The following is a 72,089-nucleotide window of genomic DNA, read 5'->3' on the forward strand; positions in this document are numbered from 1 at the left end:
CTCTTTAAAATATCCTTCTCTTTTAAAATCCAAAGTCTTTTTACAATTAAGTCTCTTAACTGTGGGCTCCACTAAAACTGTTTCTTCCTTCAAGAGGGAAGATATCAGGGCACAGTCACAATCAAAAGCAAAAGTCAATCTCCAACTGTCCAATGTCTGGGATCCAACTCACGATCTTCTGGGCTCCTCCAAGGGCTTGGGTCACTTCTCCAGCCATTCCCTTTGTAGCACACGCATCATCCTCTAGGCTCCAGATGCCTGTACCCCACTGCTGCTGCTGCTCTTGGTGGTCATCTCAAAACACTGCATGACCCCTTCAGTCCTGGGCCTTCAATTGCAACTGAGGCTGCACCTTCACCAATGGCCTTCCATGGCCTCTCACAGTGCCGAGCCTCAGCTGCTATGCGTGACCCCTTCATTCCTTCAAAACCAGTACCACCTGTGTGACCCTTACATATTACCAAGTCCCGCTGCAGCAGGAGTACAACCTTGGCCATCTCTGGAACACAGCCCCTTTGTGCTTTCAGAAAACACTTCCCAGAAGATGTCACCTCAATGATGCTGGTCTCTTCTTAATCACCGCTAATTTCTTAGCTACAGCTAACCAGCATCAATAGTCCCAGTAATGCAAAGTTTTTGCTTTGGTAGTTCTGGTATCTTGTTAATCACAGCTGATTCTTCAGCCCCAGCTAACCAGAACTACAGAATCTTCACAATCAAAACAGCAATGGCCCTGAAAAGAGTCTTTAATTTTCCCTCTGAAATTTCACAAACCAGAGCTCCATCTTCTGCAGTGTTCTCAACATTATCTTCCAAGCTCCTACATGACATCCAACAGAGCTCTTAACAACGGATGGATCATCAAGTCCAAAGTTCCAAAGTCCTTCCACAGTCCTCCCCAAAACATGGTCAGATTGTCACAGGAATACCCCACTCCTGGTATCAATTTGTCTTAGACAGGGTTTCTATTCCTGCACAATCATCATGACCAAGAAGCAAGTTGGGGAGGTAAGGGTTCATTCAGCTTACACTTCCACATTGCTGTTCATCACCAAAGGAAGTCAGGACTGGAACTCAAGCAGGTCAGAAATCAGGAGCAGATGCAGATGCCATGGAGGGATGTTCTTCACTGGCTTGCCTCCCCTGGCTTTCTCAGCCTGCTCTCTTATAGAACCCAAGACTACCAGCCCAGGGATGGCACCACCCACAAGGGGCCTTTCCCCCTTGATCACTAATTGAGAAAATGCCTTACAGTTGGAGCTCATGGAGGCATTTCCTCAACTGAAGCTCCTTTCTCTGTGATAACGCCAGCTGTGTCAAGTTGACACAAAACTAACCAGTACACACACTCAGGATGATATCCTCCAGATAAATGCATTTGCCCAAGAATTTTATAAATTCATTGTTTTTAATAGCTGAGTAGTATTCCATTGTGTATATGTACCACATTTTCTGTATCTATTCCTCTGTTGTGGGTCATCTGGGTTCTTCCATCTTTGCTACTATAAATAGGGCTAATATGAACATAGTGGAGCATGTGTACTTATTACCAGTTGGAACATCTTCAGGGTATATACTCAGGAAATGTATTACTGGATGTACTGGTAGTACTATGTCCATTTTACTGAGGAAACACCAGACTGATTTCCAGAGTAGTTATACAACCTTGCAATTCCACCAGCAATGGAGGAGTGTTCCTCTTTCTCCACATCATGGTTAGCATGTGCTGTCATTTGAATTTTTTATCCTAGCCATTCTGACTGGTGTGAGGTAGAATCTCAGGGTTGTATTGATTTGCATTTCCCTGATGATTAATGATGTTGTACATTTATTCAAGTGCTTCTCAGCCCTTCAATATTCCTTGGTTGAGAATTCTATGTTTAGCTATGTACCCCAATTTATAATAGGGTTATTTGAATTTCTGCAGTCCAGCTTCTTGAGCTCTTTGCATAGATTAGATATTAGTCACCTATCAGACTTAGGGAGACTATTGATGACTGCTTCTATTAATCTGAATCTGATTAAACTTTGGTACCTTGTATTTGTCTAGGAAGTTGTCCATTTCACTCAGGTTTTCTACTTTTGTTGAGTATAGCCATTTGTAGTAGGATCTGATAATACTTTGGATTTCCTCAGGTTCTGTTGTTATGACTACTTTTTATTTCTGATTTTTTAAAATTAGGATACTGTCACTGTGTCCTCTAGTTAATCTGGCTAGGGTTTTTTTTTCTATCTTGTTGATTTTCTCAAAGAACCAGCTCCTGGTTTGTTTCTTTCTTTGAATAATTCTTTTTGTTTCCACTTGGTTGATTTCAGACCTGAGTTTGATTATTTACTGCCTTCTCCTCCTTTTGGGTGAATTTGCTTCCTTTAGTTCTAGAGCTTCTAGGTGTGCAGTCTGACAGCTAGTATATGCTCTTTGTAGTTTTTTTTTTTTTTTGGAGGCACTCAGGGCTATGAGTTTTCCTTTCAGGACTGCCTTCACTCTGTCCCATAAGTTTTGGAATCTTGTGGTTTCATTTTCATTAAACTCTAAAAAGTCTTTAATTTATTTCCTTATTTCATCCTTAACCAAGGAATCATTGAGTAGAGTGTTGTTCAGTTTCTAAGTGAATGTTGCCTTTCTACTACTTATGTTGTTATTGAAGATAAGCCTTAGTCTGTGGTGATGTGATAGGATACATGGGATAATATCAATATTTTTGTATCTGTCGAGGCCTGTTTTGTGACCAATTAGATGGTCAATTTTGGAGGATGTACCATGTGGCGGGGAGAAGAAGGTATATCATTTTGTTTTATGATAAAATGTTCTGCAGATGCCTATTAAATACATTTGTTTCATAACTTCTCTTAGTTTCCATGTGTCTCTGTAGTTTCTCTTTCCAGGATCTGTCCATTGGTAAGGGTGGGGTGTTGAAGTCTCCTACTATTATTGTGTGAGGTGCAATGTGTCCTTTAGCCTTACTAAACTTTCTTTAATGAATCTGGCTTCTCTTTTATTTGGAGCACAGATATTCAGAATTGAGTGTTCATCTTTGTAGATTTTAACTTTGAGGAGTATGAAGTGCCCCTCCATATCTTTTTTGATGACTTTGGTTTAAAAGTCAAATTTATTTGATAGAATGGCTACTCCAGCTTGTTTCTTCACACTGTTTGCTTGAAAAATTATTTTCCAGCCTTTCACTCTGATTTAGTGTGTGTGTTTTTTCCCTGAGGTGGGTTTCCTGTAAGCAGCAAAATGTTGGTTCCCTTTTTACTTTGCCAGTGTATTAGTCTATGTCTTTTTATTGGGTAATTGAGTCCATTGATGTTAAAAATTAAAGAAAAGTAATTGTTGCTTCCTTGTATTTTTGTTGTTAAAGCTGGGATTCTGTTCTTGCAGCTGTCTCCTTTTAGGTTTTTTGAAGGATTATTTTCTTGCTTTTTCTAGGGTATAATTTCTACCCTTGTGTTGGTGTTTTCCTTTTATTATCCTTTGAAGGGCTGGATTCGTGGAAAGATATTTTGTGAATTTGGTTTTGTCATGGAATACTTTGTTTTCTCCATCTGTGGTAATTGAGAGTTTTGTTGGGTATAGTAATCTGGTTTGGCATTTGTGTTCTCTTAGGGTCTGTATAACATCTGTCCAGGATCTTCTGGCTTTCATAGTCTCTGGTGAGAAGTCTGGTGTAATTCTAATAGGTGTGCCTTTATATGTTACTTGACCTTTTTCCTTTATTGCTTTTAATATTCTATCTTTATTTAGTGCGTTTGTTATTTTGATTTTTATGTGTCGAGAGGAATTTCTTTTCTGGTCCAAACTATTTGGAGTTCTGTAGGCTTCTTGTATACTCATGGGCATGTCATTCTTTAGGTTTGGGAAGTTTTCTTCTATAATTTTGTTGAAGATATTGGCTGGCCCTTTATGTTGAAAATCGTCCTTTTCATCTACTCCTATTATCCACATTTTTGGTCTTCTCATTGTGTCCTGAATTCCCTGGAAGTTTTGAGATAGGATCTTTTTGCATTTTGAATTTTCGTTTATTGTTGTGTCCATGTTCTCTATGGAATCTTCTGCATCTGACATTCTCTCTTCCATCTCTTGTATTCTGTTGCTGATGCTCGTATCTATGGTTCTTGATTTTTTTCATAGGGTTTCTATTTCCAGAGTTGTTTCACTTTGGGTTTTCTTTATTGTTTCTACTTCTCTTTTTAGGTTTTGGATGGTTTTGTTCAATTCTATCACCTGTTTGTTTGTGTTTTCTTCTAGCACTTTAAGGGATTTTTGTGTTTCCCCTAGACCTCCACATTACCCATGTTTGTACATTCAATATCCTAATGTTCTCCTTTTAATACTTACTGAACTGTTTAATAGTTATAGAACTGTGCCATTTTTCTATTCCCAAGAATTTTTCTGAATAAACACATTGTTCATCAAAATTTCCCTGGGATCCACAAAAAATTCCACCAGTGCCTTATCTACTCTCCAAGAGCTAACTCAGCTATGTCAAGCCTTTAATGAAACTTTATCCATTTGTAGCCATATATTCTCTTGGTTTTGCCTAGTTGCTAACAGATTATGTCACCCTATAGCCTCATGACTGCACTCCAAGTCATACTTGTGATCATTATACTACTGCAACAGTTTTCATGTTGTTCTTACAAAGAAAACCTTTCACATCTTTCCTATTGTTTACTTTCTAGCAGTGTTTGCAGATATTTAACACTGCTTTGACTAGGAAGCTTTCCAAATCCTTGAATGGCAGCCCCATTCCCATCATGCCAGGCCTTTTCTATGGCCATGGAATTACAGAAAGAAATTGTTACTGTGAGTTCCCTAAAGAAAGCACACCTGTTGTATTTCCAATTTCCAATTAATATCTGGATGCACCGAGAATATCAACTATCCCTGAGGAATCATCACTGAACTGAATGGTCATTGGAAACACATCCTCACATATCAACAAAAAAACAACTCTCTCTCTCTCTCTCTCTCTCTCTCTCTCACATACACACACACACACACACAAACACACACACACACACACACAAATCCCTAAATTGTTTCACTTTGTTTGCACAATTCATATATTAATTTTTCTTTCCTATTTTCAAAGAACATTGAGTTTTTGCTGCTACCACACTTATGCTCAGTATTAGCTCTGGTCAGGAAATTCACATACCATTTTTTTCCTGGAGAATGCCTTCAAAATCAATCTTGCTGGCACTATCTCAATCTTCTCAGTTTGATTTCTGGATATGTAGCTCTCAAAACCTCTTTGCCTTGTGAACATTCCCACGAGTGTCATTCTAGAACTGTGAAGACTAGGATGTTGACCTCTCCACCTGCGGGCCATTCTAGACCTTATTCATTTTTTGTCATAATTTTCCATATAATTTAAAGGGAAGCATTAATGTTAGATTCATTCCCACTGCAAATTGCCTAGATCCTATGTAGCTAAATTCCTCATGGTTAATTCTCCCATGAAAATAAGCATTCCTCTATTATGTTCACATGATCTAGCATCACTATGTAGGAAAAGTTGATACATAGATATGATCATGAACTGCAAATAACTTAACATAAATTCACACACTAGAGCCATTCCTACTTTATCTAGTCAGGCTCCTTGACAAGAAAGCTCTTGCAACATCATTCTCTGTCATTTCAATAACCAATCCTATGAGTACCATCTTGACAAATTCATTTCATAGCTAGGAAGAAAAGTAAGGCACTAATTTTCTTAATAATTCTCTAAATTTTCTCCATGTACAGCCATGCAAATTGTCACTTGCCTTCTTTTAGTGAAGAAAGCTCCTTCACTGGGTTTCTCCACTGAGTTTTCCCTTGCTGATACTGATACAAGGATATCAGACTTCAAGACATTGCTCTGCAAGCACACATTGTTAGCAGATAGATAAAAATACTGAGGTGGAAGGATATATGCTAGAATTATCCAAACACCACCACCACACTTGACTGTGTTCTTTATTTTCTTGATATTAACCTGAGATGCACACATCCACAGCCTATCTCCACAGTTCAGGACCTATATATGGATGCACTCATGAAACATCATTTTCTCTCTGAAGTTCTTTAACAATTTTCACTCCCCCAAAGAGTCTTGCAGCACAATGCATGGGTTTTTCCTAAAAAACAACACAACATGTGTCATCTCTGCAAGAGGAGTCATAGTTCCCGGTCCACATATCCCTGGTAAGTTTATTCAAAACAGCAAGGTGCACCAGGAACACCTGGAATACTCTTGATTTTTGAGCACAGATAAATGTTGGCTTCCTCTGCTGAATTCTGGACCTTAAACACTAGAGACATTCCCTGATGCCCAAGCCTACTTAAAGATAAGAAGTTGATGCACTAAATTGGTCTCTTCTTGGTATTTTTTTAACCATTAATTAATAATCTTCTATGATGGGTGGGAGGCACTAATCTATGAATTTTTCAGAATGTCTTTATAATTCAATTCATTTAAATCATCCTTGAGCAGAATAATGTAAGGGTTTTTCTATGCCTATCAAATTTCAACCTCCTTTCCACTTCAACATATGTTTGGGGTTCTGTCTCATGGAATGGGTCTTCAATCCATTTAAATTATGTTGTTTATTCATGTAACATTTGTGACACTCTTATATGAATACATCTGCTAGAACATCCCTGTTGTAGTTCACAGGATTTGCAGCTCTTTGATATTGACAATTGGAAGTAGTCTAATTTTCATTAATATGCGTGTACATCAATAGGAATGAAGCTTGTATTTGGCAGGAGCTCCATTTCTTCATGTTCAATTATTAAGAAATAGTTTCCTTCCCAATAGGGTCATACTTACATAAAATTGTAGAGAATCTTGAATGGAATTGAAATGATATTTTTTTCAGGAAGCATATAGTTTATGGAACCCTATTCACCCATGGTTTAAAGTAATATATTCCATTCTGGTCCATTGGGGTTTTATTAGAGGCATAAGTTGTGTAGTAGGGAGTTATTGCACCCATTTAAATTCCTTGCATACATGTTCATAATTAATAATCTGCTTCTTTAATGGATTCCCACAAGAGTTCATAAAAGGCTCTCAGTATTTTCTGTACCTTAGATTCTCCACAAAGGAATGTGATTACATTGATTTCCTTAAGCATCAACTACCTTATGAAAATATTTCACCAGGGATTTGCTTTGTTTATTTTTGCAGTATGCATTACAGATATACATTCTCTTACTACTGCTTGTTGGTAAAATTTGAGCAAATTATCTTAGCCTTTAGAGCTTGAAAATGAAAAAGCTAAGGGATATAGAAGAAAAAGTAAGCATAAACAAAGCTTGAGAATCAATTGATGCTTGGTATAGAACAAATTTATTTAAAATGAGTTGAGAACTACATGAGTTTCCTGTAGGAATAGGAAACTTCTTAAAGAACATTCTCACAAATGTTGGAAATCCAAAACTTATCACTTCACGCATCTAGAAGGCCCATTTTGGAAGCATCATTGGCCTTCACAGGACGCTTTAGTTTCAAATCGCTTATCTCAGAGAGAAACATGATCACACCAAAGAGTGACATGGTGGCTATAAGGAGGCCTACTGGTAACACCACAGTTAAATGTTTGCTTGTTAAAGCTTCTTTCTTAACAGGAAAATCAGATGGAAAGTCAAGAGTGGTGTGGCCATAAAAATCTACCATGTGGTTCCAGATCACAGAAACAAATGCGAACATGCTGCTAACAGACAAAATTAAGGCAGAGATCTTGTAGCAATATATCTGCATCTCCACTAGTGGGTTCTTCGTGCAGCTGATTTTAATGGCTATTACACAGAAAACCAGAACCACAGGCTTCATCAAAATGGCCAATACTATCAGGTTCTGTGCATACATAAATTCAGTTGAAATGTTCCAAGTTGAATCAATAGGGGTGTATACCAGCATCTTGGTTAGTGTTCCAGAGATGTTAAACTGCTGAGGGTAATAAGCTTCAAACAGGCCAAAGGACACAAACTGCACAGCATTGCTGTCAAATTCCCATAGGCGCCAGGATAAGATGCTTGCAATGAGTACTTCAAGCATGAAAGCTGATAAGCTGCTAAGGAGGCCGCTCAGCTTGTAGATGCAGTCCTTCTCATTGATAAATCTGTAGATGACATTAAACAAGTATAAAGTCAAATAATGACACAAAAGTATATGGGAAAACAATAGGCACATTACATTGGACAGTAAGATCTCATACCCAGTCTGGGATTTCACATAATTACATTTCCATGAATAAGTGCTTACCATACTACAAGTAACTGTATAAGAAGCCTGGAAGTCCATGACAATCAGAGGATTACTGTCTTCAAGTAATTTTGTGACAAAATTTCATGTATCTGTCAACCACTAAAATGTAATTTTATATTAACTAAGAATTTTCACCCTTGGAATTAATAATATAAAAAATAAAATTGTATTGTCATATAAGATGTGATGTTTATCATCTGTGAATTCAATTCACAAATCCAATAAATACATGAAAGCAACAAATACAAGAATGCTCAAATATCATTTCTAAATTACATTATAGTACTATCATGTGATTATAATAAACTGAAGAGTGCTGAAAGAATGAGAAAATGAAAACTAATTGATATGGCATAATGATGTATGTACAAATCCCACATATGAAACATGTATAGTCTTATATATGTATACAGTCTTTGATAGACACACTGTCACGAACCCACACACCTGCAAACAGGAACACATCAAAATTACATGCCAAAAGCAACTCTATGTAGAAGAAACTAACAGTGTTGAATGTCTTTGTGGAATTTTTTTTTTTTTGAAATGTGAAAATCTTTCAAAAGCTATACAAATTTTTAATTAAGGGCACAGTGACAATGAATTTCAAAATATGTATATATCTAGGCCAAAGCTACTCCTCAGTGAAAGGGTGATTGCTGCTCTTGTGAAAGGGCCTAAAATCACTCTTCAGTGCCAAAGTCTGAAATCTACACACAAATCAGGAAGACTTGTTGAAATTTACATAATTTAAATATAATGTATTAAAATGCCCATTTTCAGGTAATAAACTTTATTTGATTGTTATACATATAATATACTGACTATCTTTTATGTAAATTTTAGCAAAAAATAGACTCCATTTGTAATGTATGCACAAATTCATTTAGATCTGTACTAAGTTAAACCTTTGGAAATACTTAGTGTTAATGTTCATAGAAAACTGTGATCCAAGGGATTCCATGGGGTACTTGAAAAAAAAAAAACATTGGGGGAAATTTTTGTATCTACCAGATATGTGGTATATTTCATTGTCACTGTACATGCAGATGTTTTGAGGGTACTAAAATCAGGATCTAGTTGCTAGGAAATCTTCCCTCCTAGGCACCCACTCTTTAATACTTAGTAGGGAATGTGCTTCCCTATTTGGAGAAGATAGTTTCTGTACCACTTGAAAAGTTATAGCAGAGAGATAGGATTTTAGGTTTTCTTTTGTATATATTATAAACATTTTATTAGTTGAAGTTAAAATATGATTACATAATTTCCTTCTTCCCTCCAACCATTCCTATTTATATTAACACCTTTCTCCCAAATGTATGGCCCCCTTTTCTTTATTTATATAAAATGTAATATTCTACCACCAGAAACACACACACACACACACACACACACACACACACACACACATATTTTTAAGTATATAACTACAATCTTCTCAGCACATACAATGTTACTTGTATTTATATTTCAAATCTGATCACTTGATATTGTTTAACAAATGGAAAGATCCTTTCCAGTGTGTCTTAGGGTTTTATTGTGATGAAGAGACACCATGACTACAACAACTCCTTTTTTTTAAAGACATTTTCTTTATATACATTTTAAATCCTACCCTGAAAGTTCCCTATACCCTCCTTATGCCATGCTTCCCTACCCACCCACTCCCACTTCTTGGCCCTGGCATTACCCTGTACTGGGGCATATAAAGTTTTCAATACCAAGGGGTGAGAGATAGGATTTTAATTGATGGTATCTTCAGTAATACCCTGTTCAAGGCTTCTTACTTACCAAGGCAAATCTGTGCCAGTGAACTACAGGAACAGTGAATATCGATTTACAACCAGACAAAGGTGGAAAGTGTTGTTATGCCACACAGATGAACTATTCGAGAAGGACCCGGTTCTGCCTATGTCAGAATCCCATGGAGTAGATGTATCTCTTTCATACAGACCCATTTTAAAACCCTCTATCCAACTTATGTAATGTTTTACCTCCGAGTATCAACGATGAGTTGATCCATTTGAAAGATGCTGTGATCATGAATATCTTTGAATTCACAGGAAATGTTGAACAGAAATGGAGTCCCAAAGGAGGTGAATCACCTTTAGGAAGTGAAATTGTGTTAGGCAGAAATATCAACTCAGAACCTTGTCTCACCAACCAACTGCTGACTCACACATACCTTTACAATTCTGTCCTACTTTGATTAGTTGGAGCCTCATTTATAAACTTCACAGAGCTTAAACATCCTGAAATGCCTAAACCTCCAGTCAGATCTGCACAATCATTATGCCCCTGTTATATATAGGCAAAGAGAGCCTAATTCACCCACTCATGTCCAGGAAATTATACAGGTGTAATAACACAAGCTGAAGAGCTCTCTTACACAAGCATGGCTTCCACACACTTGATATTCTCAGATGTACATATATGGAAATTTATATTAACAAATTACTAAAAATTATGTCAAGTACCTTTTTTGTCTTCTTGGTCTTATGAAATGAACAGTTATTACTAATAACTAAATAACATGTCAAATACTTGTGTGGGGCATATGGCTATGGACAGACAGTCTGGTTTCCAGTCGAGCTGAGGTCTGAACCTTGGGACCTGGTGCTGATAATTCACCTACATGCAAAGGAAGGAGTTCTCTCATGTCTCCTGAAACTCTGTCTCCTGTCAAAGTTACCCCCCCCATGTACCCCACAAGAGAAACATGGTTAGTATTCACGGAGGCAATATCCCATGCTTATGACCTTCAGGATAAACACCTCTCCAGTTAACTAGCAAGAGCACACTATAAGAGGGCTGTTTGGGTCTTCCTCTCTCTCTTGCTCTCTATATCTTACTCCCCTTACTCTTCTCTCCTCTCACTCTCTTCCTCTCTCTTTCTCTCTAGCCTTTCTTCTTTTTGTCTCCCTTTTCCCCTTCTGTTCTCTTGGCCATGGGCTGACTCTCTGTCTTTCTACATTTTCTCTTTCTCATTGCCTTTCTTCAATAAAGCTCTAAAATCATAGATTATCTATGTTCATCTGTGATTTCCTGTATGAGAACAACTCTCCCTCAGCCCTCTTCCCCATAACTCCAGGGCACAGGGTGTTGGCCTGGGGCCCCATGGTTTTTGGGACTGCCCCTTTTCCACCCCTATTGAGTGGGGTCAGTGGCTTAGATACCCACCCAGGGCTGCCTAGAAAGTGACAGGCATTCCTCCTGCATCTGTCTGCCTAGAGCACAGGAGGAACTCTGGCTAGACATGGGATATCCTCTGTTCCCCCTCCTTCCCCAGCCCCCTTTTAGTTCCCACATACTTGCCTTTATCTTTTCATTGAAGTGCAAATGTTAGTGACTGCCCAGTGTAAGAGACTCACATTAAAAAGTTTTATGTTTCCAAGACTACCAAAAGTGAATGGCTCATTATGACTCAGACTTAAGATATAGTCTTAAAGGGCCAGTGATGCTAATGCTCTTCTCATATGTGAGAATGTTTCTGGAAATATTTTTTTTTTCATTTTTAATTTAGATAGATTCCTTATACAGCATAACTTGATGATGGATTTCCTCTTTGATATTTGAAGTATCTTCCACACCTGCATACTCATCCAACTGTGTATCAATTTACTCATTACACCGAAGCACAAAAAGTCTTATAATACCCTTAATTATAGTAGGAAAAAACAGGAATTCCATAACTATACCAAATAAAATCTGAGGAGATTTAAAATAAGTGATGTCACTAATCCCTGTCATGATCCCTTTACTGGAGTACAGTAGATGTACACAGTGATGTACTTTTGGTGAAAATGATTTTCTTTTTTCTAGAAAGCATAAACTGGAAATAGCTTCTAGGTTAGTGGTGATTCACTGTGTTCAGTACTTTGTGTTAGTTCTACTATTGTCTGGTGTGCACTTGTGTGCATACTGTCAGAGTTTTCTGAATGACAGGAAAGGGCATAATGGATGCATGTCATTTAGGACTGAATACTTCAAAGTCTCTCATGTTCTCCACATTGTTCAGTTGAGGGTCTCTTTGTTAATTATCATCTATGGCTCATGAAAGATTGTACAATGTCGATTGAGTGAGGCAGTTATATATGACAAAATAGTATTAAGAGTGAACGAATATCAATGTTCCCTGATCTGAATATTAGGAGTAGATTTTCCCTATAGCAATGATGTATCTAATATCAGGTGCCTGTCCACATAAGCAAGGTTATTTACAATATCTACTACTAATAATACTTGAATTGGACACCGAGTTTAGAATAAATGTTGCATGTTAATCCCATAACATTTGTGAAACTTACACGGGTATATCATCCAAACAGGTCACTGTAGTTCTAAAAACTTTTATCTCTGTGTTCTTGCTGGTTATAATTATTCTGTATTAAGTACTCCAGAATCTTAAAGTACCATTCTCACTAATTACATGCATGAAAAACACAGGAAGAGTTCACACCTGCATATCTAAATTGGAAGGAGAGAGAGAGGGGGGGGAGGGAGGGAGAGAGAGAGAACACAATTTGAAGGAAAGAATGAAAGTCATGTACATATGAAAACACAATACTATCATTACAAATAAACAACAGGAACAAAAAAGACCAGAAATTAACAATCAATAGCAATTAATAATATCTCTATGCCTCAATAAATAGACACAGATTCCAGTATTGATTTGATATTGATACCTTTCAAATGCATACAAGCAACACACATTGGAATGGGATTGACTTCAAAGATTTGATTCAAATTTTTTCTTTTGTTTTGGGGTCTTGCCCGAGCTAGTATCTCACCGGCAAGAATTCACTTGGACAACAGGATCCTTCTACGGCAAAGCTTTTATTGTTTGGACATAAGGAAGACCCCGAATCCGGAAAATGGTGCTGCTTATAAAGCCCGCAGCGTGACATTTCAGCACCTGATGTGGCGTGATAGCACCTGATTAGTTGCTTGCCCATCACCCCATTTCTACGCCCCGAGATGGGCAGTGACTGGGCGTGAATTTACTCTTGCACTTGTGCATAAGGCTTGTTTACTAGTTAGGTGCAGTGGAAGCCAGGGCCATCTTACAATGGCGATTGCTCACGGCACAGCTCTCCACATCTCCCCCTTTTTATTTTATTAAAATTTGAGGTTGGTCTAGGCCTCTGCAGTCATGTCCATCTGCTGTGGCTCCTGTCTTAGGTCATTCCTCCAATGTCACAGCCTTTCCTGTCATAGGGTAACCCTATTGCCACCGGGTCCCGTGTCTTAGGTTGGTCTGTACATGAGGAAAGTTGCCTATCTCTGGATACCGCAGTACTGTGTGCCAGTAACTGCCAAATGCCTAGGGCGAACTCTATAAAAGAGGCCAGCTGAAAAATGAATTAGTAAAACTCAGCGAAGTGCAAGTGCTGATCAATGATCGTTGACTATCTCTCATCCCAGTGCAATGGATCCACAAATCCGTGGGACGCAATAACAGAGAACTCAAATGCCATTTAAGTCTTAAGTATGGATAGCCAAATTTCAGGGGAAGCCCCTTGTTCAATGGCTGCAAGTGCCTGAGTAATAACGACCTTGTCATGGTTTTGTTGGGTTCTGAGCTTACAAACCAACCAGAGTATGAATACAAGTCCACAGCAGATGGCAGCAGCAAATAAACCTACCCCCACCTGTTCCTTAAAATAAGAAAATGCAGATGAAATCCAGGAGGAGAGGCCCTCTGTCAATGACAGGTCCACTTGAGTTGAGTTGCTTCTTAAAACTGCCGCCCTCAGGGCCTCTAGAGTCTCATCGAACCCCTCGGACCAATTTCCTGCAAGATACAAGGAGAGCTGTCTATACAGATTAACTGCACGAGTAAAATTTTCATATTGGACACTGGTAATGCACAGAGCACCCAATTTTCTTTCACAGCCAAACTGGGCCAACTGGTATAGAACACTTATTTGTTCCTCAACCAGATCGAGGTGCTGATTCAAAATCATCAGCCCTCCCTTCAACTGAGCACTAGCAGAAGTTTGAACATTGATGGCATCAGCCAGATCAACTGAAAGCTGATTTAATTTTGTGCCTGCTTGAACCATATTAGCCATAGCGTACTGTGCAGCTGTAGCAGCAGCAGCACTGGCTGAAATCACTATGATCACGGCAGCAGTAATGCCAAAATCTCTTTTTTGTCTAAACAGGGATAAGGTGGAGGGTGTTTCCACTGGAACAGGGATCCAACGTGGGATCTGTGCCACCATGGCACAGGTGTCCTTTGTTACATCCCAACATTGAGAAATCCAACAAGAATCATCAGAACAGCCTTCAAATGAATCATTTGAAAGGATAAACAAGAAAGGGGGGTAAACACAGTCTGAGGTAGGTGGATAATTAATCTGGTTTACCAAAGTTTTATTGAATTCAGTGATCTCTACACTGGAATTAGTATATCCATAAGAGTCCAGGGAGGCAGCATGCATTCCCCAATACTGAGCAGTTCTTGAGATGCCAGTAAAAGAAGCCTTTCCAACTGCTCCTCCCTGGATAAAGATCAAAGGATTGAGTTCTGTACAACTGCCATTGACTCCACAAAGCATCCACTTATGAAAGGGATGTATTCTAATGTCCTGTATGAAAAGTCCCTTTTTCATAGCAAATTCCTTCTCTAGGTCAACCATCATTTTGGGAGAAAAGGAAAAGGTTTTACTCTGATCTGCCCAACGAGTGATGGAGGATTGACAATCAGACCAGGGCATGATCAGCCTTTCATCTTCCAAACTACAATGGGGGGCTATTCTTGGTTTGTGGGGATGTTCTTTTTTTGAAAAGTTAGGTGGTAGAAATGTATCATTAACCCAAATTGCCTCCTGCCACTCATGCGCGCGCCAGACTGGCCAGCAGTAACGACGCTGCAACAGGATCCTTCTGCACACGTTTATTGGGAGAGCTTGATTGTAGAGGTGAAAAGACCCCGAGACCAGAACTGGTGCTGCTTATATAGGCCTAGGAGAGGCATGTCTCACACCTGGATTGGTTGTGCACTATGCTTCATTTGCATGTTCCTCATCTGATTGGCTACTCTCTCTCTGTACCTCACAGAGCCTCATTATCATACCTCATTTGCATGTCTCACATCTGATTGGTTATACTCTCAAAGCCTCATTATCATGCCCGGGCCAGGCAGTGTCTTTGCAAAAAACTTTACTGCATATGTACACATTGGTTGTTTGTCCAAACTTATGCGTGTTGGCCAGCAGTAGTCAGTGCCACTCTGCAACAGCACATGTGGCTTGCCATATCTCCCCCTGTTTGTTTTAATAAAATGAGGCTGGACTAGTCCTGTGCAATTATGCCCATCCGCCGTGGCTCCTGTTTTAGGTCGTTCCTCTAATGTAACAGCCTTACCCGTCATAGGGTAACCCTATCGCCACCGGGCCCCATGTCTTAGGTTGGACTGTGCACGAGGAAAGTTGCCCGTCTCTGGATACCGCAGTGCTGTGTGACAATAACTGCTAAATGACCTAGGGCGAACTCTGCAAAAGAGGCCAGCCAAAAAATGAATTAGTGGGGAAATCATGATCACTCTATCGCTTGCAATGAGGAAACCTCAGTGATGTGCAAGGGCTGATCAATGATCGTTGAGTCTCTCTCATCTCAGTGCCGTGGAGTAGAGAACTCAGATGCCAACCAATTCTTGAGCATGGATAACCAAACTTCAGGGGAGGAGCCGTTTTCATTAGCTAAAAGTGCCTGAGTTATAATCACCTTGTCACGTTTTTGTTGGGTTCTGAATTTGCATACCAACCAGAGCATGAACACCAGTCCACAGCATATGGCAGCACCAAACAAAATCACTCCCACCCATTCCTTAAAGTAAGAAAAAGCAGAGGTAAGCCAAGAGGTAAAGTCTCCAAGGGTCACTGGTTCCACTCTGGTCCCATTAAGGTTGAGGATCTGCATCTGCAGCCTCGTCTGCAACCTCTCCAGCTCCTGCGACCAGTTCCCCTTCAGGTAATTCAATAGGTCTGTACTTTTAATAAAAGAATTATTAATATACCTATTGGGAGTAATGCATACATGCGATGTGGATGCCACACAACTCATTTGTATGACATCCATCATCTGTTCCATATCATGTTGTAAAATATCCACTCTCTGATTCACTAACATTAACCCTGAGGCGATATGAGAATCCACCCTTTGCAGGGTAAGCAATGCTTCAGACGATTTTTCTGCTATCTGACTTATGGTGTCAGCAGTATTAATTTGATGGGCCATAGCAGTTCCTGCGGTAACTGCTGATGCCGCGGACACCACAATGGCTGTAACAATGGCAGCTGTGATTCCAAAACCTCTCTTTTGCTGAATAAGACTCATTATTGGGAACTTCTCTGGATCTGCCTCAACAGGCACAGGGACAAAGATTGGTAGATGAACCACTAAGGCTAAGAATTTGGTTCTATTCCAGCGTTGCGTCAAAAAACAAGTGACATTTGTACAATCTAACCATTCTGTATTATTTTGAAATTCAGCCAATATAAAGAAAAATGGAGGATTGATACAAACTTCTACTGGAGAAGTAGTCATATTTCTGATAATTCTATTAGTTGTCACATTATCTAAATGAGTAGAGGTATTGGAAAGAGTGGCAGAGACATTCAATATCTCATGAAAGGTTCCAGTCAGCAATGCAAAGGCTGACAGACTGGTACTAGCACCTGCCTCATTGCTTAAAATCCATCGTTAATATGGCCAAATATTTTCTTTCCCTGTAGCATCTCCTTTATCGTTCATTACGGCAAAATCTAGTGAGGGTGACAAAACAAAAACCCTTTGCTATTTCTTTCCGAGGAAAAATTTTTGATTGACAAGGTGAAAAAACTATAGGAAATGCGAGGTCCGGATGACACCAAGGCATGCTGCATATAGCAGTAGCATTGCCAACAGGCCATCGTGATCTTTTGGGAATGGTCACCTTTCCCTTTATCATAATAGTGGTGATGTTTATAGGTGAAGTTATATTATTTTCAACATCATCTGAGCCTGATTGCACTCCTTGAGCAACTTGTGTTAAAGCATTAAACAACACTCCAGAGCTCACCTTATTTTGGCTAATGGGATCTGCCCAATTCGAGATAATCTTTTTCTTTAAAAATATACAGGGTGTAAAAGGTTTGTCCACATTATGCACAAAGCATAGTGTATAATTCAAATGAAAACTAGTACTATTATACACCCGTGGCTCTTGAGTTTGTCGTGCACAAGGCGCATCCAAATAACATTCCGTTGCAAAAAATAAAGGCAAGGTAGAAGAATTGGAATGTACCGGTAAAGGTACTGGCCATGATCTTACTATGGCCCACAAAGGTATACTTATCCCGGTTTCAATCATCAGGATCAGGAGAATCATCTTGGGGTTCATCTTGATCTTTCACGGTCCTTGTCAGTCGCGTCGGGACCCAAAGTGGATTTTCTTCACCCTGTGGAAAAACAAATAGCTCCCCGGGATCTGATTAAGATAGGATCCGGGCCATACCATTTATTATCAAGGACATTTTTCCATTTGACCATTTCATTGGGCGATTGAGGCCATTGTCCATGCCTTTCAGCTGGTGATCTTCCAGCATCATCCAATTTTAAAAAAATTAAGAGTAAATATTGTAAGGGATAGAGCCATCTTTGGCGTCATAGCCTCTATTCCCCCTTTCTGTTTTTGCAAATATTGTTTCTTCCCCCTTTCTGTTTTTGCAAATATTGTTTCAGAGTGTGATAGACTCTCTCAATGATGCCTTGGCCCTGTGGATTATAGGGCAATCCAGTAATATGTTTCACTTGCATTTGTTTGCAAAATTGGCTAAATTTAGAAGAAGTATATGCAGGACCATTATCTGTCTTTAACACTAGGGGCTTGCCCCATGCAGCCCAAGCCTCTAAGCAGTGAGATATGACATGAACTGCTTTTTCCCCTGTCAAGGGAGAGGCATGTAGGACACCAGAACTGGTATCGATGGATACATGTACATATTGTAATTTCCCAAAAGATGGGATATGCGTGACGTCCATTTGCCAAACATCTAGCGGTCGCAATCCGCGAGGATTAACACCCACGGAAGGTGCATTAACAAATTCTACACATTTACCACACTGTAGGACAATATCTCGGGCTTCTTTTCATGTGAGCTTAAACTTTTGTCGTAATGTAGAAGCAGGGACATGATAAAGCTGATGAAAATTCTTAGCACTTTCTATAGAACTTTGTGATAGGAAAACCATGTCTCTGGTGGATGAATCAGCAATTGCATTTCCCTTAACCATAGGTCCAGGTAATGATGTATGTGCTTTAATATGTTGAATATGAAAGGGATGCTCACGCATCAAAATACAATTTTGTATTTTCCTCAAAATTTCAGATACTGGACTAGACTGCTTAAAATTTCTGGCAGTCTCTAATGCTAAAACCGCATTAACTACATAAACAGAATCAGAGATAATATTTATGGGCATAGGAAATCTTTTAAAGACTTCTAAAACCACCAAACATTCTACCAATTGAGGGGCTCCTGGTGTAAATTGCAACCTTACAGCCTTTTCATTGATTACATAACTTCCAACTCCTGTTTTGGATCCATCTGTATAAATATCAATGGCTCCCTTTATAGGGGTATTAGCCGTTACCTTTGGAAATATTACTGGATGTAATAACATAAAATGTAATAACGGATGTTTAGGATAATGATTATCAATTAAACCAGAATAACTGCATCTAAGAATGGCCCATTCATCTATAGTAGCACACAATATTTGCGTTTGTGTGACAGTATAAGGGACAATTATGCTATCAGGCATTTTTCCAAAGTGAGTAATTGAAGTTTTTATCCCTTTGTGTGCCATGTTTGCTACCATGGTGGGATAATGCTCTATAGTCTTATTAGGGGTTATATGTGGATGTATCCCTACTAAAGGACCATCTTGCCATAACACAGCAGTTGGCAAATTTATGGTTCTTAATATGCATAGGTACAAAGGTTCTTGCTCATTTATACAATTTAACTGTGCTTTTTGGATAGCTCTTTCCACCTTCCTAAGAACATCAGAAGCCTCAGGTGTTAATTGTCTCAATGAGGTAATATGTGAGTCTCCTTCTAAAATTTGAAATAAAGGTTTTAATTCTGAAGTAGGGATCCTTAAATAAGGTCTAATCCAATTTATATCTCCTAATAATTTTTGAAAATCATTTAGTGTCTTTAGATGATCTTTTCTAATACTAATCTTTTGTGGGGTGACACATCGTAAAGTAATAGTGGCTCCTAGAAAATGACTAACATTAGACTGCTGTACCTTTTCTGGTGCAATACTCAAACCATTATTTTTTAAAGTTTCATTAAGCAAGCCATAAGCTTGCTGTATACTTTCTTCTTCAGGTTCACAAATTACAATGTCGTCCATATAGTGACAAATTTTTAAGGAGGGGAAACCATCCCTAACCGGTTGCAAAGCTTTTTCTACATATAACTGACATATGGTAGGGCTATTTGCCAGTTCTTGGGGTAATACCCACCATTGGTACCTTTTATCAGGTTCCATATGATTAATAGAAGGCAAGGTGAATGTAAATCTAGGTTTATCTTTCTTATTTAATGGAATTGAAAAGAAACAATCCTTAATATCTACTACTATAATTCACCAATCCTTAGTTAGAGCTGAGAGTAGGGGGAGTCCTTTTTGTACAGGACCCATAACTTGCATTTGTGCATTAATGGCTCTTAGGTCATGTAACAATCTCTATTTACCTGACTTTTTCTTTACAACAAAAATGGGGGTATTCCAGGGTGATTGAGTGGGTTCCACATGTCCCAGGTCTAATTGATCTTGTACTAATTCTTTAGCTGCTTTTAACTTCTCAGAGGGTAAAGGCCATTGAGGCACCTACACCGTGTCCTTCGTATGTCACGGAATGGGCAAAGGCTCTTCAGTGGCCCCTAGAAAAAACCCAGCCCTTTCTTGTCTGCCTTTACTGTGGCTTTAACTGGTGAAATTCTACCTTGTAAATTTTTTCCAAGACCTAGTCCAGGTATATATCCCATTCCTTTCATCATTTCCTTGCTTTTTTGAAAATAGTCATTAGTTAGTATAAAGTTCATAGCTGATAACACATCTCTCCCCCATAAGTTTACAGGTAAAGGGAGTACATAAGGTTGAAAAAGCCCTGTCCTTCCTTCTTTATCTTTCCATTGTAAGGATTTTGCACTTATAGTTGGGGTAGCCTCATATCCTAATCCTTGTAAGCTATGTGACGATTGATTAACAGGCCAAGAAGCAGGCCACCACTTACTGGATATAATGCTTTTATCTGCTCCTGTATCCATTATACCTTGAAAGGGCTTTCCTTCTATTTGTAAAGATATGTACTTTATTTTCAAACCTACTCTTTCTACCCTTTGTACACTGCTTTTGCATATCACCTGTTTTCTTATGTTGTTTAGAATAACTCCAACCTTGAGTTTCCAATTTTAAGCTAACTTTCTGTTACAAGCAAAAGGCTGCCTGCCCCTTTAAAAGCTCCATTTGCAATCAGCCCTCAGCAGGGCTTTTTCAGCTGTACTTGACTCCCAGGCACCGTGAAGCTAACTTGTCAATTTTTGCTGTGCAGACTGAGACTGCTTTTTTATTTTTCAACATGAAACACAGAACAACAATCATTCAATCATCCAAGCAAAAACAAACATGAGTTGACAGACATATAGAAAATTTGGTGCACCAAAAAACAGACAATAGAACACAGATATCCTATTCGAAGCTAAAAATATTTCCATAGGAGCCAGAGAGGAAGCAGGATGTCTCCCGTTTTCCGTCTGTCCCTAGGAGGGCTCTGAAATAGCTTATTTTCATTTTTTCTCCTTCTTCTAAGTATTCTGCACAGTGGCTGCTTCTAATAGTTACTCCTCTTTCCCTGAGAGCTATCTTTAAGCCTTTGATGAAGGCTGCCTCTTTAGTCAAAGTCCTCGAGAGGAGGGTAAATTGACTTAATTTTTTGTTCTTCATTTTTTATATTATCCTTTATATCTTTATATTATCCTTTGTATCTTTATATTTTATATTATCCTTTGTATCTATATTTTAGCTTCCTTTCTTTTTATATTTCTTAAGTTACTTATTTTTCTGCGCACGTCTTCTTTTTCCTTTCTCTCTGTTTCTGATATGCCTTCCTGGTACTCCTACAAAGTCGCTGCCCTTCCTTAACAGCTGGTGCCACACAAACCCAGCAACAATTACCAGACCCACTGCATAAGAAAGCATACCTCTCAGAGACTTACCTTAATTTCTTTATACTTACCGGGATCACCGTTCCTCAGCTGAAGAGTTCTGAATCCACGCAGTTGAATCCTTCTCAGCAGTCTGTTTTGCAGGAACCTTTATTAACACCGTTCCCCAGCTGAAGAGTTCTGAATCCACACCGGATCCTTCTCAGCAGTCTGTTTTATGGGAACCTTTATTAACCTCTCCTTCCCCGTGTTGCAGTTCTGAATCCTCCCTGTAGCAGGGGGTCTTCGCTCGTGCCTGAAGATGTTTCTTGTCCCGGGTTTTCGGCACCACTTCTTGCGCGCGCCGGACTGGCCAGCAGTAACGACGCTGCAACAGGATCCTTCTGCACACGTTTATTGGGAGAGCTTGATTGTAGAGGCGAAAAGACCCCGAGCCCAGAACTGGTGCTGCTTATATAGGCCTAGGAGAGGCGTGTCTCACACCTGGATTGGTTATGCACTATGCTTCATTTGCATGTTCCTCATCTGATTGGCTACTCTCTCTCTCTGTACCTCACAGAGCCTCATTATCATACCTCATTTGCATGTCTCACATCTGATTGGTTATACTCTCAAAGCCTCATTATCATGCCCGGGCCAGGCAGTGTCTTTGCAAAAAACTTTACTGCATATGTACACATTGGTTGTTTGTCCAAACTTATGCGTGTTGGCCAGCAGTAGTCAGTGCCACTCTGCAACGGAACATGTGGCTTCCCACATGCCACCACTGTTTTATTAGTAGTAAGGAATTTTGGATAAACTATAGCATCATGGTGAATTGGCATTGGTTTAGGGAAAGTTGAGAGAATGGCCCATCTCTTTTTGCCCATTATACTAGGAACCTGAGACAAGTTCAGCATTGTCAAGATCAGGAACAGTCCTTGGGAGGTCAGCATCTTCCACACCATCCTTGATGAATATCTTGCGGGTGAGTCATTCTGGCAGCCAAAATGGGTTGTCTTCACTCTGTGGAAAAACACAGACAGCTCCCCTGGATCTTATCAAAATAGGATCCGGGCCTTTCCACAGACCAGTTAAAACATCCTTCCATTTGACCATTTCTTTTGGTCTATCAGGGTCTGTGCTATGTCGCTCAGTTGCAGAACGTCCTTGCTCATCGAGATTCAAAAAATTAAGTGTGAAGAGTGCCATGGAGACAACTACTCTTGGCACTGAGGGCAGAGTCTCATCAACTCCCCCTTTTTGTTTTATAAAATAAGACTTGAGTGTGCAGTGGGCACGTTCCACAATGCCTTGTCCTTGAGGATTATAAGGAAGGCCAGTCAGGCGAGTGACATCCATTTGATGACAAAATTTTTGAAATTTAGCAGAAGTATACGCTGGTCCATTGTCCGTTTTTAGGATTGTGGGCTTGCCCCAAGCACTCCTAGGCAGTGCTGTATAACATGAGAGGCTTTTTCATCTGTTAAAGGTGTGGCAAACATTACACCAGAGCAGGTGTCAATAGAAACATGTAAATACTGATTTCTCCCAAAAGAGGAAATATGTGTGACACCCATTTGCCAGACTTGTAATGGCCTGACACCTCGGGGGTTTACCCCTATATGAGGAGTAGGTAAAAATTGACAACAGTTTTGACACTGGGTGACAATATCACGAGCTTCTTTTCTGGTTAAAGTAAAATGGCAGCATAAAGTTTCAGCCATCACGTGAAAGCGTTTATGAAATTCCCTTGCAGCTTCTGTCTGCGAGGACAGAGCAGCAGCCACGATTCTAGTGGCTTTATCTGCTAAGTCATTTCCATGAGACATAGGGCCAGGAAGGCCAGAATGAGCTCTGACATGAGTAATATAGACACGGTGTCTTCTGTGTAACAAGGCTGACTGAATTTGTTGAAAAAAATGTGAGCAAGCTTACTAGATGATTTAATTAAGCCAGCAGCTTCAAGTGTATTCACTGCATTGACTACATATAAGGAATCAGATATAATAGTAAGCGGTCCTGGGAAAGTGTTAAGGACCTCTAGTACCACTAAACACTCTATAACCTGGGGTGATGTCTCATTATATTGCTTGGATGTCACTTGGTCATTTATTACATATGCACCTATGCCAGATTTGAATCCGTCTGTATATACTACCACCCCGTCTGCAAGTGGGTGTTTGGCTGTAATTACTGGAAACACTATGGCTTGAGTTAAGGCAAACTGCAAAATTGGATGTTTAGGAAAATGATTATCAATTTTTCCTGAATAGGAGTTAACTAAGACTGCCCAATAATCAGTTGTTGCTGCCAGGGTTCAAACTTGAGCAGAGGTATAAGGCACAATTAGTATATGAGGTTCTTCTCCAAAATGAGTGATGGCAGATTTTATTCTCCTAAGTGCAAGTTGAGTGACTGCATTAGGGTACCATTCAATGATTTTTGCAGGGGAAGCATTAGGGTAGACCCACAATAAGGGTCCATTTTGCCACAAGACTGCTGTTGGCAACTGTGCGGTTTTTAATACACACAATTCAAATGACTTTGACTTATCAATGCGTAATAATTGGGCACCTTGTAAGGCCTTTTCTATAGTTTGTAAAGCTATAAAGTTTGACAGGCAGCTGGGGTATGTGCTCTAGGGGAGGAGATGTATCTCCTTCTAAAATATCAAATAAAGGCTTTAACTCTGCTGATGGAATTTTCAAAAATGGTCTCAGCCAATTAATATCTCCCAGCAATTTTTGAAAATCATTTAAGGTATCTAATTGATCTTTGCGAATTTCTAATTTTTGAGGAACAATTTTGTCAGGATAAATGCGTGACCCTAGGAAGGTTCCCATTTGAGCAACTTGCACCTTCTCGGCGGCTACCTGCAATCCCCATTGCCCTAATGTCTGTATTAATATAGGGTATGCATCTTGCAATAACTGTGGATCTTTATGGCAAATGAGAATGTCATACATATAAAGAGCTAGAAGCAAGGATGGAAAATAATTTCTAACTGATTTTAGTGCCAATTGCACGTACAGTTGGCACATGGTAGAACTATTTGGCATCCCCTGAGGTAGAACCTTCAATTGGTACCGTTGATCAGGTTCCAAATGGTTAATGGCTGGGATGGTAAATGAGAATCTTTGCCTATCTTGAGGGCACAGAGGTATAGAGAAAAAAGAGTCTTTAATATCTATGATTATAATCTCCCAATTTTTTGGTAAGGCAGAAAGCAATAGTAGCCCTCACTGACCTGGCCCAAACAGGCCCAAACAGGCGCATTTGTGCATTAATTGCTCTGAGGTCATGTAATAAGCTCCATCTGCCAGATTTTTTCTTAATTATGAAAATAGGTGTATTCCAGGGTGAGGTAGAGGGTTCTAAATGACCTAAGCATAGCTGTTCAGAAATCAAATTTGTGGCTGCTTCTAATTTTTCAGAGGAAAGAGGCCATTGAGGAACCCATACAGCTTCCTCTGTAAGCCATGGTATGGGCATGGAATCCTCAATAGCCCCTTCTAGAAAAAACCCAAACCTTGTCTCCCAGTATTACCTTCTTGAGGGATAGGTTCAAGCCTACCCTGCTCTCCTTTCCCTAATCCTTTTCCTTCTGTATAGCCCATTTTTCTCATCATTTGAACAGCTTGTGATGAGTATTCATTAGTCAAGGTCATTCCCATTGCCTGTAAAATATCTCTCCCTCAGAGATTAACTGGGAGTGGTAAGACATAAGGAGTGAATTGTCCCGTTTGACCTTCAGGCGCTTGCCATCTCAAAGAATGGGAGCTAATAGTGGGGCAGGACTGGTAGCCTAACCCTTGTAAAGAGTGTGATAACTGAGTGACAGGCCAGGTTTTTGGCCACCAGTGGGAAGAAACAATAGTTTTGTCTGCTCCTGTATCTAAAATTCCCTTAAATTGTTTCCCTTCTATAACTAACTCCAAGGATGGCCTGGAATCTAAAGACATTATTAAGTAAGCAGAATCATTTCCAGTGGAACCAATCCCTCTGGGAGCTTGAGGAATACCAGAGGAGGGAAAACAGTCATGTAGGCTTGGCAAAATTATTAGTTGAACTATCCTGTCCCCTTGTGATATATATATAAAAGACACCTTGAGGGCAGGAACAGAGAACCTGAAGTTCCCCTTTATAATCCTGATCTACACTTCCAGGGTGGACAATAAGGCCTTGTAAGGTGAGGGAAGCCCGACCCAAAATTAGGCCAACACTTTCAGATGGCAGAGGCCCCTTATAATCAGTAGGATCTGTTTGCACTCCCAGCTGAGGCATCAGCATGAATCAGGTGGAGGCACGGTGGTCCAATCCAGCCGAGCCTTCTGTTGCCCTGGGGACCGTGGTGTCCACTTGTTGCCCATCGGAGTCCCATATGTTTTAGGGCCCTGGGACTTGGGGACCTGAAACTCGTTTTTTGAAATGCCTTCATTCTCATTTTCTACCACTTGAGGGGGCCTTGGCTGCATGAGCCTGTTTCGTATATCTCTAATTGAGCGACAATCTTTGGCCCAATGATATCCTTTTCCACACTTAGTACACAACCTTGGCGCTGTCCTTTTTATGGGGGCTCTGCAGTCCTTTTTTAAATGCCCTGGTTTGCCACAATTAAAGCAAAGTTTGAGCTCCGCTGAGTCTGAGCGCCTCCGCCCCTGCAGAATGGTGGCTGCCAATCCAGCATTAGTAAGCGGCCCTCCAAGCTCACGGCAAACTTTTAACCAGTCCTGTAATCCCTTACTCTTTCTAGGTGTGATTGCCAATCTCCATTCCCGCATAGCTTGTTCATAAACCAGCTGTTCAATTAAAGGCATAGCTGCCTCTGGGTCTCCAAATATCCTCCCTGCTGCCTCTGTCATTCTGGCCACAAAATCTGAGAATGACTCCTGTGTGCCCTGGGTAATTCTTGTCAAATGTCCACTCGCCTCCCCCTTCCTAGAGAGTGTTTTCCAAGCCTTAACAGCGGCAGCTGAGATCTGAGCGTACGCTCCCCAATGATAATTTGTCTGGTTAGCAGTGTGCTGTCCATGACCTGTAAGTAATTCAAAAGTCCACGTTCTTTGGTCCCCTTCCATGGTGGCATTAGCCCTTCCCTGCGTCTGGCAGAAATCCTGCCATAATGCTTTCCACTCAAGATACATCCCCATATTTGGAACTACAGCTTTCACCACCGTTGTCTAATCTCCAGGAGTCATTGCCGAAGCTGAAAGCCTTTCAACTTGTGCTATAGTGAAATTGGCCCTGACTCCATAGTTACAGACAGACTCGGCAAGCTCCTTAATCTGTATATACTCCACCAGACAGTGAACTCGCCCTCCCTCGGCTCCTTCAAAAAATGGAAATGCCTGTTGCATTTTCCTCTGTTCCTCTTTTGGAATGAATGAGTCTGAATGATACCTCTGCACATAAGGCAGAGGTGCACTAGGACCCTGAAGCCGACAGTCCGGAGGCCGAGCAGCAAGCTGGCTTTCACCAGCTGCTTTTGGCCTTTTTCTGGACTGATTAGCTTGCATTTTATCTGGCTGATACCTTTCTCCCTCATAACGAGCTGCTTCCTCCTCCATGTCCGTTTCCACAGAGGGGCTAAGTCCCTCATCTGATTCTGAGCTACTAAGAGCTAGGTCCTTAAACTCATCTAGTGGCGGGTATAGGTTCCTTCTCCTAGGGACCTCCGCTGATTGATCTTTCTTCTTCTCTTTTTCCTTCTCCTTCCTTCCAAACTCACCCCAGGTATTCTTTCCCGACATTATCTTTTCGTTGGGCTCAAGGTCCATGGAAAGGCCTGTATGCTTAATTGGTGCACCATGTGTCCGTTTTGCTCCTATTCTCTCTCCCTGCTCTACCTCTGATAGACTGTCTTGAATTTCATCCAGAATTCTCTGCCTTGCCTTAACCACTTGTTAACATTCCTCGTCCTTTAAGCACGATCTTATGAGCTTCCACAACGGCATGGTTCCTGCTTTAAGTTTGCCGTTCTCCAGTTCCCTAACTAAATCTCCCTTGAGTTTCTCCCAAGAGGGGATAGTTAAGGACCCTGAGCACGCAAACCACGGTGCTATGCGATCTACCTCTTTTACAAAGCCTTCTAGTGTCTTGGTGGTGACTTTCAAGCCACGCTGCTTCAGGACCTACTGTAAGGAGGTCACCACAGAGTGGGAGGCCCCCATACTGGTCGCTGTCCAGGCCTGACCACGACTGAGAACCAGTCAGCAGTTCCAGCAGTGGAAGCAAAACAAAACCGAAAGGGAAGGAATAATCGCCGTGAAAACAATCAAAAGGGCGTCTAACTCTGGAGAAATTTCAAGACTGTACGTACCTTGCAGAGCTGTAAAGTGTCCCGAGTTCTGAACCCGCCCCGTGAAACGGGGGGGTCTCCTATCAGTGCCTGGTGATGATAAATTCTCGGGTTTTGGCACCACTTCTTGCCCGAGCTAGTATCTCGCCAGCAAGAATTCACTCAGACAACCAGATCCTTCTACGGCAAAGCTTTTATTGCTTCAACATAAGGAAGAGCCCGAACCTGGAAAATGGTGCTGCTTATATAGCCCACAGCATGACGTTTCAGCACCTGATGCGGCGTGACAGCACCTGATTAGTTGCTCACCCATCACCTCATTACTACACCCTGAGATGGGCAGTGACTGGGCATGAATTTACTCTTGCACTTGCACATAAGGCTTGTTTACTAGTTAGGTGCAGTGGAAGCCAGGACCATTTTATAATGGCGATTGCTCACGGCTCTCCACATTGGGGGTCTTTTTTTTTTTTTTTAGCTAATCTGTTTTATTTTTCTTTTTTTTCTTGGATATTTTCTTCATTTTACATTCCAAATCCTAACTCAGAAGTCCTCTATACCATCCTCCCACTGCTCCCCTACCCACTCACTCCCACTTCTTGTCCATGGCTTTCCCCTTTACTGGGGCATATAAAGTTTGCTAGACCAAGGGTCCTCTCTTCCCAATGATGGCCAACTAAGCCTTCTTCTGCTACATATACAGCTAGAGACATGAGTTCTGGGGTTACTGATTAGTTCATATTCTTGTTCCACCTATAGGGTTGCAGACCCATTCAGCTCTTGGGTACTTTATCAAGCTCCTACATCCTACCTCGTCCTATAGATGACTAGGAGCAAATAATTCTGTATTTGCCAGGCACTGGCAAAGCCTCAAAGGAGACAGTTATATCAGGGTCTTTTTAGCAAAATCTTGCTGGTGTATGTAATAGTGTATGTGTTTGGTGGCTGATTATGGGATGGAACCCAAGGTGGGGCAGTCTCTGGATGGTTGAACATTTCCTCTTATCTTTAAACTTTGTCTCTGCACCTCCTTCCATGTATATTTTATTCCCTATTCTAGGGAGGAATGAAGTATCCACGAGTTGGTCTTCCTTCTTGATTTTCTTGTGTTTTGGAAGTTGTATCTTGGGTGTTCTAAGTTTCTAGGATAATATCCACTTATCAGTAAGTGCATATCAAGTGACTTCTTTTGTGATTGGGTTACCACACTCAGGATGATATCCTCCAGATACATCCATTTGCCCAAGAATTTCATGAATTCATTATGTTTAATAGCTGAGTAGTATTCCATTGTGTAAACGTACCACATTTTCTGTATCTATTCCTCTGTTGTGGGTCATCTGGGTTTTTCCAGCTTCTAGCTATTATAAATAGGGCTTATATGAACATAGTGGAGCATGTGTCCTTATTACCAGTTGGAACAACTTCAGGGTATATACCCAGGAAAGTTATTACTGGATCTACTGGTAGTACTATGTCCATTTTACTGAGGAAACACCAGACTGATTTCCAGAGTGGTTATACAAGCTTGCAATTCCACCAGCAATGGAGGAGTGTTCCTCTTTCTCCACATCATGGTCAGCATCTGCTGTCACCTGAATTTTTTATCCTAGCCATTCTGACTGGTGTGAGGTGGAATCTCAGGGTTGTATTGATTTGCATTTCCCTGATGATTACGGATGTTTTTCATTTTATCAAGTGCTTCTCAGCCCTTCATTATTCCTCGGTTGAGAATTCAATGTTTAGCTATGTACTCCATTTTGTAATAGGGTTATTTGAATTTCTGCAGTCTAGCTTCTTGAGCTCCTGTATATATTGGATATTTGTCCCCTATCAGACTTAGGATTGGTAAAAATTCTTTCCCAATCAGGTGGTGCCCTTTTTGTCTTATTGACAGTATCTATTGCTCTACAAAAGCTTTGCAATTTTATAAGGTCCCATTTGTCCACTCTTGATCTTACAGCACAGGCCATTGCTGTTCTGTTTAGGAAATTTTCTCCTGTACCCATATCTTTGAGGCTTTTCCCCACTTTCTCCTCTATAAATTTCAGTGTCTCTGATTTTATGTGGAGGTCTTTGATCCACTTAGACTTGAGCTTTGTACAAGCACATAAGAATGGATCAATTTTCATTCTTCTACAGGATAACCGCCAGTTATACCTTCACAGTTTGTTGAAAATGCTGTCTTTTTTCAACTGGATGGTTTTAGCTCCCTTGTCAAACATCAGGTGACCATAGGTGTGTGGGTTCATTTTTGGGTCTTCAATTCTATTCCATCCATCTACCTGTCTGTCATTTTACATGTACCATGCAGTTTTGATCACAATTGCTCTATAGTACAGCTTGAGGTCAAGAATGGTGATTCTCCCAGAGGTTCTTTTATTGTTGAGAATATTTTTTGCTATCGTAGGTTTTTTGTTACTCCAGATGAATATTCAAATTGCCCTTTCTATTTCAGTGAAGAATTCAGTTGGAGTTTAAATGGGGATTGCATTGAATCTGTAGATTGCTTCCAGTAGGATAACCCTTTTTATTATATTAACCTTCCAATCCATGAGCATGGGAGTTCGTTCCAACTTCTGAGATCATCTTCAATTTCTTTCCTCAGAGATTTGAAGTTCTTTTCATATGGATTTTTCATGTCCTTAGTTAAAGTCACACCATGGTATTTTATATTATTTGTGGCTATTGTGAAGGGTGTTGTTATCCTAATTTATTTATTTATTTATTTATTTTTGTTGTTTTTCTTTTTTTTCTTCCATTTTTATTAGGTATTTAGCTCATTTACATTTCCAATGCTATACCAAAAGTCCCCCATACCCACCCACCCCCACTCCCCTACCCACCCACTTCCCCTTTTTGGCCCTGGCGTTCCCCTGTACTGGGGCATATAAATTTTGCGTGTCCAATGGGCCTCTCTTTCCAGTGATGGCCGACTAGGCCATCTTTTGATACATATGCAGCTAGAGTCAAGAGCTCCGGGGTACTGGTTAGTTCATAATGTTGTTCCACCTATAGGGTTGCAGATCCCTTTAGCTCCTTGGGTTCTTTCTCTAGCTCCTCCATTGGGAGCCCTGTGATCCATCCATTAGCTGACTGTGAACATCCACTTCTGTGTTTGCTAGGCCCCGGCATAGTCTCACAAGAGATAGCTACATCTGGGTCCTTTCAATAAAATCTTGTTAGGGTATGCAATGGTGTCAGCGTTTGGATGCTGATTATGGGGTGGATCCCTGGATATGGCAGTCTCTACATGGTCCATCCTTTCATCTCAGATCCAAACATTGTCTCTGTAACTCCTTCCATGGGTGTTTTGTTCCCAATTCTAAGGAGGGGCATAGTGTCCACACTTCAGTCTTCATTCTTCTTGAGTTTCATGTGTTTAGCAAATTGTATCTTATATCTTGGGAATCCTAGGTTTGGGGCTAATATCCACTTATCAGTGAGTACATATTGTGTTAATTTATTTCTCATCCTGTTTATCCTTTGTGTAGAGAAAGGCCACTGATTTGTTTGAGTTAATTTTATATCCAGCTACTGCAATGAAGCTGTTTATGAGGTTTAGTAGTTCTCTGGTGGAATTTTCAGGATCACTTTTATATACTATCATCTCATTTACAAACACTCACATTTTGACTTCTTACATTTCCAATTTGTATCCCTTCGATCTCCTTTTCTTTTCAAATTGCTCTGGTTAGGGTTTCAAGTACTATATTGAATAGCTAGGGTGAAAGTCGGCAGCCTTGTCTAGTCAGTGATTTAGTGGGATTGCTTCGAGTTTTTCTCCATTTAGTTTGATGTTGGCTTATTGTTTCCTGTACATTGCTTTTATTTTGTTTAGGTATGGGCCTTGAATCCCTTATCTTTCCAAGACTTTTATCATGAAGTGATATTGGATTTTATCAAATGCTTTCTCAGCATCTAATAGGATGATTATGTGTGTTTTTTTTTTTTTTTGCCTTTGAGTTTGTCTATATAGTGGATTATATTTATTGATTTCCATATATTAAACCATCCCTGCATCCCTGGGATGAAGCCTACTTTCTAAGGATGGATGATCATTTTGATGTGTTCTTGGATTTGGTGTGTGAGGATGTTATTGAGTATTTTTGTTTCGACATACATAAGAGAAATTGTTCTGAAGTTGTCTTTTTATGTTGGATCTTTTTGTGTTTTAGGTATTACAGTAATTGTGGCTTCATAGAATGAATTGGATAGAGTACATTCTGTTTCTATTTTGTGAATAGTTTGAGAAATATTGGAATTAGGTGTTCTTTGAAATTCTCATAGAACTCTGCACTAAACCCATCTGTTCCTCAGCTTTTTTTTCTTTTTTCTTTTTTTCTCTTTTCTTTTCTTTTCTTTTCTTTTCTTTTCTTTTCTTTTGTCTTCTTTTCTTTTCTTTTCTTTCTTTCTTTCTTTCTTTCTTTCTTTCTTTCTTTCTTTCTTTCTTTCTTTCTTTCTTTCTTTCTTTCTTCCTTCCTTCCTTCCTTCCTTCCTTTCTTTCTTTCTTTCTTTCTTTCTTTCTTTCTTTCTTTCTTTCTTTTTTTTTGGCTGGGAGACTATTGATGACTGCTTCTATTAATCTGATCCTGATTAAACTTTGGTACCTTGTATTTGTCTAGGAGGTTGTCCATTTCATTCAGGTTTTCTACTTTTGTTTAGTATAACCTTTTGTAGTAGGATCTGATAATACATTGGATTTCCTCAGGTTCTGTTGTTATGTCCACTTCTTTATTTCTGATTTTGTTAATTAGGATACTGTCTCTGTGCTCTCTAATTAGTCTGGATAAGGGTTTATCTATCTTGTTGATTTTCTCAAAGAACCAGCTCCTGGTTTGGTTGTTTCTTTGAATAGTTCTTTTTCTTTCCACTTGGTTGATTTCAGCCTTGAGTTTGATTATTTCTTGCCTTCTCCTTCTCTTGTATAAATTTGCTGCCTTTAGTTCTAGAATTTCTAGGTGTGCAGTCTGAAGACTAGTATATGCTCTCTGTAGTTTCTTTTTGGAGGCACTCAGGGCTATGAGTTTTCCTCTTAGGACTGCCTTCACTGTGTTCCATAAGTTTTGGATTCTTTTGGCTTCATTTTCATTATATATTTTGCAGATACCTATTAAATACATTTGTTTCATAACTTCTGTTAGTGTCCATCTGTCTCTGTTAATTTATGTTTCCAGGATCTGTCCATTGGTAAGAGTGGGGTGTTGAAGTCTCCTACTATTATTGTGTGAGGTGCAATGTGTCCTTTGAGCCTTACTAAAATTTCTTTAATGAATCTGGCTTCCCTTGTATTTGGAGCACAGATATTCATAATTGAGTGTTCATCTTTGTAGATTTTAACTTTGAGGAGTATGAAGTGCCCCTCTCTGTCTTTTTTGATGACTTCGGTTTAAAAGTCAATTTTATTTGATAGAATGGCTACTCCAGCTTGTTTCTTCAGACCATTTGCTTGAAAAATTGTTTTCCAGCCTTTCGCTCTGATTTAGTGTCTGTCTTTTTCCCTGAGGTGGGTTTCCTGTAAGCAGCAAAATGTTGGTTCCTGTTTATGTAGCCAGTCTCTTAGTCTATGTCTTTTTATTGGGTAATTGAGTCAATTGATGTTAAGAGAAATTAAAGAATGTAATTGTTGCTTCCTGTTATTTTCATTGTTAAAGCTGGGATTCTGTTCTTGCAGCTGTCTTCTTTTAGATTTGTTGAAGGATTATTTTCTTGCTTTTTCTAGGGTACAGTTTCAACCCTTGTGTTGGCATTTTCCTTTTATTATCCTTTGAAGGGCTGAATTTGTGGAAAGATATTTTGTGAATTTGGTTTTGTCATGGAATACTTTGTTTTCTCCATCTGTGGTAATTGAGAGTTTTGCTTGTTATAATAGTCTGGGTAGGCATTTTTGTTCTCTTAGGATCTGTATAACATCTGTTCAGGATCTTCTGGCTTTCATAGTCTCTGTTGAGATGTATGGAGTAATTCTAATAGGTCTGCCTTTATATATTACTTGACCTTTTTCCTTTACTGCTTTTAATATTCTATCTTAATTTAGTGCATTTGCTGTTTTGATTATTACGTGTCGAGAGGAATTTCTCTTCTGGTCCAAACTATTTGGAGTTCTGTAGGCTTCTTGTATGTTCATTGGCATCTCTTGCTTTTGGTTTGGGAAGGTTTCTTTTATAATTTTGTTGAAGATATTTGCTGGCCCTTTATGTTGAAAATCATCCTTCTCATCTACTCCTAATATCCATATTTTTGGTCTTCTCATTGTGTCCTGAATTCCCTGGATGTTTTGAGTTAGGATCTTTTTGAATTTTGAATTTTCTTTTATTGTTGTGCCCATGTTCTCTATGGAATCTTCTGCATCTGACATTCTCTATTCCATCTCTTTAATTCTGTTGGTGATGCTTGTATCTATGGTTCTTGATTTCTTTCCTAGGGTTTCTATATACAGAGTTGTTTCACTTTGGGTTTTCTTTATTGTTTCTACTTCTGTTTTTAGGTTTTGGATGGTTTTGTTCAATTATATCACCTGTTTGTTTGTGTTTTCCTATAAGTCTTTAAGGGATTTTTCTGTTTCGCCTAGACCTCCACATTGTCCATGTTTGTAGATTTAATTTCATAATGTTCTCTTTTTAATACTTACTGAACTGTTTAATACTTATAGGACTGTGCCATTTTTCTATTCCCAAGACTTCTTCTGAATAAACACATTGTTAATCAAAATTTCCCTGGGATCTCCAAAAAATTCCATCAGTGCCTTATCTACTCTCCAAGAGCTAACTCAGCTAAGTCAAGCCTTTAATGAAACTTTATCCATTTGTAGCCAGATATTCTCTTGGTTTTGCCTAGTTGTTAACAGATTATATCACCCTATAGCCTCATGACTGCACTCCAAACCATACTTGTGGTCATTATACTACTGCAAAAGTTTTCATGTTGTTCTTACAAAGAAAACCTTTCACATCTTTCCTATTGTTTACTTTCTAGCAGTGTTTGCAGATCTTTAACACTGCTTTGACTTGGAAGCTTTCCAAATCCTTGAATGGCAGCATCATGCCCATCGTGCCAGGCCTTTTCTAAGGCCATGGATTTACAGAATAAATTGTTACTGTGAAAACCCTAAAGAAAGCACACCTGTTGTATTTCCAATTTCCAATTAATATCTGAATGCACAGAGAATATCAACTATCCCTGATGAATCACCACTAAACTGAATGGTCATTGGAAACACATCCTCACATATCAACACAAAACCAACTCTCTCTCTCTCTCTCTCTCTCTCTCTCTCTCTCTCTCTCTCTCACACACACACACACACACACACAAATCTCTAAAATGTTTCACTTTTTTTGCACAATTCACATATTAATTTTTCTTTCCTATTTTCAAAGAACATTGAGTTTTTGCTGCTACCACACTTATGTTCAGTCTTAGCTCTGGTCACCATATTCACATATCAATTTTCTCCTGGAGAATACCTTCAGAATCAATCTTGCTGGCACTATCTCAATCTTCTCAGTTTGATTTCTGGATATGTAGCTCTCACAACCTCTTTGCCTTGTGAACATTCCCATGAGTGTCATTCTAGAACTGTGAAGCCTAGGATTTTGACCTCTCCACCTGTGGGCCATTCTAGACCTTATTCATTTTTTTGTCATAATTTTCCAGATAATTTAAAGGGAAACATTAATGTTAGATTCATTCCCACTGCAAATTGGTTAGGTCCTATACTGCTAGATTCCTCATGGTTAATTCCCCCATGAAAAAAAGCATTCCTCTATGATGTTCACATGGTCTAGCATCACTATGTAGGAAAAGGTGATACATAGATCTGATGATGAACTGCAAATAACTTAATATAAATTCACACTCTAGAGCCATTCCTACTTTATCCAATCTAGGCTCTTTGACAAGAAAGCTCTTGAAACATCTTTCTCTGTCATTCCTATAATCAAGCCTACAAGTACCATCTTCACAAATTCATTTCATAGCTAGGAGGAAAAGATAAGGTACTAATTTTCTTAATAATTCTCTCCAAATTTTCTCCATATACAGCCATGCAAATTGTCATTTGCCTTCCTTTAGTGAAGAAAGCTCCTTCGCTGGGTTTCTCCACTGAGTTTTCCCATGCTGATACTGATACAAGGATATCACACTTCAAGACATTGCTCTGCAAGCACACATTGTTAGCAGATAGATAAATATAATGAGATGGAAGGACATATACTAGAATTATCTAAACACCAGCACCACATTAACTGTGTTCTTTATTTTCTTGACATTAACCTGAGATGCACACATCCACAGTCTATCTCCACAGTTCAGGACCTAAATATGGATGCACTCATGAAACATCATTTTCTCTCTGAGGTTCTTTAACTATTTTCACTCCCCCAAAGAGTCTTGCAGAACAATGCATGGGTTTTTCCAAAAAAAACAACACAACATGTGTCATCTCTGCAAGAGGAGGCATAGTTCCCGGTCCACATATCCTTGGTAAGTTCATTCAAAACAGCCCATGTGCACCAGGAACACCTGGTGCACTCTTGATTTTTGAGCACAGATAAATGCTGGCTTTGTCTGCTGAATTCTGGACCTTAAACACTAGAGACATTCCCTGATGCCCAAGCCTTCTTAAAGATAAGAATATGATGCACTGAATTGGTCTCTTCTTGGTATTTTTTTTTTACCATTAATTAATAATGTTCTACGATGTGTAGGAGGCACCAATCTATGAGTTTATCAGAATGTCTTTATAATTCAATTCATTTAAATCATCCTTGAGCAGAGTAATGTAAGGGTTTTTCTATGCCTATCAAATTTCAACCTCCTTTCCACTTCAACATATGTTTGGGGTTCTGTCTCATGGAATGGGTCTTCAATTCATTTAAATTATGTTGTTTACTCATGTAACATTTGTGACACTCTCATATGAATACATCTGCTAGAATGTCCCTGTTGTAGTTCACAGGATTTGCAGCTCTTTGATATTGACAATTGGAAGTAGTCTAATTTTCATTAATATGCATGCACATAAATAGGAATGAAGCTTGTATTTGGCAGGAGCTCCATTTCTTTATGTTCATTTACTTAAGAAATAGTTTCCTTCTCAATAGGGTCATACTTACATAAAATTGTAGAGAATGTTGAATGGAATTGAAACAGTATTTTTTTCAGGAAGCTTATCTTTTATGGAACACTATTCACCCATGGTTTAAAGTAATATATTCCATTCTGGACTACTGGGGTTTTATTAGAGGCATAAGTTGTGTAGTAGGGAGTTATTGCACCCATTCAAATTCCTTGCATATATGTTCATAATTAATAATGTGCTTCTTTAATGGATTCCCACAAGAGTTTATAAAAGGCTCTCAGTATTTTCTGTACCTGAGATTCTCCACAAAGGAATGTGATTACATTGTTTTCCTTAAGCATCAACTACATTATGAAAATATTTCACCAGGGATTTGCTTTGTTTATTTTTGCAATATGCATTACAGATATACATTCTCTTACTACTGCTTGTTGGCAAAATTTGAGCAAATTATCATAGCCTTTAGACCTTGAAAATTAAAAAGCTAAGGGATATAGAGGAAAAAGTAAGCATAAACACAGCTTGAGAATCAATTGATGCTTGGTATAGAACAAATTTATTTAGAATGAGTTGAGAACTACATGAGTTTCCTGTAGGAAGAGGAAACTTCTTAAAGAACATTCTCACAAATGTTGGAAATCCAAAACTTATCACTTCACGCATCTAGAAGGCCCATTTTGGAAGCATCATTGGCCTTCACAGGACGCTTTAGTTTCAAATCGCTTATCTCAGAGAGAAACATGATCACACCAAAGAGTGACATGGTGGCTATAAGGAGGCCTACTGGTAACACCACAGTTAAATGTTTGCTTGTTAAAGCTTCTTTCTTAACAGGAAAATCAGATGGAAAGTCAAGAGTGGTGTGGCCATAAAAATCTACCATGTGGTTCCAGATCACAGAAACAAATGTGAACATGCTGCTAACAGACAAAATTAAGGCAGAGATCTTGTAGCAATATATCTGCATCTCCACTAGTGGGTTCTTCGTGCAGCTGATTTTAATGGCCATTACACAGAAAACCAGAACCACAGGCTTCATCAAAATGGCCCATACTACCAGGTTCTGAGCATACATAAATTCAGTTGAAATGTTCCAAGTTGAATCAATAGGGGTGTATACCAGCATCTTGGTTAGTGTTCCAGAGATGTTAAACTGCTGAGGGTAATATGCTTCAAACAGGCCAAAGGACACCAACTGCACAACATTGCTGTCAAATTCCCATAGGCGCCAGGATAAGATGCTTGCAATAAGTACTTCAAGCATGAAAGCTGCTAAGCTGCTAAGGAGGCCGCTCAGCTTGTAGATGCAGTCCTTCTCATTGATAAATCTGTAGATGACACTAAACAAGTATAAAGTCAAATAATGACACAAAAGTATATGGGAAAACAATAGGCACATTACATTGGGCAGTAAGATCTCATACCCAGTCTGGGATTTCACATAAGTACATTTCCATGAATAAGTGTTTACCATACTACAAGTAACTGTATAAGAAGCCTGGAAGTCCATGACAATCAGAGGATTACTGTTTTCAAGTAATTTTGTTACAAAATTTTATGTATCTGTCAACTACTAAAATGTAATTTTATATTAACTAAGAATATTCACCCTTGGAATTAATAGTATAAAAATGAATTTGTATTGTCATATATGATGTGATGTTTATTATATGTGAATTCAATTCACAAATGCCAAAAATACATGAAAGCCACGAATACAAGAATGTTCAAATATCATTTCTAAATTACATTATAGCACTATCATGTGACTATTATAAACTGAAGTGTGCTGAAAGAATAAGCAAAATGGCCTGGTGAGAGCGAGAGGGTCTGCCCGGCCCGAGAGGTTTGTGCCTCAGGCCCTGGCGGGAGCCTCCTTGGCTCCGGGACTCCGAGGAGGGCAGGCTGCACGGGTGAGGGTGTGGAATACAGAGATCAGCAGTTTCTGGGACAGGCGAGAGCCACAGAGCTTCTGAGGCGGCGCCATCTTCGGCTCCAGACAACCGGCCACCTTCCTGGCCAAAGCAACACAGCTTCTGGGAAAGATCCTGTTTTGGGCCTTCATCTTTAGCCAGGAGGAGGTCCAAACACCAGATAACTGTACACCTTCCCTGAAAGAGGAGAACTTGCCTGCAGAGACTGCTCTGACCACTGAAACTCAGAGGAGAGAGCTAGTCTCCCACGCCTGCTGATAGAGGGTAACAAAATCAACAGAGGAACAATCTCTAAACAAAGACAACTATAACAACTAACTCCAGAGATTGCCAGATGGTGAAAGGTAAACGTAAGAATCCTACTAACAGAAACCACCTGAAAAGGTAGACCTGGATTTAAAAGCATATCTCATGATGATGGTAGAGGACATAAAGAAGGAATTTAATAACTCACTTAAAGAAATACAGGAGAACACTGCTAAAGAGTTACAAGTCCTTAAAGAAATACAGGAAAACACAACCAAACAGGTAGAAGTCCTTATAGAAAAACAGGAAAACACATCCAAACAGGTGATGGAAATGAACAAAACCATACTAGACCTAAAAAGGGAAGTAGATACAATAAAGAAAACCCAAAGTGAGGCAACGCTGAAGATAGAAACCCTAGGAAAGAAATCTGGAACCATAGATGCCAGCATCAGCAACAGAATACAAGAGATGGAAGAGAGAATCTCAGGTGCAGAAGATTCCATAGAGAACATCGGCACAACAATCAAAGAAAATGGAAAATGCAAAAAGATCCTAACTCAAAACATCCAGGAAATCCAGGACACAATGAGAAGACCAAACCTACGGATAATAGGAGTGGATGAGAATGAAGATTTTCAACTCAACGTACCATCAAACATCTTCAACAAAATTATTGAAGAAAACTTCCCAAATCTAAAGAAAGAGATGCCCATGAACATACAAGACGCCTACAGAACTCCAAATAGACTGGACCAGACAAGAAATTCCTCCCGACACATAATAATCAGAACATCAAATGCACTAAATAAAGATAGAATACTAAAAGCAGTAAGGGAAAAAGGACAAGTAACATATAAAGGCAAGCCTATCAGAATTACACCAGATTTTTCACCAGAGACTATGAAAGCCAGAAGAGCCTGGACAGATGTTTTATAGACACTAAGAGAACACAAATTCCAGCCCAGGCTACTATACCCAGCCAAACTCTCAATTACCATAGATGGAGAAACCAAAGTATTCCACGACAAAACTAAATTCACCCATTATCTCTCCACGAATCCAGCCCTTCAAAGGATAATAACAGAAAAAAAAAAAAAACAATACAAGGACGGGTACCACGCCCTAGAAAAAACAAGAAGATAATCCCTCAACAAAACTAAAAGAAGACAGCCACAAGAACAGAATGCCAACTTTAACAACAAAAATAACAGGAAGCAACAATTACTTTTCCTTAATATCTCTTAATATCAATGGTCTCAACTCCCCAATAAAAAGACATAGACTAACACACTGGCTACACAAACAAGACCCAACATTTTGCTGCTTACAGGAAACTCATCTCAGAGAAAAAGATAGACACTACCTGAGAATGAAAGGCTGGAAAACAATTTTCCAAGCAAATGGTATGAAGAAACAAGCTGGAGTAGCCATCCTAATATCTGATAAGATTGACTTCCAACCCAAAGTCATCAAAAAAGACAAGGAGGGGCACTTCGTTCTCATTAAAGGTAAAATCCTCCAAGAGGAACTCTCAATTCTGAATATCTATGCTCCAAAAACAAGGGCAGCCACATTCATTAAAGAAACTTTAGTAAAGCTCAAAGCACACATTGCACCTCACACAATAATAGTGGGAGACTTCAACACACCACTTTCACCAATGGACAGATCATGGAAACAGAAACTAAACAGGGACACACTGAAACTAACAGAAGTGATGAAACAAATGGATCTGACAGATATCTACAGAACATTTTATCCTAAAACAAAAGGATATACCTTCTTCTCAGCACCTCATGGTACCTTCTCCAAAACTGACCACATAATAGGTCACAAAACAGGCCTCAACAGATTCAAAAATATTGAAATTGTCCCATGCATCCTATCAGATCACCATGCACTAAGGCTGATCTTCAATAACAAAATAAATAATAGAAAGCCAACATTCACGTGGAAACTGAACAACACTCTTCTCAATGATACCTTGGTCAAGGAAGGAATAAAGAAAGAAATTAAGGACTTTTTGGAGTTTAATGAAAATGAAGCCACAACATACCCAAACTTATGGGACACAATGAAAGCATTCCTAAGAGGAAAACTCATAGCTCTGAGTGCCTCCAAAAAGAAACTAGAGAGAGCACACATTAGCAGCTTGACAACACACCTAAAAGGTCTAGAAGAAAGGTAATCAAATTCACCCAAGAGGAGTAGAAGGCAGGAAATAATCAAACTGAGGGGTGAAATCAACCAAGCAGAAACAAGAAGAACTATTCAAAGAATTAACCAAACGAGGAGTTGGTTCTTTGAGAAAATCAACAAGATAGATAAACCCTTAGCTAGACTCACTAGAGGGCACAGGGATAAAATCCTAATTAACAAAATCAGAAATGAAAAGGGAGACATAACAACAGATCCTGAAGAAATCCAAAACACCATCAGATCCTTCTACAAGAGGCTATACTCAACAAAACTGGAAAACCTGGATGAAATGGACAAATTTCTGGACAGATACCAGGTACCAAAGTTGAATCAGGATCAAGTTGACCATCTAAACAGTCCCATATCCCCTAAAGAAATAGAAGCAGTTATTAATAGTCTCCCAGCCAAAAAAAGCCCCGGACCAGTTGGGTTTAGTGCAGAGTTCTATCAGATCTTCAAAGAAGACCTAATTCCAGTTCTTCACAAACTATTCCACAAAACAGAAACAAAAGGTACTCTACCCAACTCATTCTATGAAGCCACAATTACTCTGATACCTAAACCACAAAAAGACCCCACAAAGATAGAGAACTTCAGACCAATATCCCTTATGAATATTGATGCAAAAATCCTCAATAAAGTTCTTGCTAACCGAATCCAAGAACACATCAAAACAATCATCCATCCTGACCAAGTAGGTTTCATCCCAGGGATGCAGGGATGGTTCAATATATGGAAATCCATCAACATAATCCAGTATACAAACAAACTCAAAGACAAAAACCACATGATCATCTCGTTAGATGCTGAGAAAGCATTTGACAAAATCCAACACCCATTCATGAAAGAAGTCTTGGAAAGATCAGGAATTCAAGGCCCATACATAAACATGATAAAAGCAATCTACAGCAAACCAATAGCCAACATCAAAGTAAATGGTGAGAAGCTGGAAGCAATCCCACTAAAATCAGGGACCAGACAAGGCTGTCCACTCTCGCCCTACCGATTCAACATTGTACTTGAAGTCCTAGCCAGAGCAATTAGACAACAAAAGGAGATTAAGGGGATACAAATTGGAAAGGAAGAAGTCAAAATATCACTTTTTGCAGATGATATGATAGTATATATAAGTGACCCTAAAAATTCCACCAGAGAACTACTAAGCCTGATAAACAGCTTCAATGAAGTAGCTGGATATAAAATTAACTCACACAAGTCAATGGCCTTTCTGTATACAAAGGATAAACAGGCTGAGAAAGAAATTAGGGAAACAACACCCTTCTCAATAGTCACAAATAATATAAAATACCTTGGCATGACTCTAACTAAGGAAGTGAAAGATCTGTATGATAAGAACTTCAAGTCTCTAAAGAAAGAAATTAAAGAAGAGCTCAGAAGATGGAAAGATCTCCCATGCTCATGGATTGGCAGGATCAACATTGTAAAAATGGCTATTTTGCCAAAAGCAATCTACAGATTCAATGCAATCCCCATCAAAATTCCAACTCAATTCTTCAACGAATTAGAAAGGGCAATGTGCAGATTCATCTGGAATAACAAAAAACCGAGGATAGCAAAAACTCTTCTCAAGGATAAAAGAACCTCTGGTGGAATCACCATGCCGGACCTAAAACTGTACTACAGAGCAATTGTGATCAAAACTGCATGGTTCTGGTATAGTGACAGACAAGTAGACCAATGGAACAGAATTGAAGACCCAGAGATGAACCCACACACCTATCGTCACTTGATCTTTGACAAGGGAGCTAAAACCATCCAGTGGAAAAAAGACAGCATTTTCAACAAATGGTGCTGGCAGAACTGGCGGTCATCATGTAGAAGAATGCGAATTGATCCATTTCTATCTCCTTGTACTAAGGTCAAATCTAAGTGGATTAAGGAACTCCACATAAAACCAGAGACACTGAAACTTATAGAGGAGAAAGTAGGGAAAAGCCTCGAAGATATGTGTACACGGGAAGAAGTCCTGAATAGAAGAGCAATGACTTGTGCTGTAAGATCAAGAATCGATAAATGGGACCTCATAAAATTGCAAAGCTTCTGTAGGGCAAAAGACACTGTCAATAAGACAAAAAGGCCACCAACAGATTGGGAAAGGATCTTTACCTATCCCAAATCGGATAGGGGACTAATATCCAATATATATATAAAGAACTCAAGAAGGTGGACTCCAGAAAATCAAATAACCCCATTAAAAAATGGGGCTCAGAGCTGAACAAAGAATTCTCACCTGAGGAATACCGAATGGCAGAGAAACACCTGAAAAAATGTTCAACATCCTTAATCATCAGGGAAATGCAAATCAAAACAACACTGAGATTCCACTTCACTCCAGTCAGAATGGCTAAGATCAAAAACTCAGGTGACAGCAGATGTTGTCGAGGATGTGGAGAAAGGGGAACACTCCTCCATTGTTGGTGGGATTGCAAGCTTTTACAACCACTCTGGAAATCAGTCTGGCGGTTCCTCAGAAAATTGGACATAGTACTACCGGAGGATCCTGCAATACCTCTCCTGAGCAAATATCCAGAAGATGTCCCAACCGGCAAGAAGAACACATGCTCCACTATGTTCATAGCAGCCTTGTTTATAATAGCCAGAAGCTGGAAAGTACCCAGATGCCCCTCAACAGAGGAATGGATACAGAAAATGTGGTACATTTGCACAATGGAATACTACTCAGCTATTAAAAATGAATTTATGAAATTCCTAGGCAAATGGATGGACCTGGAGGGTATCATCCTGAGTGAAGTAACCCAATCACAAAAGAACTCGCACAGTATGTACTCACTGATAAGTGGATAATAGCCCAGAAACTTAGGATACCCAAGATATAAGATACAACTTGCCAAACGCATGAAATTCAAGAAGAACAAAGACCAAAGTGTGGACACTTTACCCTTTCTTAGAAATGGGAACAAAACACCCATAGAAGGAGTTAAAGAGACAAAATTTGGAGCTGTGACGAAAGAATGGACCATCTAGTGACTGCCATATGCAGGGATCCATCCCATAATCAGCTTCCAAATGCTGACACCATTGCATACACTAGCAAGATTTCGCTGAAAGGACCCAGATATAGCTCTCTCTTGTGAGACTATGCCGGGGCCTAGCAAACACAGAAGTGGATGGTCACAGTCAGCTATTGGATGGGTCACACGGCCCCTAATGGAGGAGCTAGAGAAATTACCCAAGGAGCTAAAGGGAACTGCAACCCTATAGGTGGAACAACAATATGAGCTAACCAGTACCCGGGAGCTCTTGTCTTTAGCTGCATATGTATCAAAAGATGGCCTAGTCGGCCATCACTGCAAAGAGAGGCCCATTGGACTTGCAAACTTTATATGTCCCAGTACAGGGGAAAGCCAGGGCCAAAAAGGGGGAGTGGGTGGGAAGGGGATTGGGGGGGGTGGGTATGGGGGACCTTTGGGATAGCATTGAAAATGTAAATGAGGAAAATACCTAATAAAAAAAGAATAAGCAAAATGAAAACTGATATGGCATAATGATGTATGTACAAATTTCATATATGAAACAGCTATAGACTTATATATGTATACAGGCTTGATAGACACACTGTCATGAATCCACACACTTGCAAACAGGAACACATCAAAATTACATGCCAAAGGAACTCTATGTAGAAAAAACTAACAGTGTTGAATGTCTTTGTGGCATATCTTTTTGAAATGTGAAAATCTTTAAAAAGCTATACAAATTTTTAATTAAGGGCACAGTGAAAATGAATTTCAAAATATGTAAATATCTAGGCCACAGCTACTCCTCAGTGAAAGGGTGATTGCTGCTCTTGTGAAAGGGCCTAAAATCATTCTTCAGTGCCAAAGTCTGAAATCTACACACAAATCAGGAAGACTTGTTAAAATTTACATAATTTAAATATAATGTATTCAAATGCCCATTTTCAGGTTATGAACTTTATTTGATTGTTGCACATATACTGACTATCTCTTGTCTAACTTTTAAGAAAAATAGACTCCAATTGTAATGTATGCACAAGTTCATTTAGATCTGTACTAAGTTAAAACTTTGGAAATAGTTAGTTAATGTTCATAGAAAACTGTGAATCGAGGGATTCCATGGGTTATTTGAAAATAAAACCACGGGGGGAGGGGGAAATTTTTGTATCTACCATATATGTGGTATATTTCATTGCCACTGTATATGCAGATGTTTTGAGGGTACTAAAATCATGATCTAGTGGCTAGGAAAACTTCCCTCCCAGGCACCCACTCTTTAACACCTACTAGGGAATGTGCTTCCTATTTGGAGAAGATAGTATCTGTACCACTTGAAAAGTTATAGCAGAGAGATAGGATTTCTTTTCTTTAATATTATTAACATTTTATTAGATGAAGTTAAAATATGATTACATAATTTCCTTCTTCCCTCAAACCGTTCCTATTTATATTACCTCCCTTACTCCCAAATGTATGGCCCCATTTTCTTTATTTATATAAAATGTAATATTCATTAGCCCAGAAACTTAGTATAGCGAGAGATAACGTACAAGATGCAAAACACATGAAACTGAAGAACGAAGACCAAAGTGTGGACACTTTGCTCCTTCTTAGAATTGGAAACAATCACCCATGGAAGGAGTTACAGAGACAAAGTTTGGAGCTGAGACAAAAGGATGGACCATGTAGAGACTGCCATATCCAGGGATCCATCCCATAGTCAGCATCCAAACGATGACACCATGGCATACACTAGCAAGCCTTTGTTGCAAGGACCGTGATATACCTGTCCCTTGTGATACTAGACCGGGGCCCAGCAAACACATAAGTGGATGCTCACAATGAGCTATTGGATAGATCACAGGGCCCCCAATGGAGAAGCTAGAGAAAGTATCCAAGGAGCTAAAGAGATCTGCAAACCTATCGGTGGAACAACATTATGAACTAACCAGTACCCCAGAGCTCTTGACTCTAGCTGCATATATATCAAAAGATGGCCTAGTCGGCCATCACTGGAAAGAGAGGCCCATTGGTCAGGCAAACTTTATATGCCCCAGTACAGGGGAACACCAGGGCCAAAAAATAGGAATGTGTGGGTAGGGGAGTGGGGGAGTGTGTGTGGGAATTTTGGGATAGCATTGGAAATGTAATTGAGGAAAATACGTAATAAAAATAAATAAAAATAAAATGTAATATTCTACAACTATACACACACACACATATATTTATAAGTATATAACTACAATCTTCTCAGTGCATACAATGTTACTTGTATTTATATTTCAAATCTGATCAGTCGATATAGTTTCACCAATGGGAAGATTCTTTCCAGGGTGCCTTAGGGTTTTATTGCGATGAAGAGACACCATGACTACAACAACTCTTTTTGTTAAAGATTTTTTTCATATACATTTCAAATCCTACCCTGAAAGTTCCCTATATCCTCCCCATGCCATGCTTCCCTACACACCCACTCCCACTTCTTGGCCCTGGCATTACCCTGTACTGTGGCATATAATGTTTTCAATACCAAGGGGCGAGAGATAGGATTCTAATTGATGGTATCTTCAGTAATACCCTGTTCAAGTCTTCTTACTTACCAAGGCAAATCTGTGCCAGTGAATTGCAGGAACAGTGAATATCGATTTACAACTACACAAAGGTGGAAAGTGTTATTATGCCACACAGATGAACTAGTCTAGAAGGACCAGGTTTTGCCTATGTTTGAATCCCATGGAGTAGATGTATCTCTTTCATACAGACCCATTTTAAAACCCTCTATCCAACTTGTGTAATGTTTTACCTCCGAGTATCAACGATGAGTTGATCCATTTGAAAGATGCTGTGATCATAAATATCTTTGAATTCACAGGAAATGTTGAATAGAAATGGAGTCCCAAGGAGGTGAATCACCTTTAGGAAGTGAAATTGTGTTAGGCAGAAATTTCAACTCAGAACAGTGTCTCACCAACCAACTGCTGACTCACACATACCTTTACAATTCTGTCCTACTTTGATTAGTTGGAGCCTCATTTATAAACTTCACAGAGCTTAAACATCCTGAAATGTCTAAACCTCCAGTCAGATCTGCACAATCATTATGCCCCTGTTATATTTAGGAAAAGAGAGCATAATTCACCCACTCATGTCCAGGAAATTATAAAGGTGTAATAACACAAGCTGAAGAGCTCTCTTACACAAGCATGGCTTCCACACACTTGATATTCTCAGATGTACATATATGGAAATTTATATTAACAAATTACTAAAAATTATGTCAAGTACCTTTTTTGTCTTCTTGGTCTTATGAAATGAACAGTTATTACTAATAACTAAATAACATGTCAAATACTTGTGTGGGGAATATGGCTATGGAGAGAAAGTCTGGTTTCCAGTTGAGCTGAGGTCTGAACCTTGGGACCTGGTGCTGACAATTCAACTACATGCAAAGGAAGGAGTTCTCTCATGTCTCCTGGAACTCTGGCTCCTGTTGAAGTTACTGCCCCCCCATGTCCCCCACAAGAGAAACATGGTTAGTAGTTGCATAGGCAATGTTCCAAGCTTATGACCTGCAGGAAAAACACCTCCCCAGTTAACTAGCAACAGCATACCATAGGAGGGCTGTTTGGGTCTTCCTCTCTCTATTGCTCTCTATATCTTACTCCCTTTACTCTCCTCTCTACTCTCCTCTCATTCTCTTGCTCTCTCTTTCTCTCTAGCCTTTGTTCTTTCTGTCTCCCTTTTCCCCCTCTCTTCTCTTGGCCATGGCCTGACTCTCTCTCTTTCCACCTTTTCTCTTTCATCCTGCCTTTCTACAATAAAGCTCTAAAACCATAGACTGTCTATGTTCATCTGTGCTTACTCTTGCCTGTATGAGAACATCTCTCCCTCAGCCCTCTCCCCCATAACTCCAGGGCACAGGGTGTTGGCCTGGGGCCCCATGGTTTTTGGGACTGCCCCTTGTCCAGCACTGTAGAGTGGGGTCAGTGGCTTAGATACCCACCCAGGGCCGAGTAGACAGTGACAGGCACTTCTCTCGCTTCTGCCTGCCCAGAGCACAGGAGAAACTATGGCTAGACATGGGATATCCTCTGTTCCCCCTCCTTCCCCAGCCCCCTTTTAGTTCCCACAAACTTGCCTTTATCTTTTCATTGAAGTGCAACTGTTAGTGACTGCCCAGTGTTAGAGACTCACATTAAAAAGTTTTATGTTTCCAAGACTACCAAAAGTGAATGGCTCATTATGACTCAGACTTAAGATATAGTCTTAAACGGCCAGTGATGCTAATGCTCTTCTCATATGTTAGAATGTTTCTGGAAATATTTTTTTTTTCATTTTTAATTTAGAAAGATTCCTTATACAGCATAACTTGATGATGGATTTCCCCTTTGATATTTGAAGATCCTTCCACACCTGCATACTCACCCCAACTGTATATCAATTTACTCATTACAACAAAGCATAAAAGGTCTTATAATACCCTTAATTATAGTATGAAAAAACAGGAAATCCGTAACTATAACAAATAAAAATCTGAGGAGATTTAAAATAAGTGATGTCACTAGTCCCTGTCATTATCCCTTTCCTGGAGTGCAGTAGATGTACTTTTGGTGAAAATGATTTTTTTTTTTCTAGAAAGCATAAACTGGAAATAGCTTCTAGGTTACTGGTGATTCACTGTGTTCAGTACTTTGTGTTAGTTCTACTATTGTCTGGTGTGCACTTGTGTGCATACTCTCAAAGTTTTCTGAATGACAGGAAAGGGCATAATGGATGCATGTCATTTAGGACTGAATACTTCAAAGACTCTCATGTTCTCCACATTGTTCAGTTGAGGGTCTCTTTGTTAATTATCATCTATGGCCCATAAAATCTTGTACAATATCGATTGAGTGAGGCAGTTATGTATGACAAAATAGTATTAAGAGTGAACTAATTTCAATGTTCCCTGATCTGAATATTAGGAGTAGATTTTCCCTATAGCAATGAAGTATCTAATATCAGGTGCCTGTCCACCTAAGCAGTGTTATTTACAATATCTACTAATATTACTACTTCAATTGGAAACGGAGTTTAGCAAAAATGTTGCATGTTAATCCCATAGCATTTGTGAAACTTACACGTGTATATCATCCTAACAGGTCACTGTAGTTCTAAGAACTTGCATCTCTGTGTTCTTGCTGGTTATAATTATCCTGTTTTAATTACTCCAGAATCTTAAAGTACCATTTTCACTAACTACATGCATGAAAAACACAGGAAGAGTTCACACCTGCATATCTAAATGGGAAGGAGAGAGAGAGAGAGAGAGAGAGAGAGAGAGAGAGAGAGAGAGAGAGAGAGAGAGAGAGAGAGAGAGAAGACAATTAGAAGGAAGGAATGAAAGTCATGTACATATGAAGACATAATACTATCATTACAAAAATATACAACAGGAACAAAAAAGATGAAAAATTATCAATCAATGGCAATTAATATGTCTCTATTCCTCAATAAAAAGACACAGATTCCAGTGTGGATAAGAAATACATCCACCTTTCAAATGCATACAAGAAACACACATTGGAATGGGATTGACTTCAAAGATTTGATTCAATTTTTTTTCTTTTGTTTTGGGGAGACTTTTTTTTTAGCTAATCTGTTTTCTTTTTCATTCTTTTTCTTTTTTTCTTGGATATTTTCTTCATTTACATTCCAAATACTAACCCAAAATTTCCCTATACCCTCCCCCCACTGATCCCCTACCCACTCACTCCCACTTCTTGGCCCTGGCTTTCCCCTGTACTGGGGCACATAAAGTTTTCTAGACCAAGGGTCCTCTCCTCCCAGTGACGGCCAACTAAGCCTTCTTCTGCTACATATGCAGCTAGAGACACGAGTTCTGGGGTTACTGATTAGTTCATATTGTTGTTCTGCCTATAGGGTTGCAGACCCCTTCAGATCTTGGGTATTTTCTCAAGCTCCTACATCCTACCTCGTCCTATAGATGACTAGGAGCATCTATTTCTGTATTTGCCAGGCACTGGTAAAGCCTCAAAGGAGACAGCTCTATCAGGGTCTTTTCAGCAAAATTTTGCTGGTGTATGTAATAGTGTCTGCGTTTGGTGGCTGATTATGGGATGGAACCCAAGGTGGGGCAGTCTCTGGATGGTCGATCCTTTCGTCTTATCTTTATACTTTGTCTCTGCAACTATTTCCATGGATATTTTATTCCCTATAATAGGGAGGAATGAAGTATCCACGAGTTGGTCTTCCTTCTTGATTTTCTTGTGTCGTGGAAGTTGTATCTTGGATGTTCTAGGTTTCTAGGATAATATCCACTTATCAGTGAGTGCATATCAAGTGACTTCTTTTGTTATTGGGTTACCACACTCAGGATGATATACTCCAGATACATCCATTTGCCCAAGAATTTCATAAATTCATTGTTTTTAATAGCTGAGTAGTACTCCATTGTGTAAATGTACCACATTTTCTGTATCTATTCCTCTGTTGTGTGTCATCTGGGTTCTTTCAGTTTCTAGCTATTATAAATAGGGCTTATATGAACATAGTGGGGCATGTGTCCTTATTACCAGTTGGAACAACTTCAGGGTATATACCCAGGAAAGTTATTACTGGATCTACTGGTAGTACTATGTCCATTTTATTGAGGAAACACCAGACTGATTTCCAGAGTGGTTATACAAGCTTGCAATTCCACCAGCAATGGAGGAGTGTTCCTCTTTCTCCACATCATGGTCAGCATCTGCTGTCACCTGAATTTTTTATCCTAGCCATTCTGACTGGTGTGAGGTGGAATCTCAGGGTTGTATTGATTTGTATTTCCCTGATGATTATGGATGTTTTTCATTTTTTTCAAGTGCTTCTCAGCCCTTCATTACTCCTCGGTTGAGAATTCAATGTTTAGCTGTGTACCCCATTTTATAATAGGGTTATTTGAATTTCTGCAGTCCAGCTTCTTGAGCTCCTTGTATATATTGGATATTATTTCTCTATCAGACTTAGGATTGGTAAAAATTCTTTCCCAATCTGGTGGTGGCCTTTTTGTCTTATTGACAGTGTCTTTTGCCCTACAGAAGCTTTGCAATTTTATAAGGTCCCATTTGTCGATTTTTGATCTTACAGCAGAGGCCATTGCTCTTCTTTTTAGGAAATTTTCTCTTGTACCCATATCTTTGAGGGTTTTCCATACTTTCTCCTCTATAAATTTCATTGTCTCTGGTTTTATGTGAAGGTCTTTGGTCCACTTAGACTTGAGCTTTGTACAAGCAAATAAGAATAGATCAGTTTGCATTCTTCTACATGATAACTGCCAGCTGTGCCTTCACAATTTGTTGAAAATGCTGTCTTTTTCAACTGGATGGTTTTAGCTCCCTTGTCAAACATCAGGTGACCATAGGTGTGTGGGTTCATTTTTGGGTCATCAATTCTATTCTATTCATCTACCTGTCTGTCATTCTACCAGTACCATGCAGTTTTGATCACAATTGCTCTATAGTACAGGTTGAGGTCAAGAATGGTGATTCCCACAGAGGTTCTTTTATTGTTGAGAATCTTTTTTGCTATCCTAGGTTTTTTGTTACTCCAGATGAATATTCAAATTGCCCTTTCTTTCTTTCTTTCTTTCTTTCTTTCTTTCTTTCTTTCTTTCTTTCTTTCTTTCTTTCTTTTTCTTTTTTTCTTTTTCTTTTTTTTGAGACAGGGTTTCTCTGTGTAGCCCTGGCTGTCCTGGAACTTACTTTGTAGACAATGCTGGCCTCGAACTCAGAAATCTACCTACCTCTGCCTCCCAAATGCTGGGATTAAAGGCGTGTGCCACCACCACCCCAAATTGTCCTTTCTAATTCAGTGAAGAATTCAGTTGGAATTTAAATGGGGATTGCATTGAATCTGTAGATTGCTTTCAGCAGGAGAGACCTTTTTATTATATTAATCCTGCCAATCCATGATCACGGGAGCTCTTTCCTACTTCTGAGATCTTCTTCAATTTCTTTCCTCAGAAATTTGAAGTTCTGGTCATAAAGATTTTTCACTTCCTTAGTTGAAGTCACACCAAGGTATTTTTTATTATTTGTGGCTATTGTGAAGGGTGTTGTTATCCTAATTTTTTTCTCATCCTGTTCATCCTTTGTGTAGAGAAAGGCCACTCATTTATTTGAGTTAATATTATATCCAGCTACTGCAATGAAGTTGTTTATCAGGTTTAGGAGTTTCTGGTGGAATTTTCAGGATCACATTTATATACTATCATCTCATCTGCAAACACTGACATTTTGCCTTCTTTCTTTCCAAATTGTATCCCCTTGATCTCCTTTTCTTCTCGATTGCTATGGTTAGGATTTCAAATAGTATATTAAATAGGTAGGGAGAAGTCCGCAGCCTTGTCTAGTCCATGATTTTAGTGGGATTGCTTTGACTTTTTCTCCATTTAGTTTGATGTTGGCTACTGGTGTGCTGTATATTTCTTTTATTTTGTTTAGTTATGGGTCTTAAATCCCTTATCTTTCCAAGACTTTTATCATGAAGGGGTGTTGGATTTTGTCAAATGCTTTCTCAGCATCTAATGGGAAGATCATGTGGTTTTTGTCTTTAAGTTTGTTTATTTGGTGTATTCTATTGATGGATTTCCATATATTAAACCATCCCTGCATCCCTGGGATGAAGCCTAATTTCTCAGGATGGATGATCATTTTGATGTATTCTTGGATTTGTGTGCAAGGATGTTTTTGCATCGATATTCATAAGGGAAATTGTTCTGAAGTTGTCTTTCTTTGTTGGATCTTTGTGTGTTTTAGGTATCAGAGTAATTGTGGCTTCATAGAATGAACTGGGTTGAGTACATTCTGTTTCTATTTTGTGAAATAGTTTGAGAAGTGTTGGAATTAGGTGTTCTTTGAAATTCTCATAGAACTGTGCACTAAGCCCATCTGATCATGAGTTGTTTTTTTTGTTGTTGTTGTTGTTTTTTTTTTTTTTTTTTTTTTTTTTTTTGGCTGGGAGACTATTGATGACTGCTTCTATTAATCTGAATCTAATTAAACTTTTTTAACTTGTATTTGTCTAGGAAGTTGTCCATTTCACTCAGGTTTTCTACTTTTGTTGAGTATAGCGTTTTGTTGTAGGATTTGATAATATTTTGGATTTCCTCAGGTTCTGTTTTTATGTCTACTTTTTATTTCTGATTCTGTTAATTAGGATACTGTCCCTGTGCCCTCTAGTTATTCTGGCTAAGGGTTTATCTATCTTGTTGATTTTCTCAAAGAACCAGCTCCTGGTTTGGTTGTTTCTTTGAATAATTCTTTTTGTTTCCACTTGGTTGATTTCAGCCCTGAGTTTGATTATTTCCTGCCTTCTCCTCCTCTTGGGTGAATTAGCTTCCTTTAGTTCTAGAGCTTCTAGGTGTGCAGTCTGATGGCTAGTATATGCTCTCTGTAGTTTTTTTTTTTTTTTTGGAGGCACTCAGGGCTATGAGTTTTCCTCTTAGGACTGCCTTCACTTTGTCCCATAAGTTTTGGAATCTTGTGGTTTCATTTTCATTAAACTCTAAAAAGTCTTTAATTTCTTTCCTTATTTCATCCTTAACCAAGGAATCATTGAGTAGAGTGTTGTTCAGTTTCTAAGTGAATGTTGGCTTTCTACTACTTATGTTGTTATTGAAGATCAGCCTTAGTCTGTGATGATGTGATAGGATGCATGGGATAATTTCAATATTTTTGTATATGTGGATATCTGTTCTGTGACCAATTAGATGGTCAATTTTGGAGGATGTACCATGTGGCGGGGAGAAGAAGGTATATTGTTTTGTTTTATGATAAAATGTTCTGCAGATGCCTATTAAGTCTATTTGTTTCATAACTTCTGTTAGTGTCCATGTGTCACGGTTTAGTTTCTGTTTCCATTATCTGTCCATTGGTGAAAGTGGTGTGTTGAAGTCTCCTACTTTTATTGTGTGAGGTGCAATGTGTCCTTTGAGCTTTACTAAAGTTTCTTTAATGAATGTGGCTTCCCTTGTATTTGGAGCACAGATATTCAGAATTGAGAGTTCATCTTTTAGATTTTAAGTTTGAGGAGTATGAAGAGCCCCTTCGTGTCTTTTTTGATGACTTTGGTTTAAAAGTCAGTTTTATTTGATAGAATGGCTACTCCAGCTTGTTTCTTCAGACCATTTGCTTGAAAAATTTTTTTCCAGCCTTTCACTCTGATTTAGTGTCTGTCTTTTTCCCTGAGGGGGGTTTCCTGTAAGCAGCAAAATGTTGGTTCCTGTTTGTGTAGCCAGTCTCTTAGTCTATGTCTTTTTATTGGGTAATTGAGTCCATTGATGTTAAGAGAAATTAAAGAAAAGTAATTGTTCCTTCCTGTTATTTTTGTTGTTAAAGCTGGGATCCTGTTCTGGCGGCTGTCTTCTTTTATGTTTGTTGAAGGATAATTATCTTGCTTTTTCTAGGGTATAGTTTCTAGCCTTGTGTTGGTGTTTTGTTTTTATTATCCTTTGAAGGGATGGAGTCGTGGAAAGTTATTTTGTGAATTTGGTTTTGTCATGGAATACTTTGTTTTCTCCATCTGTGGTAATTGAGAGTTTTGCTGATTATAGTAGTCTGGGAAGACATTTGTGTTCTCTTTAAGGTCTGTATAACATCTGTACAGGATCTTCTGGCTTTCATAGTCTCTGGTGAGAAGTCTGGTGTAATACTTATAGGTATGCCTTTATATGTTACTTGACCTTTTTCCTTTACTGCTTTTAATATTCTATCTTTATTTAGTGCATTTGTTGTTTTGATTATTTTGTGTTGAGAGGAATTTCTCTTCTGGTCCAAACTATTCAGAGTTCTGTAGGCTTCTTGTATGTTCATGGGCATCTCTTGCTTTTGGTTTGGGAAGGTTTCTTTTATAATTTTGTTGAAGATATTTGCTGGCCCTTTATGTTGAAAATCGTCCTTCTTATCTATTCCTATTATCCACATTTTTAGTCTTCTCATTGTGTCCTGAATTCCCTGGATTCTTTGAGTTAGGATCTTTTTGCATTTTGAATTTTCTTTTATTGTTGTGCTCATGTTCTCTATGGAATCTTCTGCATCTGACATCCTCTCTTCCATCTCTTGTATTTTGTTGCTGATGCTCGTATCTATGTTTCTTGATTTCTTTTCTAGGGTTTCTATCTCCAGAGTTGTTTCACTTTGGGTTTTCTTTATTGTTTCTACTTCTCTTTTTAGATTTTGGATGGTTTTGTTCAATTCTATCACCTGTTTGTTTGTATTTTCCTATAGCTCTTTAAGGGATTTTTGTGTTTCCTCTAGACCTCCACATTGTCCATGTTTGTAGATTTAATTTCCTAATGTTCTCTCTTTAATACTTACTGAACTGTTTAATACTTACAGAACTGTGCCATTTTTCTATTCCCAAGAATTCTTCTGAATAAACACATTGTTAATCAAAATTTCTTGGGATCCCAAAAAAATTCCATCAGTGCCTTATCTACTCTCCAAGAGCTAACTCAGCTATGTCAAGCCTTTAATGAATCTTTATCCATTTGTAGCCAGATATTCTCTTGGTTTTGCCTAGTTGCTAACAGATTATGTCACCCTATAGCCTCATGACTCCACTCTAAGTCATACTTGTGGTCATTATACTACTGCAACAGCTTTCATGTTGTTCTTACAAAGAAAACCTTTCACATCTTTCCTATTGTTTACTTTCTAGCAGTGTTTGCAGATCTTTAACACTGCTTTGACTGGGAAGCTTTCCAAATCCTTGAATGGCAGCACCATTCCCATCATGCCAGGCCTTTTCCATGGCCATGGAATTACAGAAATCAATTGTTACTGCAAGTACCGTAAAGAAAGCACAACTGTTGTATTTCCAATTTCCAATTACTATCTGAATGCACAGAGAATATCAACTATCCCTGATGAATCACCACTAAACTGAATGGTCATTGGAAACACATCCTCACATATCAACACAAAACCAACTGTCTCTCTCTCTCTCTCTCTCTCTCTCTCTCTCTCTCACACACACACACACACACACACACACACACACACAAATCTCTAAAATGTTTCACTTTTTTGCACAATTCACATATTAATTTTTCTTTCCTATTTTCAAAGAACATTGAGTTTTTGCTGCTACCACACTTATGTTCAGTCTTAGCTCTGGTCACCATATTCACATATCAATTTTCTCCTGGAGAATACCTTCAGAATCAATCTTGCTGGCACTATCTCAATCTTCTCAGTTTGATTTCTGGATATGTAGCTCTCACAACCTCTTTGTCTTGTATAATGCCCGGAATATTCCCACGAGTGTCATTCTAGAACTGCGAAGCCTAGGACTTTGATCTCTCTACCTTCGGTCTATACTAGACTTTATACATTTTTTTTGCCATAATTTTCCAGATAATTTAAAGGGAATCATTAATGTTACATTCATTCCCACTGCCAATTGCCTAGGTCCTATATAGCTAGATTCCTCATGATTAATTCTACCATGAAAATAAGCATTACTCTATGATGTTCGCATGGTCTAGCATCACTATGTAGGAAATGTCGACACATAGATCTGATCATGAAATGCAAATAACTTAATATAAATTCACACAGTAGAGCCATTCCTACTTTATCCAATCTAGGCTCCTTGACAAGAAAGCTCTTGCAACATCATTCTCTGTCAGTCCTATAACCAAGCCTAAGCCTATGAGTACCATCTTCACAAATTCATTTCATAGCTAGGAGGAAAAGATAAGGCACTGATTTTCTTAATATTTCTCTCCAAATTTTCTCCATATACAGCCATGAAAATTGTCATTTGCCTTCCTTTAGTGAAGAAAGCTCCTTCGCTGGGTTTCTCCACTGAGTTTTCCCATGCTGATACTGATACAAGGATATCACACTTCAAGACATTGCTCTGCAAGCACACATTGTTAGCAGATAGATAAATATAATGAGGTGGAAGGATATATACTAGAATTATCCAAACACCACCACCACATTAACTGTGTTCTTTATTTTCTCGACATTAACCTGAGATGTACACATCCACAGTCTATCTCCACAGTTCAGTACCTAAATATGGATGCACTCATGAAACATCATTTTCTCTCTGAGGTTCTTTAACTATTTTTACTCCCCCAAAGAGTCTTGCAGCACAATGCATGGGTTTTTCCTATAAACAAAACAACATGTGTCATCTCTTCAACAGGAGGCATAGTTCCTGGTCCACATATCCCTGGTAAGTTCATTCAAAACAGCCAGGTGCACCAGGAACACCTGTTAAACTCTTGATTTTTGAGCACAGATAAATGCTGGCTTTCTCTGCTGAATTCTGGACCTTAAACACTAGAGACATTCCCTGATGCCCAAGCCGTCTTAAAGATAAGAAGATGATGCACTAAATTGGTCTCTTCTCGGTACTATTTTTACCATTAATTAATAATCTTCTATGATGTGTGGGAGGCACTAATCTATGAGTTTATCAGAATGTCTTTATAATTCAATTCATTTAAATCATCCTTGAGCAGAGTAATGTAAGGGTTTTTCTATGCCTATCAAATTTCAACCTCCTTTCCACTTCAACATATGTTTGGGGTTCTGTCTCATGGAATGGGTCTTCAATTCATTTAAATTATGTTGTTTACTCATGTAACATTTGTGACACTCTCATATGAATACATCTGCTAGAATGTCCCTGTTGTAGTTCACAGGATTTGCAGCTCTTTGATATTGACAATTGGAAGTAGTCTAATTTTCATTAATATGTGTGTACATCAATAGGAATGAAGCTTGTATTTGGCAGGAGCTCCATTTCTTCATGTTCAATTATTAAGAAATAGTTTCCTACCCAATAGGGTCATACTTACATAAAATTATAGAGAATCTTGAATGGAATTGAAACGGTCTTTTTTTCAGGAAGTATATAGTTTATGGAACCCTATTCACCCATGGTTTAAAGTAATATATTCCATTCTGGTCCACTGGGGTTTTATTAGAGGCATAAGTTGTGTAGTAGGGAGTTATTGCACCCATTTAAATTCCTTGCATACATGTTCATAATTAATAATCTGCTTCTTTAATGGATTCCCACAAGAGTTCATAAAAGGCTCTCAGTATTTTCTGTACCTTAAGTTCTCCACAAAGGAATGTGATTACATTGATTTCCTTAAGCATCAACTACCTTATGAAAATATTTCACCAGGGATTTGCTTTGTTTATTTTTTCAATATGCATTACAGATATACATTCTATTACTACTGCTTGTTGTCAAAATTTGAGCAAATTATCATAGCCTTTAGACCTTGAAAATTAAAAAGCTAAGGGATATAGAGGAAAAAGTAAGCATAAACACAGCTTGAGAATCAATTGATGCTTGGTATAGAACAAATTTATTTAGAATGTGTTGAGAACTACATGAGTTTCCTGTAGGAAGAGGAAACTTCTTAAAGAACATTCTCACAAATGTTGGAAATCCAAAACTTATCACTTCACGCATCTAGAAGGCCCATTTTGGAAGCATCATTGGCCTTCACAGGACGCTTTAGTTTCAAATCGCTTATCTCAGAGAGAAACATGATCACACCAAAGAGTGACATGGTGGCTATAAGGAGGCCTACTGGTAACACCACAGTTAAATGTTTGCTTGTTAAAGCTTCTTTCTTAACAGGAAAATCAGATGGAAAGTCAAGAGTGGTGTGGCCATAAAAATCTACCATGTGGTTCCAGATCACAGAAACAAATGCGAACATGCTGCTAACAGACAAAATTAAGGCAGAGATCTTGTAGCAATATATCTGCATCTCCACTAGTGGGTTCTTCGTGCAGCTGATTTTAATGGCTATTACACAGAAAACCAGAACCACAGGCTTCATCAAAATGGCCAATACTATCAGGTTCTGTGCATACATAAATTCAGTTGAAATGTTCCAAGTTGAATCAATAGGGGTGTATACCAGCATCTTGGTTAGTGTTCCAGAGATGTTAAACTGCTGAGGGTAATATGCTTCAAACAGGCCAAAGGACACAAACTGCACAGCATTGCTGTCAAATTCCCATAGGCGCCAGGATAAGATGCTTGCAATGAGTACTTCAAGCATGAAAGCTGATAAGCTGCTAAGGAGGCCGCTCAGCTTGTAGATGCAGTCCTTCTCATTGATAAATCTGTAGATGACATTAAACAAGTATAAAGTCAAGTAATGACACAAAAGTATATGGGAAAACAATAGGCACATTACATTGGGCAGTAAGATCTCATACCCAGTCTGGGATTTCACATGAATAAGTGTTTACCATACTACAAGTAACTGTATAAGAAGCTTGGAAATACATGACAATCAGAGGATTACTGTCTTCAAGTAATTTTGTGACAAAATTTTCTTTATCTGTAAACCACTAAAATGTAATTTTATATTAACTAAGAATTTTCACCCTTGGAATTAATAGTATAAAAAACAAATTTGTATTTTCATATATGATGTGATGTTTATCATCCCTGAATTTAATTCACAAATGCAAAAAATACATGAGAGCAACAAATACAAGAATGCTCAAATATCATTTGTAAATTACATTATAGGACTATCATGTGACTATTATAAACTGACGTGTGCTGAAAGAACAAGCAAAATGAAAACTAATTGATATTGCATAATGATGTATGTACAAATTCCACATATGAAAAATGTATAGACTTATATATGTATACAGCTTTGGTAGACACACTGTCACGAACCCACACACTTGCAAACAGGAACACATCAAAATTACATGCCAAAAGCAACTATATGTAGTAAAAAGTAACAGTTTTGCACGTCTTTGTGGCATTTTTTTTAAATGTGAAAATCTTTAAAAAGCTATACAAATTTTTAATTAAGGGCACAGTGACAGTGAATTTCAAAATATGTAAATATCTAGGCCACAGCTACTCCTCAGTGAAAGGGTGATTGCTGCTCTTGTGAAAGGGCCTAAAATCATTCTTCAGTGCCAAAGTCCAAAATCTACACAGAAATCAGGAAGACTTGTTGAAATTCAAATATTAAATATAAGGTATTCAAATGCCCATTTTCAGGTTATGAACTTTATTTGATTGTTGCACATATACTATACTGACTATCTTTTTTCTAACTTTTAGCAAAAAATAGACTCCATTTGTAATGTATGCAGAAATTCATTTAGATCTGTACTAAGTTAAAACTTTGAATATAGTTTTTGTTAATGCTCATCGAAAATTGTGAACCAGGGGTTCCATCGGGCACTTGAAAAGTAAACCACTGGGGGAAATTTTTGTATCTACCAGATATGTGATAATTTCATTGTTACTGTACATGCAGATATTTTGAGGGTACTAAAATCATGATCTAGTTGCTAGGAAAACTCCCCTCCCAGGCACCCACTCTTTAACAACTACTAGGGAATGTGCTTCCCTATTTGGAGAAGATAGTAACTTTACCACTTGAAAAGTTACAGCAGAGAGATAGGATTTCTTTTTTTTTTTTTTGTAAATATTATAAACATTTTATTAGTTGAAGTTAAAATATGTTTACATAATTTCCTTCTTCACTCCAACTGTTCCTATTTATATTACCCCCCTTTCTCCCAAATGTATGGCCCCTTTTCTTTATTTATATAAAATGTAATATTCTACAACTATACACACACACACACACACACACACACACACACACACACACATTTATAAGTATATAACTACAATCTTCTCAGTGCATACAATGTTACTTGTATTTATATTTCAAATCTGATCAGTTGATATAGTTTAACCAATGGGAAGATTCTTTCCAGGGTGCCTTAGGGTTTTATTGCAATGAAGAGACACCATGACTACAACAACTCTTTTATTTTTTAAAAAGATTTATGTATTTATTATATGTAACTACACCGTAGCTGTCTTCAGACACTCCAGAAGACGGAGTCAGATCTCGTTACGGATGGTTGTGAGCCACCATGTGGTTGCTGGGATTTGAACTCCAGACCTTTGGAAGAGCAGTCAGGTGCTCTTACCCACTGAGCCATCTCACCAGCCCAACAACTCTTTTTTTAAAAAGATATTTTCATTATATACATTTCAAATCCTACCCTGAAAGTTCACTATGCCCTCCTCATGCCTTGTTTCCCTACCCACCCACTCCCACTTCTTGACTCTGGCCTTACCCTGTACTGGGGCATATAAAGTTTTCGATACCAAGGGGCGAGAGATAGGATTTTAATTGATGGTATCTTCAGTAATACCATGTTCAAATCTTCTTACTTACCAAGGCAAATCTGTGGCAGTGAACTGCGGGAACAGTGAATATTGATTTACAACCAGACAAAGGTGGAAAGTGTTGTTATGCCACACAGATGAACTAGTCTAGAAGGACCAGGTTCTGCCTATGTCTGAATCCCATGGAGTAGATGTATCTCTTTCATACAGACACATTTTGAAACCCTCTATCCAACTTATGTAATTTTTTTACCTCCGTGTATCAACGATGAGTTGATCCATTTGAAAGATTCTGTGATCATAAATATCTTTGAATTCACAGGAAATGTTGAATAGAAATGAAGTCCCAAAGGAGGTGAATCACCTTTAGGAAGTGAAATTGTGTTAGGCAGAAATATCAACTCAGAACCTTGTCTCACCAACCAACTGCTGACTCACACATACCTTTACAATTCTGTCCTACTTTGATTAGTTGGAGCCTCATTTATAAACTTCACAGAGCTTAAACATCCTGAAATGTCTAAACCTCCAGTCAGATCTGCACAATCATTATGCCCCTGTTATATATAGGAAAAGAGCAGGTCTAATTCACCCACTCATGTCCAGGAAATTATAAAGGTGTAATAACACAAGCTGAAGAGCTCTCTTACACAAGCTTCCACACACTTGATATACTCAGATGTACATATATCTTCCACACACTTGATATACTCAGATGTACATATATGGAAATTTATATTAACAAATTACTAAAAATTATGTCAAGTACCTTTTTTATCTTCTTGGTCTTTTGAAATGAACAGTTATTACTAATAACTAAATAACATGTCAAGTACTTGTGTGGGGCATATGGCTATGGACAGAAAGTCTGGTTTCCAGTTGAGCTGAGGTCTGAAATTAGGGACCTGGTGCTGAAAATTCACCTACATGCAAAGGAAGGAGTTCTCGCATGTCTCCTGGAACTCTGGCTCCTGTCGAAGTTACCTCCCCCTCCCATGTCCTCCAGAAGAGAAACATGGTTATTAGTTATGTAGGCAATGTCCCAAGCTTATGACCTTCAGGATAAACACCTCCCCTAGGCAATGTCCCAAGCTGATGACCTTCAGGATAAACACCTCCCCAGTTAACTAGCAACAACACACCTTAAGAGGGGCTGTTTGTGTCCTCCTCTCTCTCTTGTTCTCTATATCTTACTCCCCTTACTCTCTTCTCTTCTCTCCTCTCACTCTCTTACTCTCTCTTTCTCTCTAGCCTTTGTTCTTTCTGTCTCCCTTTTCCCCCTCTCTTCTCTTGGCCATGGCCTGACTCTCTCTCTTTCCACCTTTTCTCTTTCATCCTGCCTTTCTACAATAAAGCTCTAAAACCATAGACTGTCTATGTTCATCTGTGCTTACTCTTGCCCGTATGAGAACATCTCTCCCTCAGCCCTCTCCCCCATAACTCCAGGGCACAGGGTGTTGGCCTGGGGCCTCATGGTTTTTGGGACTGCCCCTTGTCCACCACTGTAGAGTGGGGTCAGTGGCTTAGATACCCACCCAGGGCCGAGTAGACAGTGACAGGCATTTCTCTCGCTTCTGCCTGCCCAGAGCACAGGAGGAACTATGGCTAGACATGGGATATCCTCTGTTCCTTCTCCACCCCAGCCCCCTTTTAGTTCCCACAAACTTGCCTTTATCATTTCATTGAAGTGCAACTGTTAGTGACTGCCCAGTGTTAGAGACTCACATTATAAATTTTTATGTTTCCAAGACTACCAAAAGTGAATGACTCATTATGACTCAGACTTAAGATATAGTCTTAAAGGGCCAGTGATGCTAATGTTCTTCTCATATGTGAGAATGTTTCTGGAAATATTTTTTTCATTTTTAATTTAGATAGAGTCCTTATACAGCATCACTTGGTGATGGATTTCCCCTTTGATATTTGAAGTATCTTCCACACCTGCATACTCATCCCAACTGTATATCAATTTACTCATTACAACAAATCATAAAAAGTCTTATAATACCCTTAATTATAGTCGGAAAAAACAGGAAATCTGTAACTATAACAAATAAAAATCTGAGGAGATTTAAAATAAGTGATGTCACTAATCCCTGTCATGATCCCTTTACTGGAGTACAGTAGATGTACACAGTGATGTACTTTTGGTGAAAATGATTTTCTTTTTTCTAGAAAGCATAAACTGGAAATAGCTTCTAGGTTAGTGGTGATTCACTGTGTTCAGTACTTTGTGTTAGTTCTACTATTGTCTGGTGTGCACTTGTGTGCATACTCCCAAAATTTTCTGAATGACAGGAAAGGGTATATTGGACACATGTCATTTAGGACTGAATACTTTAAAGTCTCTCATGTTCTCCACATTGTTCAGTTGAGGGTCTCTTTGTTAATTATCATCTATGGCTCATAAAAGCTTGTACAATATCGATTGAGTGAGGCAGTTATATATGACAAAATAGTTTTAAGTGTGAACTAATATCAATATTCCCTGATCTGAATATTAGGAATAGATTTTCCCTATAGCAATGAAGTATCTAATATCAGATGCCTGTCCACATATGCAATGTTATTTACAATTTCTACTAATATTACTACTTCAATTGGACACTGAGTTTAGTAAAAATTTTGCATGTTAATCCCATAACATTTGTGAAACTTACACGGGTGTATCATCCAAACAGGTCACTGTAGTTCTAAGAACTTGCATCTCTGTGTTTTTGCTGCTTATAATTATTCTGTATTAAATACTCCAGAATCTTAAAGTGTGGGAAGCGGTTTCCGCTGTGCCTGGGTGGCGTAGTTGGTAAACAAGCAATGTGAGCATGCACGAGAGTGTTTTCGTGCCAAGTCACGGCCCATCCCGGGGCGTGGTGATGAGGCTCTCGGAGAGCAGCTAATCTGGTTTGGACACGCCACACCAAGGTGTATATAAGCAGTGCCTTTTTGTGCTTGGGGTCTTCCTCTTCATGTTGAAACTGGTGTAATAAAGTTGCTGCAGAAGGATCTGGTTTCTCATGCATGTGTTCTTGCTGGCGAGACAATAGCGTGTGTGAGAATTAGTGCTGAAACCCGGGAACTGCCTTACCATCACCGGCACTGAGGAGACCCTCTGTTCGCGGGGCGGATTCAGAACTGCAGTCAGGTTGGTTTTTTAAGGTTCTGAGAGGCATGTTTGGTTCTGGTCTTTCTCTACAATTGGAAGGGGCAATGGAAGCCTTTGTAATTGTTTTTGCAGCACTTAGCCTTTTCCTTATAGTGGAAGCAGGACAGGGAGTGCTGGAGGAGGTTCAAGACAGCATGTCAGAAACAGAGCAGGGTAAAAGATTGGGAGCTCAAAGAAAAAAAGGTATCCCTACGAAACAAGGCCCTTCCAAGGATTCTGGATCTGAGGAAGAGAGAGAAAAGGGAAAGGACGCCCTGGTAGAGAAAAAGGAGAAGGGAGAGAGAAAGAGGAGGAAAGATAAAGGGGAGAAGAGAAAAAAGAAGGGGAAGAAGTTCCCCCAAGAGGAAGAACCTTTATTCGTTAAAAGAACTTGAGGGTTTAGGACTTGATAGCTCAAGTTCAAGTGAAGAACTTAGTCCCTCGGAAGAAGAAGACTTAGAGGAAGAAGCAGCCCACTATGGGGAAGAAAGATACCACCCTGATGAGGGTAGAAATAGTGAGCCAAGGAGGAAGTTAAAAGGAAATGGTGGTTTAAGTCAGGGCATGGTTCGGTCTCCGGGCCCTAGCGCCCCTCCACCTTATGCAGAAAATTTCTGCTCAGATTCTTTTATCCCTCGAGACGAGCAGCAAAAATTACAACAGATGTTTCCTATCTTTGAGGCAGTGGATGGAGGACGTGTTCACACGTCTGTGGAGCACATATAGATCAAAGAACTGCTGAGTCGGTCCGTAATTATGGAGTTAGTGCCAATTTTACTTTATCTCAAGTCGAAAGACTTGCTACTTTGGCCATGACTCCGGGAGACTGGCAAATGGTGGCAAAGGCTGTGCTCACTAATATGGGGCAGTATTTAGAATGGAACGCATTATGGTATGACATCTCTCAAACGCAAGCAAGGGCTAATGCCACAGCTGAAGGTGAACAGAGAAATTGGACGTTTGATCTGCTGACAGGTCAGGGACCATATGCAGCTAATCAGACAAATTATAATTGGGGAGCATACGCTCAGGATTCAGCTACTGCCATTAAGGCGTGGAAAGCACTTTCAAGGAAAGGAGAGGCAGGAGGATATCTGACAAAGATTATACAAGGACCTCAAGAGCCATTTTCAGAATTTGTAGCCAGGATGATGGATGCTGCAGGAAGAATCTTTGGGGATCCAGAGCAGGCAATGCCCCTAATAGAGCAGCTGGTCTTTGAACAGGCTACACAGGAGTGCAGGACAGCAATTACACCTAGAAAGAGCAAAGGAATGCAGGACTGGCTAAAGATTTGCCGAGACCTTGGAGGACCGCTCTCTAATGCAGGTTTGGCAGCTGCCATTCTGCAAGGGCAAAAGCACTCGAATACAGTGGAGCGCAGAGTTTGTTATAAGCCAGGACATTTAAAGAAGGATTGTCGTGCCCCTGCCCAGCGGTGGGCACTAGGGCTGTGCTCAATATGTGGGAAAGGTTATCATTGGTCTAATGAGTGCCGTCCAGTTAGGGACATTAGAGGACAGCCTATTCAGAGGAAAGGAAGTGAGGAGGAGTCAAAAAATGGGTATCAGGGCCTCAGGTCTCAGGGCCCCAAAACATATGGGACTCCAGTGATCAACAGATGGACCCCACAGTCTATAGGGCTACAGAAGGCTCGGCAGGATTGGACCTCCGTTCTGCCTCCTGAATCATGTTAATGCCACAAATGGGTATACAGCCTGTCCCTACAGACTTTAAAGGACCCCTGCCAAGAGGAAATGTGGGGCTGATATTAGGTCGTTCTTCCCTAACTTTAAAAGGGCTTATTGTTCACCCTGGAGTTGTAGATCAAGATTATGAGGGGGAACTTCAAGTTCTCTGTTCTAGCCCTCAGGGTGTTTTCTCCAATTCATCAGGAGACAGAATTGCTCAATTAGTAGTCCTGCCAAGTCTGCATGACCAATTTCCCTCTTCTGGTCTCCCTCGAGGAACCAGAAAGTTTGGCTCCTCTGGAAATGACTCAGCTTATTTGATCATGAATCTTGAGTCCAGACCCTCCCTAGAATTATTAATAGAAGGAAAAACCTTTAAAGGCATTTTAGATACAGGAGCTGATGAGAGTATTATCTCCTCTCATTGGTGGCCTAAAACTTGGCCTGTCACAGTCATCTCACTCTTTACAAGGTTTAGGGTATGAGGCCAGCCCTACTATTAGTTTACGCTCCTTAAGGTGGCAGGCTCCTGAAGGTCAATCAGGACAATTTGTTCCTTATGCTTTACCTCTCCCTGTTAATCTTTGAGGAAGAGATATCTTACAAGCTTTAGGACTGGTCGTGGCTAATGAATATTCTTCGCCGGCCACACAAATGATGATGAAGATGGGTTATAAAGAAGGAAAAGGGCTGGGAAAGAAAGAACAGGGTAGATTGGAGTTAATCCCTCAAGAAGGTAATATAGTAAGAAGAAGCCTGGGTTTTTCCTAGGGGCCGTTGAGGGTATAATACCCATACCGTGGCTCACAGAGGAAACTGTGTGGGTTCCTCAATGGCCGTTATCCTCTGAAAAATTAGAAGCAGCTACAAAATTGGTCAATGAGCAGCTGCAGCTTGGGCATTTAGAACCTTCTACATCACCTTGGAATACTCCTATTTTCATAATCAAAAAGAAGTCAGGAAAATGGAGACTTTTGCATGATCTGAGAGCCATTAATGCTCAAATTCGCTTGTTTGGCTCAATTCAGTGAGGATTGCCAGTGCTCTCAGCTCTACCTAAGCATTGGGAAATTATAGTGATAGGTATTAAAGATTGTTTCTTTTCCATCCCCTTGTGTCCTCAGGATAGACAAAGATTTGCTTTTACCATCTCAGCAATTAATCATTTAGAACCTGACAAGAGATATCAGTGGAAGGTTCTGCCTCAGGGGGATGGCAAATAGTCCCACTATATGTCAATTATATGTACAGCTAGCTTTAAGTTCAATTAGAGAACAGTTTCCCTCCTTGTTTTTGGTGCATTACATGGATTATATTTTAATGTGTAATAAAGATTTGAATATATTACACGAAGCATTCCCCATTTTGGTTAGAACATTGGAACACTGGGGATTGCATGTAGCCACAGAAAAGGTGCAAATTGCTAAGATGGGAGCATTTTTGGGGTCAGTCATTTATCCTGAAAAGATTGTTCCGCAGAAAGTAGAAATTCACAGAGATTGTCTTTATACCTTAAATGATTTTCAGAAATTGTTAGGGGATATAAACTGGTTGAGACCATTTTTGAAAATCTCATCTGCAGAATTAAAGCCTTTATTTGATATCCTGGAAGGATACCCTAACATCTCCTCCCCCAGGGCACTTACTCCCGCTACTGCTCAGGTTTTACAAATTGTAGAAAATGCCTTGCAGGAGGCTCAATTGCAACACATTGATGAGTCACAGCCTTTTGACTTGTGTGTCCTTAAGACAGCCCAATTGCCAACAGCAGCTTTGTGGCAAAATGGGCCCTTAATTTGGGTTCATCTAAATGCATCTCCTGATAAAATAATAGATTGGTACCCTAATGCACAACTCGCACTTCGAGGGTTAAAAGCAGCTATTACTCATTTTGGAAGAGAACCTTATCTTTTGATTGTGCTGTATACCTCTGCACAGGTTCAAATTTTAGCTGCCACGTCTAGTGATTGGGCAGTTTTAGTTTCTACCTTTTCAGGACAAATTGATAACCATTATCCAAAACTTACGGTTTGCCTTAAATCAAGCCATAGTATTTCCACAAGTAACAGCCACAAGTCCACTTAGGGATGGGACTGTAGTCTATACTGATGGGTCAAAAACAGGCATAGGCGCTTATGTGGTTGATGGCGAAGTAGTGTCTAAGCAATATAATGAAACATCACCTCAAGCTGTGGAATGTTTGGTAGTCTTAGAAGTCCTTGGGGTTTTCCCAGGATCTCTTAATATTGTGTCTGATTCTGCTTATGTGGTGAATGCAGTTAATATTCTTGAAGTAGCAGGATTAATAAAATCCTCTAGCAGAGTTGCTAACATTTTCCAACAAATACAGTCTGCCTTAATTAATAGAAGACATCCTGTCTACATAACCCATATTAGGGCACATTCGGTCCTCCCAGGTCCAATGTCCTATGGAAATGATTTGGCTGATAAAGCAACAAAGCTTATAGTCTCAACATTGTCTTCACAGTTAAAAACAGCAACAGAATTTCATAAACGCTTTCATGTGACGGCTGAAACTTTACGCCGCCGATTTAATTTGACTAGAAAGGAAGCTATGGAAATTGTCATTCAATGCCAAAATTGCTGTGGATTTTTGCCTACTCCTCATGTGGGAATAAACCCACATGGTATAAGATCATTACAGGTCTGGCAAATGGATGTTACACATGTTCCTTCTTTTGGAAGAAGTCAATACTTACATGTGTCAATTGACACTTGTTCTGGCATCATGTTTGCCACACCTTTGACAGGTGAAAAAGCCTCACATGTAATACAGCACTGCCTAGAGGCATGGAGTGCTTGGGGTGAACCTAAAATTCTAAAAACTGACAATGGGCCAGCATATGTTTCTAATAAGTTTCAACAATTTTGCCATCAAATGAATGTTTCACATCTGACTGGCCTTCCTTACAATCCACATGGACAAGGCATTGTGGAACATGCTCATCGCACTGTAAAAGCTTATTTAATAAAACAAAGAAGGGGGATTGTGGAAGATGCGATATCCCCAGTACCAAGAGTAGTTGTTTCCATGGCACTCTTTACTATTAATTTTTTAAATCTTGATGAGCATGGTCACTCTGCTGCTGATCGTCATAGTTCAGAGCCCGATAGGCCAAAGGAAATGGTCAAATGGAAAAATGTCCTTGATAATAAATGGTATGGCCCGGATCCTATTTTAATCAGATCCTGGGGAGCTATTTGTGTTTTTCCACAGGGTGAAGAAAATCCACTTTGGGTCCCGACGTGACTGACAAGGACCGTGGAAGAGCAAGATGAACCCCAAGATGATCCTCTTGCTCCTGATGATTGAGACCAGGATAAGTATACCTCTGTGGGCCATAGTAAGATCATGGCCAGTACCTTTACCGGTATATTCCAATTCTTTTACCTTGCCTTTGTTTTTTGCAAAGGAATATTTTTTGGATGTGCCTTATGCACGACAAACTCCTCAAGAGCCACGGGTGTATAAGAGTAGATTATTTTTAATTGGGCAGCATTACTCCCGTTAGGTATATTAATGATTTTTTATTAAGAGTACAGACCTATCGAATCACCTGAAGGGGAACTGGTCGTAGGAGCTGGAAAGGTTGCAGACGCGGCTGCAGATACAGATCCTGAACCTCAATGGGACCAGAGTGGAACCAGTGACCCTTGGAGATTTTACCTCTTGGCTTGTCTCTGTATTTTATTATTTTAAGGAGTGGGTGGGGGCTATATTGTTTGGCACAGCCTTATGTTGTGGGATAGTGTTTATGCTATGGTTGGTTTGCAAACTCAGATCTCAACAGAAACGTGACAAGGTCGATATCACTCAAGCACTTGTGGCCATTGAACAAGGGGCCTCCCCTGAAATTTGGTTCGGCATCTGAGTTCTCTGCTCTTGCACCCCATGGATCTGCAGATCCATTGCACTGGGATGAGAGAGACTCAATGATCATTGATCAGCCCTTGCACATCGCTGAGGTTTCCTCATTGCATATGACAGGGTGATCATAATTTCTCCACTAAAATTTTTCTTTAAAACCTGGCTGGCCTTGCTCATAGAGTTCACCCTAGGCCATCTAGAAGTTATTGTCACACAGCACTGTGGTATCCAGAGAAGGGCAACTTTCCTTGTGCACAGACCAACCTATAATGCTGTGTTATGCCATGGGTTTCGAGGCTAAGCACTGCACAGAGGATAACTTGCTGTTGGCATCCTGTGGAAGGCATGTCTGATTGCATGAAGGTTCAGTGTCCTAGTTTTCTTCCTCTAGGAAAAACGACATGGGAGCTGGCCAAGACCTCTTTGGGTGATGAGCCCAAGGATGGTTTTGTGTAGGGCCCCTATGCTTGCACACTGGGGATCAGACCTCTACCTTCACCCATGAGGCTTGTTTGCAGCAATCAAAATCTGGCCATAGATTAATCAACATCCTGGCTTTTTGGTGCACCTGCCACATGCAGACAGGAGAGCTGTGCAGGTGTATAGGTAAGGCTATGACATTAGAGGAATGACCTAAAACAGGGGCCAGAGCAGATGAGCGTAACTGGAGAGGCCTAGACCAGCCTCGTTTTAATACAACAAAAAGGGGGAGATGTGGGAAACGGTTTCTGCTGTGCCTGCTGGCTTAATTGGTAAACAAGCAATGTGCGCATGTGCAAGAGTATTTTCGTGCCAAGTCACAGCCCGTCCCGGGGCGTGGTGATGAGGCTCTGGGAGAGCAGCCAATCAGGTGTGGACACGCCACACTAAGGTGTATATAAGCAGCGCCTTTTTGGTGCTTGGGGTCTTCCTCTTCATGTTGAAACTGGTGTAATAAAGTTGCTGCAGAAGGATCCCGTTTCTCATGCGTGCATTCTTGCTGGCGAGACAATAGAATAGATTAAAATTCCATTCTCACTAACTACATGCATGAAAAACACAGGAAGAGTTCACATCTGCATATCTAAATTGGAAGGAGAGAGAGAGAGAGAGAGAGAGAGAGAGAGAGAGAGAGAGAGAGAGAGAGAGAGAGAGAGAGAAGACAATTTGAAGGAAGGAATGAAAGTCATGTACATATGAAGACATAATACTATCATTACAAAAATATACAACAGGAACAAAAAAGATGAAAAATTAACAATCAATGGCAATTAATATCTCTCTATTCCTCAATAAATAGACACAGATTCCAGTATGGATATGAAATTCATCCACCTTTCAAATGCATACAAGAAACACACATTGGAATGGGATTGACTTCAAAGACTTGATTCAATTTTTTACTTTTCTTTTGGGGGTCTTTTTTTTTTTTAGCTAATCTGTTTTCTTTTTTTTCTTTTTTTCTTAGATATGTCCTTCATTTACATTCCAAATCCTAACCCAAAAGTCCTCTATACCCTCCCTCAATGATCCCCTACCCAGTCACTCCCACTTTTTGGCCCTGGCTTTCCCCTGTACTGGGGCATATAAAGTTTGCTAGACCAAGGGTCCTCTCTTCACAGTGATGGAAAACTAAGCCTTCTTCTGCTACATATGCAGCTAGAGACATGAGTTCTGGGGTTACTGATTAGTTCATATTGTTGTTCCACCTATAGGGTTGCAGACCCATTCAGCTCTTGGGTACTTTATCAAGCTCCTACATCCTACCTCGTCCTATAGATGACTATGAGCAAATAATTCTATATTTGCCAGGCACTGGCAAAGCCTCAAAGGAGACAGCTATATCAGGTTCTTTTTAGCAAAATCTTGCTGGTGTATGCAATAGTGTCTGGGTTTGGTGGCTGATTATGGGATGGAACCCAAGGTGTGGCAGTCTCT

At 39.3% G+C, this 72,089-nt stretch overlaps 3 protein-coding genes across 5 annotated transcripts; all 3 read right to left on the reverse strand.

Annotated features, from left to right (window-relative positions):
* Nucleotides 1-7,323: 7,323 nt before the first annotated feature.
* Nucleotides 7,324-11,638, reverse strand: Gm5947 (predicted pseudogene 5947). 2 transcript variants are annotated; one of them, NM_001374216.1, is made up of 3 exons: nucleotides 11,580-11,638; nucleotides 10,259-10,369; nucleotides 7,324-8,118 (listed from the first exon to the last, which is right to left on the reverse strand). In NM_001374216.1, the coding sequence occupies exons 2-3, from the start codon at nucleotides 10,285-10,287 to the stop codon at nucleotides 7,446-7,448; spliced, it is 702 nt and encodes a 233-aa protein (NP_001361145.1). In that variant the 5' UTR covers nucleotides 10,288-10,369; nucleotides 11,580-11,638; the 3' UTR covers nucleotides 7,324-7,445. The 2 variants fall into 2 exon arrangements, with proteins under 2 accessions (NP_001361145.1, NP_001361144.1); NM_001374215.1 differs by having other exon boundaries at nucleotides 7,324-8,130.
* A 25,755-nt stretch (nucleotides 11,639-37,393) lies between these two features.
* Nucleotides 37,394-48,446, reverse strand: Samt1d (spermatogenesis associated multipass transmembrane protein 1d). 2 transcript variants are annotated; one of them, NM_001243017.1, is made up of 3 exons: nucleotides 48,378-48,446; nucleotides 47,043-47,152; nucleotides 37,394-38,198 (listed from the first exon to the last, which is right to left on the reverse strand). In NM_001243017.1, the coding sequence occupies exons 2-3, from the start codon at nucleotides 47,069-47,071 to the stop codon at nucleotides 37,514-37,516; spliced, it is 714 nt and encodes a 237-aa protein (NP_001229946.1). In that variant the 5' UTR covers nucleotides 47,072-47,152; nucleotides 48,378-48,446; the 3' UTR covers nucleotides 37,394-37,513. The 2 variants fall into 2 exon arrangements, with proteins under 2 accessions (NP_001229946.1, XP_017174078.1); XM_017318589.1 differs by lacking the exon at nucleotides 48,378-48,446 and having other exon boundaries at nucleotides 37,396-38,186; nucleotides 47,043-47,151.
* Nucleotides 48,447-58,596: 10,150 nt separating this feature from the next.
* Nucleotides 58,597-63,211, reverse strand: Gm5645 (predicted pseudogene 5645). Its single transcript, NM_001382392.1, has 3 exons — nucleotides 63,120-63,211; nucleotides 61,704-61,814; nucleotides 58,597-59,391 (listed from the first exon to the last, which is right to left on the reverse strand). Exons 2-3 carry the CDS (start codon nucleotides 61,730-61,732, stop codon nucleotides 58,719-58,721), a joined length of 702 nt encoding a protein of 233 aa, NP_001369321.1. The 5' UTR covers nucleotides 61,733-61,814; nucleotides 63,120-63,211; the 3' UTR covers nucleotides 58,597-58,718.
* Between the last annotated feature and the right edge of the window lie 8,878 nt (nucleotides 63,212-72,089).

This window comes from Mus musculus, chromosome X (assembly GCF_000001635.26).
Source record: "Mus musculus strain C57BL/6J chromosome X, GRCm38.p6 C57BL/6J".
NCBI classification, from domain to species: Eukaryota; Metazoa; Chordata; class Mammalia; order Rodentia; family Muridae; genus Mus; species Mus musculus.

What these genes read in the sequence shown, in the direction of transcription:
- Gm5947 (NM_001374215.1), bottom strand. Translation starts at nt 10,287, where the DNA reads ATGGATCAACTCATCGTTGATACTCGGAG. An exon ending in CTCATCGTTGATACTCGGAG is followed by an intron (nt 8,131 to 10,258) that starts GTAAAACATTAC and finishes ATACTTGTTTAA; the next exon opens with TGTCATCTACAGATTTATCA.
- Gm5645 (NM_001382392.1), bottom strand. Translation starts at nt 61,732, where the DNA reads ATGGATCAACTCATCGTTGATACACGGAG. An exon ending in CTCATCGTTGATACACGGAG is followed by an intron (nt 59,392 to 61,703) that starts GTAAAAAAATTA and finishes TGTCATCTACAG; the next exon opens with ATTTATCAATGAGAAGGACT.
- Samt1d (NM_001243017.1), bottom strand. Translation starts at nt 47,071, where the DNA reads ATGGATCAACTCATCGTTGATACTCGGAG. An exon ending in CTCATCGTTGATACTCGGAG is followed by an intron (nt 38,199 to 47,042) that starts GTAAAACATTAC and finishes ATACTTGTTTAG; the next exon opens with TGTCATCTACAGATTTATCA.